Source organism: Neovison vison, chromosome 11 (genome assembly GCF_020171115.1).
Source record: "Neovison vison isolate M4711 chromosome 11, ASM_NN_V1, whole genome shotgun sequence".
NCBI lineage: Eukaryota > Metazoa > Chordata > Mammalia > Carnivora > Mustelidae > Neogale > Neogale vison.
This window is the reverse complement of record NC_058101.1, coordinates 33,277,324-33,338,271: the sequence shown is the minus strand read 5'-3', so window position 1 is coordinate 33,338,271 and position 60,948 is coordinate 33,277,324. Positions and strand designations below refer to the sequence as shown.

The 60,948-nt window shown below is 46.7% G+C and overlaps 1 protein-coding gene across 2 annotated transcripts; it reads right to left on the bottom strand.

Moving 5' to 3' along the window:
* Window positions 1-17,440: 17,440 nt before the first annotated feature.
* On the bottom strand, window positions 17,441-52,274 carry BEND4 (BEN domain containing 4). 2 transcript variants are annotated; one of them, XM_044224236.1, is made up of 5 exons: window positions 51,776-52,274; window positions 43,867-44,433; window positions 28,532-28,623; window positions 22,665-22,905; window positions 17,441-19,232 (listed from the first exon to the last, which is right to left on the bottom strand). In XM_044224236.1, exons 1-5 carry the CDS (start codon window positions 52,266-52,268, stop codon window positions 19,015-19,017), a joined length of 1,611 nt encoding a protein of 536 aa, XP_044080171.1. In that variant the 5' UTR covers window positions 52,269-52,274; the 3' UTR covers window positions 17,441-19,014. The 2 variants fall into 2 exon arrangements, with proteins under 2 accessions (XP_044080171.1, XP_044080172.1); XM_044224237.1 differs by having other exon boundaries at window positions 19,142-19,232; window positions 22,736-22,905.
* Window positions 52,275-60,948: the final 8,674 nt, after the last annotated feature.

The window sequence follows — 60,948 nt, the reverse complement described above, 5'->3', positions numbered from 1 at the left end:
ATAAATATTAAAGACCAACTAAGTGTTCTTTTAAAAATAATCCTGTGGTGCGCTTGGGTGGCTCAGTGGCTTAAGCCGCTAGTTTTGGCTCAGGTCATGATCTCAGGATCCAGGGATCGAGCCCCGCATCGGGCTCTCTGCTCAGCAGGGAGCCTGCTTCCTCCTCTCTCTCTGCCTGCCTCTATGCCTACTTGTGATCTCTGTCTGTCAAATAAATAAATAAAATCTTTTAAAAAAATAAAAATAATCCCTTGTTGGGGCATCTGGGTGGCTCAGTGGGTTGAGCCTCTGTCTTTGGCTCAGGTCGTGATCTCAGGGTCCTGAGATCGAGCCCCGCATCGGGCTCTCTGCTCAGTGGGGGAGACTGCTTTCCCCCCACCGCTCTCTCTCTGCCTGCCTCTCGGACTACTTGTGGTCTCTGTCTGTCAAATAAATAAAAAGATAAAATCTTTAAAAAAAATAATCCCTTGTGAGGCTATCGGATTATTCAAACAATGCTGCCAACAGTTGCTTGGGAGTTAACTAGTGAAGTTGTCACCCATCTTTTAAAGTAGCCTTCAAAAAATGATAAATATCTTTATCTTTTGAGGATAATTTTGACTTTATTGGAAGCAGCCAAAACTAGTTGGATATAAGACTGATGAATATAGTGGATGAGTAAGCCGGTTATTATTTCAGGTTAAAAGTAAAGAACACCATTTGGGTTAAAAATTTAGGTTGTGTTTGTGGCTCATCAGTTCATTTTATAAGAGAAACCCTAACTGTGCTACAAATATTCTTAAAATAAGTTTGTGCCCTTTCAAGGTAATTAGTAATATGAAGTATAATGCTCACCTGAAGTTACAAATTCTGGTTTGTTGATTAAAGAAGTCAGTCTCACTATTTTACCAACTTGACTCATTCTAAGTATTCTTACACAATGTAAAAGGCACCATATTTGAGGTCATACAGCCTGTGTTTTGGAGGTATATTAGGGTTCAAATTCGGACTCTGCTACCTACTATATGTATGACCTTAGGCAAGTTGCTTCACTCACTTTGCTTCAGTTTTCTTATCTATTAAATAGTGATGCTAGTATTATCCAACTGCATGGGGATTAAATAAGATATTGGATATAAAATACTACATTGTTTCAGACCTAGTAAGAACCTAATTAAACATAGCCGATATTATTACTATCATTATTAAAGGTAATTCAAATAATTCACTGATTAATATAATCACGTATTGAGTGCCTTCTTGCTAGGCATTTTTACATACCATTTAATTCTTTAAATATCCCTTCACTTCTGTCCATGATGAGTTACCTGCTATGGGAATTATCTTTTGGCGAAAGCAACTAGAAAACCAGACAAATTATGTGAGGCAAGCGCTGTTTTAAGACGTTGGACAGCAGGTTTTTAGGCAGCATGGATATGTCAAACAGAGCTTGGAGAGCTTCTTGAGTTGAGCTGAAACTTGCGTTCAAGGAAGAGAGAACCTGTCAAGCTGATTATAATGGATGATGGAGGTACAGAGAGAAAGCCACATCTGTCATGTGTCATATTCCCTCACGTCTTTGGTTAAGTACTTACCTCAGCATGCCTGTGAGGAAATCTCAAAACAGGGGAAACAACAATCGGGAATCAGTAGACCTAACAATTCCCACCAAGCTGTTTTTCCATTAGTCAGAATGGAGAAAAGTTACCATATACAGGAAATTTGGGGAAGTCCTTGGAAGGACCACACCTCTGTGAGGTTAAATTATTTTAGAGTAAAGGGTTCCCCGGATCTACCATAGCAAAGCCCAAACAAGCCTCAGAAGAATCAGACTGGGGCACCTGAGTAGCTTAACTGGTTAAGTGTCCAACTCTTGGTTTTGGCTCAAGTCATTCTCTCATGGATCGTTGAGATTGAGTCCCCTGTTGGGCTCCATGCTCAGTGGGGATTCTGCTTGAGATGATCTCCCTTTGCCCCTCCCCCACTCTCTCTCTCTCTCTCTCTCTCTCAAATAAATAAATACAAAAATTAATAAATCTTTTAAATAAAGAAGAATCAAATTGATCTACAAGTAACTTAATTGCACACTAGAACAAAATCCAACACTTTATAAGAGAATCCAACAAGATTCAGCAAGTCAACGTAAAATTCACAGTGTTTAGCATCCAATCAATAATTCCTAGCAGGAGAAGATGACCCATAACTAGGAGAAAAATCAATCAATAGAAATAGCTCCGGAAATGACAGAGATGAAGAAATTGGCAGAAAAGGACATAGGACAGCTATCTAAATATAGATTTGTTCAGGAATGTAAATGAAAATGTGAACATATTGAGGGCACTTGTGAATGAATATATATATATTCAAGAAATAAAGTATGTGGAAGAGAAAAGAATATATGTGTGTGTGTGTATATTCAAGAAATTTTTTAAAAAATACCATATCAGAAGAGAAAAATACACAGGATGGGAGTAATAGTAGATTTGACACTGCAAAAAAAAAAAAAAGATTAGTGAATTTGATGTAATATATGCTATCCAAAATAAAGCACAGGGAGAGAAAAATAAACAGAATCCATGTGACTTCTGGGACAATATCAGGCAGCCTAATATATGTTTGTGTGAGTTTGCTGTGGCTGCTCTAATTACCACAATCTCAGAGGCCTAAAGCAATACAAATCTATTACCTTACAGTAGAAGTTAGAAGTTAGGTTAGAAGTCCAGCTAAGGTTTTATTGGTGTTGGCAGGGCTGCATTTCTTTCTGGAGGCTCTAGAGAGAATCCTTTCTTTGCCTTTCCTAGCTTCTAGAGGCCACCTGTAGTTCTTGGCTCATGGTCTCCTTCCTCCAGCTACAGAACCAGCAACAGTGAGTCAGACCTTCACATCTCACCACTCTGACTCTCTCTTATGCTCCCTTGTCCAGTTTTTATTTTTCGGTTTTCCCTTTTCCACATCTAAAGATCCTTGTGATTACATTGGGCCCACCAAGATAATCGACATCTCCCTTCTTAAGGTCCCCATGTCATGTAACATAACATATTCACAGATCGTGGGGGTTAGGATGTAGACATCTTCAGGGAGCCATTATTTTGCCTTCTATAACATGGACTTGGAGTGCCAGAGGAGGGGGGAGAAAGAAAGGAGGACAGAAAATATGTTTGAAGAAACGACTGAAAAAATTTCCAAATATGATGGAAAAACCCATAGATCCAATTAGTTTAACAAACCCCAAGTGGAATAAAGAAAACGATACCAAGTCGTGTCATAATCAAACTTGAAAAAACAGTGATAAAGAATCTTAAAATAGCCGGGGGTGGGGAGGAAGGAAGGACACATATATACAAAGATCTTTAGATTGGAGATACTTAAATAAGAAATATAGAAAACTTCACATCAGAAACTATGCAAGCCAGAAGAAAATGGGCAGACATCTTTAAAATTCTCAACTTAGAATTCTATACACAGTGAAAATCTCTTATAAAAATAAAGGTGAAATAAAGAAGCTTTCAGACACACAAAGCTGAAAGAATTCTTCAAGCAGCAGGCCTCCACTACAAGAAAATTCAGAGCAAGTCCTACAGGCAGAGGAACATGAAAACAGATGGAAATCCGTATCTACAGAAAAGAATGACAAGCACTGAAAAAAGTGAGCAAATGTAAAAATGTTTCCTTATTTTTAAAATTAATGGGTAGTTGACGGTTTAAAGTAAAAATGATTATATATTGTGTTACAGTGTATATATCAAATGTAGAATTAAAATATATAGCAGCAAGGGGAAGGTAAGAAAAAATAAAATGAAATCAGAGAGGGAGACAAACCATAAGAGACTCTTAACTCTAGGAAACAAACTGAGGGTTGTTGGAGGGGAAAGGGGTGAGGGGAAGGGATAATGGGGTGATGGGCATTAAGGACACTTGATGGAATGAGCACTGGGTGTTTTATGCAACTGACAAATCACTAAACTGTACCTCTGAAACTAATAATACACTACATGTTAATTAATTAACTTTAAATAAAAAAATAAAATATATAGCAACAAAAGCACAAATACTAGCAGAGAAGAAACAGTATCCCATTATGAGGTTCTTACACCTGCAGAGAAATTACATTACCTGAAGGCAGATTGTGATAAGTTGAAGATGCATACTCTAACCTGTTAAGCAACTTTAAAAAAAGAAAGACATGAAATGGAATTATAAAGGATACACAAACAGCAGAAAGGAAAAAAAAAAATAAAGGATGAGACAGAAAAACCAATAGCAATATGGTAGATTTAAACTGAACTATATCGGTGATCACAATAAATGTAAAATGATCTAAATATTTCCATGAAAGGCAGAGACTCTCTCATTAGATAAAAAAGTAAGGCCCAGCTATATTATGCCGATGAGAAATCCACTATAATTATAAAGATTCCTGTAGGTGAAGTGTAATAGGATGGGATGAGCTATATCACAGTTAACACCAACCAAAATAAAGTTGGAATAGACATATTAATATCAGATAGCATAGACTCCAGAATAAAAATTATCAGCAGGGATAATGAAAGTTATTTCTTAATGACAAAGGGGTAAATACTCCAAGAGGTCAAAATAATCCGAGCATTTATGTATCTAAAAGCAGAGCTTCAAAATACACAGAGAAAAACTGATAGAACCAGAAGGAGAAACAGATAAACTCACACAGCACCCCTCTCACAATAATCAATAGAAGGAGACCCCAAACCAGTAAGTATATAGACGATGTGAACGACACTACCAACTAACTTGACCTATTTGCATTTCTAGGACCTTCCACCCCAAAACAGAAATGCACACTCTTTTGAAGTGCACTTGGAATATTTACCAAGAAACACCATATGCTTGGCCATAAAACACACGTGAATAAAGATAAAAAAAAGATTTGTATCTTACAAAAGTATGTTCTTTGACCAAAATGGAATCAAATTAAAAACTCATAAAACATAGAATTAAAATAGATGACAGCAATAATCAGAAGGACAGGAAGAGAGAATTGGAGGGGTCTTGTTGTAAGATCCTTGCACTGTTCCTAAGTGGTATGACTTTATTTTAAGGCAGACTGTGATCAGTTAAAGATGTAGATCGTAAATCATGGAGCAACCGCTAGCACGCACATGCACACAGACCAAGAGGTACAGCTAATAACAATCCAAGAATGAAGATAAAATGGAATCATAATAAATAATCCAAAACAAGGCAGTAAACAAGGAACAAAGAAGAGGCACAACACAAATAAGATATCAGCTTTAATTCTTATTTTAACTCAAAGAGGTAGCTATCATTTTACAAATCAGGAAATGAAAACTCAGAGAGCATTAAATGACTTGCCCAAAGTGATTCACCTGGTATGTCCTGGGGCTGGGACTTCCATCCGGGTTCCGGGTCTTCCAAGGCTTGTGCATTTTATTGAATGCCCAGACATTGCCATCTTGTGTGCATGTGTGCATTCGAGCTTCTTGGGTGTGTAGAATAATTTAAAGAACTAAACCTATGTGTTCACCATTTGTGCATATGACTGACATTGAAATTTTTACATGCCTCTTTAGCCAAAACGTATTCTCTTCAAATGACAGGGAAGGTACACAGGATGATTTCTTCAGTGTTTTACTGTCTTTCTTCACTCTCCATCACAGGTGGGGCCATGCCTAGATTCTCTACAATGAGGGAGTGGGACGAGAAGGCATAAGCAACCACCACTGCGGCTGTACACCATTGCCTCACCGACCATGGTTAGGACAACTTAAGTTATTCTCCACAATCTCTTCAAATCTTTGCAAGCTTTTTGCTGTGATCATCATCTGTGTATATACATGTATATAAGCACAGGACACTAACATGTTAAAAACTATTTTGGAGCTCCATACAACATGCCAGCTACTGTGCTAGGTTAAGAAAATACAAAAAGGCAAAAAAAAAAAAAAAATGAATTGTGTCCCCTGACATCATAGAGCTAAAACTCTTCTGAGGGGTACAAATGATACAAATACATAATTATAATGTCGTCCTAAGTTCTATGGAAGCAACAGCATGACCTATTAGATAACAGGATGACATTGGCCACCCCCACTGCACCCTGGGTATTATTATTACTACGGTGATGCCGCTTCTTTTCCTTTCAAATTTCCAGGATATTCGTGTGGCTTTTCACTGTTATCCACAAATTCAGTGGGAATAGCTATTTTTTCTTTTACCAAGCATACCGAAGACTTTGAAACTATCACAAAGCCACTGAGCCAGAAGTTGACAATAAATAATACAGGTGAGTAATAAAACGGTTTTTTCAACTTTAGCATGCTTAGACCGAAGCAATTTCTTTTTCACAAGATATTTCTAGTGTAGTCTCTTGAGTAGGAAGGGCTGTCGCCTGCAATTATTTTGAAAGTTATTCATCCTTTCCTTTCCCCTCTGCTAAAAGAGCAATAATTTTTAAGAGTAAAGATTCAACTAGGAATTTTTTGTTATAACGTAGGCTTTAACCATAGGATTTCAGAAGAAAACACTTCAGGCACTCCATTAACAAAATGGGTGTGGACAACTTTTAAAAAAAATTTTTATTTATTTATTTTAGAGATAGAGTGTATATGAGTGGGGAGGGGACAGAGAGAGAACCCCAAGCAAACTCCATGCTGAGCGTGACGCTCCAGGTGGGGCTCGATGCCAGGATCCAGAGATCATGATCTGAGCTAAAACCAAGAGTCAGATGCTCAGCCGACTGAGCCAGCCAGGCATCCTGGGGGTGGACAACTGTATACTCTAACCCACGTGACCCACAGCACGCAAGGGGCACACCCAGATCCTACCGCATTCATCGAGATCTGTGTCCCGGACGGAGAAACTGAGCCACGCCTGGTGCCTCGGGAGCCCACTTCCCTGTCTCACAAGACCAGATCTCGCAGGGACTATTACCGATTCCCTCCAGCCACAGGCCGCGGGCTGGAGCCCGGTGCCCGGCTGCCGCTGCTGGGAAAGCCGCCGTCCTGTGGTCCTGAAACGATCACAGTTCTCTTGCGTCGTAGCCTATCTTTTCTCTGGTCCGAGGGAACTGGACACCCCAGGGCACGGCCCAGGACTGACGGCTCACCTGGGCTAGCCCACACCACACAATACATGCTTGCAAAAGAGAAAAAGGAACAAGAAAAAGAAAAGGAAACATGAAACGAAAGGGGCGTTTGGCTTCAGATAGCTCAATAGGGAGATGGAACCGAAGCTGGTTTTTGTTAGTTGTTGGGTAAGAACCAGAGCGGGAAGAGACAAAAAGCGATGATTTTTAAAAGCACTGGATCATTATCTGGTTACATGTTTGTAAAAGTCGCTTTATTTTAGGAACGGATTTGAGTGGCTGGATTTGAAATATTCTCCCCGAGTATTTTCATGGTTAGGCACTTAGTACCTAGGCAATAGAAACATCTGCTCGCTGAACAGGTACGGCTGCACAGAGTAGAGGCCCTCAAACGGCCCCATTTGCCTTTCTGATTAGAGCCAGGGGAGGGAGGGAGGGCAGGGCCATGCCGGGAATGATGCAGGCGGCTGAGTCTGCCGGGAGCCTGCCTGCGATGTAGACGATGTAGACGGGCAGGTTTGCCTGGCTAACAAAATGGGAAGGATTGTTTCTGGCACAGAATAATTGTCCTTCAAAAATGTTCCTTTAGAAATACTTTCATTAGTATACCATCAAGTTTTTAATATGAAAGAACCCACCAGACTGAAGCATGGCAGAATTATGAGAGGGTTCATCCATTCATTTTTAGGGTCTCACGGGGGAGCAAAGCTGCTTTGTTTCAATAATGATGTAGCACAATGCTTTTTTAATAGTGGAATTTTCATTTTGATAATGGCTCATCCATTTGTCTTTCTAATACCCCCTTTCCAGGCTAATAAATTAGCCATTACATTTTAATATTTTAGAGCAATATGTTTAACTCTGAAGTCTTTTCCTAGGTAGCCAACAAGTGCTCTCAGATGAAGAACTGTAAGAGAAGCTATCAAGGAAAAGGTGGTTCTGAGCAGGAGAGAAGGTACTAGATTAAAAGTTCTTAACACTGAGACCACAGAGAAGCTTTAGGTGAGTCAAGGATCCCTGGGAATGCCCTGGGAAATCCCGAGTGTCTATTCATCTAGGGAGAGTTTTTATGGGATTTTTTTTATAGGATTATGGTTTTTATAGGATTCTCAGAGGGGTACTGACTCAAAAGTGTTAGAGTCACTCTTGTAATATGAGTCAACCGTAGAGTAAGTTATGCTGCACTTACAAATTAAACCTGGGATCTTGGTAGCTTAAAACCACAGCTGGCTCTCCTGAAGTTACTTCCAGCTCCTGCCAGGCAACAGACACTTGAGTGTGCTCTACTCAAAGGCTCGTAGGTAGGATCCCAGAGAGGGAAGAAATCAGGTCTTCTGGACATCACACATCTGTACCTCTGAGCAAGTGCCTCACTTTACCTCATCTGTCAGGTTCTTACCCTCATTGCAGCAGAGGGGACAGAACCCTGATGGGGAAGTGACATCAGGGTTGAGAAGAAGATCCTGTGGATAAGTTGAAACAGAGTCTGCAATGTTTTTGAAAATATGGGGCAGGCACAGGGGCAATGGTGACAGGAAGGGGTAGAGGAGATGTCCTATTTCTGAAGTTAGATTTTGAACACTACTATTGATATTCTAGGAAGCATTCTAATATACTTACTATGTGGAATTCACCTATTTTCAGACAGAGATAGCTTTTTATAATAAAGCACTGTTACAATAAACTTTCAAAGATAAATGCAAAGACAAGAATAGAAAAGATGATTGACGGTGGTAGAGAATAAGCATATCAGAAAAGCTGAGCTGTGGGAACATACAATGGAGATACAAGTTAACACTGAGCTTCCTGGCAGCCAAGGCAAAAAGGGAGACCCCAGAAAGAAATGTGCACAAGTGGTTGTAAAACCACAATTCTAGGGCAATGCATTATTTTGATATACATTTAGGCACTGCTAGTAAATACATGCATGAACTTGAGCTAGTTACTAAAATCTTCTGGGCCTTACTTTTCCTTTAGTGATGGTAATTGCCTGTTTGATCAGAAGATCTTTAAATTCCTTCTATCTCTAACTTCTCAATTATTAATAGAGATTTCAGGAAAAAGGCTTGTTTTATACTTTTCACCAGGATTAGACCCTTCTTCATTAAGCAAATGTTTATGGTTCCTTGGAGATTGATGATAATTTTCCCCATTAAATATCCCTAAAGAGAAATGTGACAGAGTTCCTAGTCTTTACAAATCCCAGAGCTATCATACATTTCATATATCACGTACCTAGTTTTGGCTTTGACATTCTTCTTCAGCCACAGAAAACCAGTCTATCCAAAAATATACCAGAAACCAAAAGGGTAATTATTTAGCATGAAATGCTAATAGAAAACACAATACAACCCACAATCAAACACATTATTATGTTTTTTTTTTTCTTCCAGTTGAATTGAAAATGCTTCTGTGTTGCCAGGAAGGAGAATGAATCATTGTCATTGATACAAGAAAAGAGACAGAGTAGAAGACATTTCATACCTCTGTTCCTCCTATCTCCCCACGGCCTGAATTTCTCCTCAGAATCAGGCAGAAGCTGGAGAGTCTCTGTTTTTCGTCTCTCATTGTTGGGAAGAGGACCCTAGGTTTTAAAAACTGTCAGTATTTATCGTTCCTTGTTCTGGTCCCTGTACTGCTCTTTAACCACACAGCCTACTGTTTGTTATATTTCATTTTCATTAGTGGTATTCTATAATATTTTTGTTTTGATGAATTTTGGTTTTTATGACTAAAGAAAGCAAAAAAGATCAGGATCAAGCTGGTCTATAACATTTTTGGGAAATGAGAACGAGCATTTCTCTTGAAAGCTGTGTTTCAAAACCACCGCATAAGCCAATTTATTAAAATTTGACATTTGGTAAGTACAAAGACTCAGATTCTATTTTAGACGTATTTCATACCACCTGATTGATGACTGATTGACTGAAGCGTTGTTTCTTCAACATCAAGACCAATGAATCCAGACGGCTGTTAGCAGAGGCTCTGTGTCTCTAATGAGCTTTATGACGGAAGCAGAGCCCAGCCTCACCGAGGACCCAGAATTGCACTAACATTCGTCTGTGCCTTCTTTTCAGGATTTCATGCGGCGGTCTTCTCAGACTGAATCGAGCAAGATTATAGTTTGACCAGCCGAGCATGGTAGAGGTAAGAGGTAGTTGCTGTCTTACCCTCATTGATGCGATTTTTTTACTCCGTCTCAGAAAGCTTCCAGATACTACCTTCAAAGATGAGTTGTACTGAACTAGGTAAGTCCTCTGCTTCTTACCTGCGTCCAGACTGCCTGCATGGGTGCTTTGGCCTCACCACTCCACACGACTAGCTCCGTAATCTTGGGAACTTGTGTCAGTTTACTCCTCTGTAGAGTGGGGACAATGTTACTTTACCTCATAGACTCATGAAGAAGCTACTTGTGATCATGTCAAACACTTAACATACTAAGTAAATATCAGCTATTCCAATTTGCTAAGAATTACGAGGTCATTTACGGAAAGACATCAGCTCTCAGGATTCCCGTGAGGTGGAACCAAAGACCTCTTAGGGCCACCAGACTAGTCTCTGTGATTATAGCCGTTGTGCCTCTCACCTTCCCTTTCTCCTGTCTCCACCGGCTCAGTGTCCCAGGATGCTGACTTGGGTGGACATAAATGGGTTCCCTGCCTTCTGGTTTTTGGATGCTATCAGCTAGAAGGGAGCAGCAGTAGGAGATGGAAAAGAGGAGGGAGATCAGGGTGCTGATTCCTCCGGCTCCCTCCCCATGGGCTCTGCCAACTCTAACGGTGCTTCTTACGTGGGGGTCGTGTTTCCTGGCGAGGAGCCTTCCGCACCCAGCCCTCTCTAATCCCGGTGCAGCCAACCTCACTCGGCCTCCCCTTCCAGGCTACTGACAACCCCTGAGGGCGCTGGGTCTGGACACTGCTCTCTCCCTTGGAGCTGCAGTCCATCCTGCCCAGACCTTCTTAGCAAACGTCTTTATTAAACACTCCTCAAATAAACGGGGCCATCTGCTTGCCGACGCACTGCCTGAAACCCCAGGCGTGTACCACGGGGACTGTGTCTATGTGAGGTCTGCACAGCAGCTTGAAAGGGGGGAGGAGGAGAAAAAGAGCAAACAAGACTAATTCCACAAAGTCTCGGGAGTACCATAAATCCCATGCGAACCAAACTTTCCCTGAACGCATGTACTTTGACAGAGGTCATCAGATCGAACCGTCTCCATAAGACAGAGACACGGGCTCAGGGACTCTGTCTCTCGTTTTGTGCCAGAGTAAGCTTTCTGAATATAGCTTTATTCGGAGGCACAAGTTGCTCGGTAGAACTTGGGGTTTTCTCATAATTCAAGGTAGGTCTTTGTCATTTTCCCTCAAATAATTTAACTTCCATTTTAATTGATATTCCAGTGGAAACAAATTATTTGGATCAAATTACTGTTTCATCCAAACAGCTGGTTGAAATGTTGCATCTTCTAGTGATAAAAAAATCACATCCTTATTTTTTTCTTTCTAAAAATTTTATTTTTTTTTCAGCGTTCCAAAATTCATTGTTTATGCACTGTACCCAGTGCTCCATGCAATACGTGCCCTCCGTAATACCCAGCACCAGGCTCACGCCACCCCCCACCCCCTTTCCCTCCAAAAACCTGTCTCTCAGTCCACAGTCTCTCACGGTTTGTCTCCCCCTCCAATTTCCCCCAACTCACTTCTCCTCTTCATCTCTTTAGATTTTCCCTAAAATGAAACCAGTGTTTTTAGTATTTCTTAGTCTGATTTATGAAATGACATTTGCTCCATTATCATCCTATAGTGGCTGATAGGTCAGATTCATGTTTTATGCAATAACTAATCGTGGGAAGCCACAACTATGCCTCTTTATTTAGCCATAGCTATTTTGATTTTGTACTCAGATCACTGTTCGAAAACCATAAACAATCAACAATTGTTCATTTTTAAAGGTCATAAGTAACAGCTGTAGGATTTTCCCTCCCCAGTACACGGGTGCCCTTGCGTAACGGAAACGGGCCTTTGTGTGGTGAGAACGTACAAAACACGCGGCAGAAGTGGTCTCGGCTTCCACGCCACGCTCCATCATCACTGCTCGGCCCTCTCCGTCTCGAGATCGAATGATTTTTTTTTTTTTTGGATGATTTTTGATCTGTTCCGTGACATAACTTGAGTATCTTTTACTTGGGTTTTAAGTGTACAATATTTTCTTGGCATTCAGAGACAAGTAGAAAAGCCTTAGCTTCAGGGGCCATAAAGTTCTTTTCAAACAAAACAAAACAAAAAACACCCAAAAAACCAAAACAAAAAACCAAAACAACACAGAAAATCTTCTTCAATGAATTGGAGAAAGATGCAAAAACACTTAACAGAGACTTGACATTTATTGTGCAATTTTATCTCCAACAGAACATGTGGCATTCTAGAGGTATATGAGGTAATAAAATCAATACTCCAGTTAGAACACCTGAAATAATTGGCTCTAGTAACAAATGTTTCTTATAATTAAAAATATTGAATGTTTAAAAAACTCTTATAACATTTTAAGTTCCTAAAAGAAATGTGCCTAACACTTAAAAAACAACTTACTTTTCTATATAAATTGTTCACAAAAAAATCTTGCTATTCTATATTACACTATGCATTTATAGTTTTATTAACATATCCCTAGTGGGTATTAATTCTACACAGTACCATCAAATAGAAATTATTCATAGAGAATCAACAAGACTCCAACAATAAAAATATTAGGATCGATGGATTTGTCACAGTTTCTCCACAAGTGTTCATCATAGAAAACAGAGTAAAGGCAAGTTGGCCCCAGTGTTAGGCTGCTACATGAAGGTCCAGAGAGGAGAGACAGAGAGGTGACGCTTACATTGGGCAGGGCGGGGGCTGGACCAGTGACCTTGAACCTTTCGGGACCCATCTCACGGTCTGGCATGCCCTGTTTCCAAGAAACACAAGCCAGGCCTGCGTGGCCGTGGCAAGCTCTTGAACTTAAACACAGCCAAAGAGATGTTAAAGCCGTCACTACCGGAAAGAAACGACAGATTACTGTATTTTCCTACAAAATTTTCACAACAGTTCTCACAGTGACATCATAAATGAAATCCCTCTCTTCCAAACCAGACTCATTGATTCTAAGGCTACAAATACAACAAATGTGAAGTGAATGAAATGTTAGCTAACCGATGCCCAGTGCCATTTCTAACATCTAGGAGTTCCCAAAGAATATCACTTCACTGAGTTCAAATTTTTCCTTTTATATCCCCACAATTTTGTACAGGAAACCTATGGAACAAATGTGAACACATTAGCAATTTTAATTTATTCACTACTTTAAAAACTTTTTCATCTGCAACATGGAATCTTAGGTAAGTCAAGTCTTACGCAAAACCTGGGCGGTTACCAGAGGAGATACGGTTTATAGGGTCCTATTTAAACATCAACATACTTTAAAGGTGGTTTTTAATAACAGAAATACCATCTTTCCCTTGATGCCATACATTAAACAAAATCCATTCCAAAGTGTTGATGGGCTTTAAGAACTCTGCTCTGACCACAGGGAAAACGGAACTGGTCACCCCGCTTACTAAGCCCAGTGATTCTCCACTGTGGGTAGTGTCCTTACAGATCGACTGGGACAACAGTAACCGCCTCGGAGGGTGGTTGGGAGGGTTCAAAGGAGAGAATGCATTAAAGTGCTTAGGAGAGAACCCGGCACAGCAGAACTCAAGGACGGTCAGCTACAGTTAGGACACTTGTGAGCGGTCTGGGAAGGCCTCAACAGTTTTCCGATGTGGCCAAAACCAACGTGGCCATTTGAACTGGGGCAGTTATTTTGGAAGAGTCTTCTGAGTGGATGTATTTTCACATGAACTTGGGGAACTGTGACTGAACGGACACCCAGCCCTCGTATCAGTCAGCTGTGGAGGGTCACGAGGAACGTTACTCGGGCCCCTTGTACCACAGAGATTTGGTCAGTTTAGAGCTTCAGGAGGCAAAGTGACCAAGCCAGTCAATGGGTGTACCAAGTCCAGTCCTCTTGGTGCTTCCTACAACTGAACACAGCACAGAGGATGAGGGCGGCCTCTCCCAGGTGGATGCTGTCAGGTACGGCTGGGAATTTTCCACTCGAGGAGGCACGTCCTGGTGGCCTGGTTTTCCTACACTCCATGTTGCCGGGTATCATTCCTTCGCTCTCTAAAAAACACGAATGCCACTGGCTGGCGGAGCAAGTAACTGTGCAGAGGACCATCAGCTGGGGAGCATCTCCCTACATTATTCCAAGGGAAGTGATTATTTTTATTCAGTACTTATACGCTTGAAAGAAGCCATCACTATGTTTACAAAAATATATCATAATGATGCATACCGCTGTTTAGACACATTTACATTAGAGTTCTGACTCAAGCGCTCGAGTTGACATGTTTTGCCAAGAAGTTATGGCAAGTGTTGCCACATGAAACGTACACCAGCAAGACTTGCACCATATGTGCAAAATCATTTTTCTATTACATTTCTAGAAATCTGTATATGAGAGCTGTCAAAAATTATAGATCTGTACTGTGAAATGACATACCACGGAATGAGAAAAGTTCGGTTTAAATCTTTTCTAAAAATACAGTTATCCGAGAACGAGATCTTAACAAGCGACTGAAATCTGAGAAAAAACTAAGGAGGTAGTCAGTGGGCAGCAGGTTGAGATTCTGGAGCACAAGCTGTATGACAAAATCCAAATGAGGGCAAATTTAGGTTTGCTTTTCTGAAAATCGTGCATGTTTCATCTCACGTGATGCCCCATCCGTTTTCTGAGAGCAACCGGAGGGAGGACAAGACATGAAAGGTGGTAGGAAAATGTAGAAATCACGAACCTGCAGGATCCCAAGACTATATTTTTGTCTAGACTTGGGGAGAATGTCTGCTATTGTAAGAACGGCTACTGGGCTACAGAAACCATTCCACACATCTGACACAAGGAGTAGTTGGATCAAATAATACACGGTAACAATTTATACCTCTATAATCCTGATAAATCTCTTAGGTCAATGTGTTTATGGCTGATGAAGGGCCAAGAAAGATCCAGAATATAAATTCATCCATGTGCTCTACAGCTGTGAAGTAGCCGCATCCATCTCTCAGTTCCCTCACCGAAGGAGAGGGCAGCCATTTTTTTTTTGCACACACTGTCACTGGTCCCCTCCATTCCCTAGTAAAACCTAATGAAACACCAATGGTGACAGGAACCTGAACCCTGCGGCAGAAATTGGGAACGCTAACAGAGAGATGCCCAGGTTTCAGGGCCGGATGAAATACTTTCAAGTAAAAATGGAAGGTATACTCTTCCGCGTTTACAGATTTCCTCAAGCATTGAACTTAACACTGGGCTGACTAAACCATGACACTGTGAGCAGCGTACCTTCCAGAGACCATGAGAATTGTGCTTCTGGTAAAACTGCTCCCATGACAGTGCTCCCCTCTGCAGCTTCCTGGCCTACGTCCTCTGACATGGGCCACGGGAGGGTTGTCCCGAGCCCAGCGGAACTGCACCTGGGCCTTCCCGTCAGTTTGAAAAGCAGGCATCCTCTCTGTGATATCGTCTTAATTTGGGAAGTCACGAGACACGTCAAGACACTGTCACTGTCGAAGACTCTCCTGATCGCCGCGCTCAGGGAACACACCTCGGACAGGTACGATGCCAAGCCACACCTTCCGTGCCAGGCCCGGCCTGGGTCCTCCCTCTCTCACCAGGGCCGTGGAGCACAGCTGCGTCCTGAGCGGCTTTAACTTGACCCATTTTGTGCCAGTCCTAAAATGACTCAAGGATGATTCTACAAGCTGATACGAAACGGAGCTTCTAGTCACAAGCAACCTGTCCAACTGCCAATGAAAGGTAGAGAATCAACTCAAGAAAACGAGAGCCCCCTCAGGTCTCCAGAGAGAACAGGAAGGAAGACAGAGCAGCGACAGCATCTGAGCTTCCTGGGGGTGAGTTTTTACAGTCTCGCTCTGTCGAGGGCACACCGGTCTCACCACAAATCCGTCAACGTCCTTTGCGAGCCCTGATCTGAAAGTGAGGTGACCATGAGGCCCCCACCGTGAAGCAGCCGGAGAGCTCAGAAAGTGGCCCAGACCGCACACCAAGGAGAGGTGATGGTGGGTGTCTCCGCAGATGCTGGGCCGCGCCCCCAGGGACGGTCAGTGTGCAGCTCAGGTAGTGGCCAGGATCACAGGATCTGGACAGACAGACAGACACACACATGGCAAAGAAGGTCATGGAACACCTGATCCAGGGCAACTGACCCGAGGCCCTGGGTCCAGGAGAGGGATTCGAACTGGCTGTGCAAGGCTGAGGAAGCCAGTGATCTTCCTGGGTCTTGGTCTCCTCAAGTGCTAAGAGATGGCCAGCGTTGTGGAACACTGGAAAACAGACGCTAGAGAAATAATTCACCCGGGAGGAGGGAGTGGAGGGAGACCAGGTGTGCCTGTGGAGCAAAGACTGTGTGTGACCCTGTGGTTTGGGAGGCAGATCTACCCTAGCAGCCCTCTCAGGTGATGCTAACTACAGCCAAACTGAAGGTTCCCATCACCCTCTCTCACAGCACTGGTGTGAGCCCTTCATCTTTTTTTTTTTTTTTTAATATTTTATTTATTTATTTGACAGACTGAGATCACAGGCAGAGAGAGAGGAAGGGAAGCAGGCTCCCCACGGACCAGAGAGCTGATGCGGGGCTCGATCCCAGGACCCTGAGATCATGACCTGAGCCGAAAGCAGAGGCTTTAACCCACTGAGCCACCCAGGCGCCCCACTAGCCCTTCATCTTTAAGCATGTACGACACAAGGCTATGGAGAGTGAGGGCAGAGATGCTCTCATCAAACACCTCAGTCTAGACCAGCACAACACAGAGATCTACGACAACGCTTAGATGGGGAGACATGCCACACTTTCAAGCTTACAGGGACAAGACAGGAGTTTTTTGAGCAACGGTCAAATACTGTTGCTAAAGGGGGGAAAAAAAAAGACATTGTCCTTAGTGGTAAGGATAACTAAAGCCTAATGCAAAAAAGACAAAGGTAACATGCTTATGGTGACAGTTTGCATCAGACCAAGATTTCCTGTCACCAAAGGATCTTGTAAAGTATTGACTTCTCAGACCTCTGAAAACTCCTTGAAGAATCTCCTTCTCTGTCTCTTGGTTCCCCTAACCAACATCACATTTGCTCTTATCATTTCCTTTACTCACAAATGTTAGCCAACTTGCCCAAAACAGGATTGAACTGTTAGTTCTTCCCACACCACCGAACAGATCAGACAAAGGACCATCTCTATAAACATTAAACCTTTCAATGGATGAAACTCATAATCCTAACAAAAGCTCAAGACGGGCCTATTTCCAGGACCATGTATATAGTTGATGCTAACTACTGAACATAAAGGATAATTTACTGTCTCACAAAAAATGGTTACAAAATGCTCATGAACTTTAAATGAATTTCCAACCAATTTTCAAAACCCTTAGTCATGTCTGTAGACGACATTAATAGCCTTCAGTCACTTCTGCCCACTGAGCGCTAGGCTCCACAAAGAACGTAACAATCGGATTAAATGAGATAGAGGAGGCTGCTCCCGCCAGCCAACCCGGAAGTCCTCAGAAACAGATTCTGGTATCCCTGTAGTTTGTACGTAAGGAATGCTCCTGAAGACAGTAGTCATTCACAGAAGGAGCTCAACCAATTAAACTGGAGGAAACAAGTGGGAGTTTAGTGTGAACTTAGCCAGAGCTTGTAGTTCAAGGGAACTACATTGCGGGGCGGGGGTTGGGCGGGAAGGAGATGCCAAACAGCAAAACAGTTGGGATGAAACATTTTCATCAGTGACAATAAGAAACAAAAATTTATGCAAATTCTAAAGATCTACTCAGAGAAAGACCCTCACATTTCAGAGCAATTACAGACAAGCCCATTGCATAGTTGTCAGAATGGCCTTGAAGCTGTGTGTACACAATTCCCGAACATCTGGTCAATTCAGTGAATACCATCAGTCACACCACTTGTTCGGTCTTCAGTGCGCCGAACAGCCGAGTGGTTAAAACTCTCATTGCTCAACCCATCACTTTGGCATTGCATCAACAAAGTCTGAGTTAAGGCTATGGAAACTGTGGGTCTATGAACCTACGAAATCAAGCGTTTGAAAAGCGTTTTGGATCTTTGGAGATTTCTTGACTGACATAACGAAAACTTACTGTTTGTAAACTCCAGAGATCATGTAGTGCCTTTTTGATCAACATAATAAAAATTTTTTTGGCGGCGGGGGGGGTTATTCTATTTTTTCAGTTATTCTAAAATAACTGGAAAAAACCCCACCTGATTTCCAATGAATCATTGCCTAGCAGTGACCTCTTTTCTCTGGGTTTTTCAGAGGCTTTGTCAATGCTGAGACAGCACAGTGTCACTTATCCTATGTCTTTGCTGAGAAGTAGGAATTCAGGTCTTTGGAAAATATAAAGACAACTTATTTGAATTAAAGTAAGAGAATGTTTGTTTGTTGTCCCTTAAAATAACTCCATGTCTCTGTCTTCTCTACTCTAACCCGGCCTTCCATGGGGACCGGCTCTGCTCGGGAAGCAGAGCTTACGTGAAGGTTTCGGAGACGTGACCAGGAGCTCCCCTATTGTTTTCAGCCTCACTGTCTAGCTAGCAATCAATTCAACGCAATTGTGGTTCTTTGCTTTTTGTAATCTCCTGAAAGCCTATTGTAGGTTCCATAGACTTCCCAAAAAACCCTAAAATGGATTCCTGTTTGGGAATGGTGGCAGTAGGTCAGAGACTTAAGGTTTGAGATGTGTCAAGTCTGGCAGAAGGACGTGCTTTGGACTCGCAGGTGAGGGTAACAGGATGTGGACAACTGGAACTCGTGAGGACCAGCTGCTCCAGTGTCAAGATTCTGTCCACTAATCCCCGGACCCATCCTGGGAATTTTTATTGAAGACCTCATCCTGGGAAGCCTGGTGGTCGATCCCTTCATAGAACGAGCCGCCGTTGTGCAGGAAAGTCCCCACCGCCCGCCCCTGCCGGGCGTGCCCCACGGCGTCGCTGAACACTTTGTTTATCTGCTCCTCCGAGGGCATCCACCAGTCGGGGTTGGAGGTACAGTGCATCCTAATGAATTCTGTGGGAATATACACAACAATAAAGAGAGAGAGAAAAACAGCTGGTTTTTGCAGAAGAGGACGGACAGGCTGCTTACACATTTACAGAAGCTCTACAGGAAAAGCTTTATGGGAAATCCAATGTAATGCTATGATGATGTCACTTCTTAGACTCAGCTGATTACATGGAAGTCGTCTACTCTTGTGCAAAAGTAAAAAATCACGTGAAGTGAGAAGGTGATCCTCTAAGGAACACTGGCTAGTGGAATGATAGGCAGATCTGATTTATAACATGGACTATACACCGTGGAGACAAAGTCACGGTGCATTTCAAACCTACATCGGTATCTGCTCACATCTTGAGAATTTTCGGTGTTTCCCCCATCTCACTAGCATGGTGCTCTTTGACCAGCTACTGTTTGGCAGATGAAGTTCACAGGATAACAAAATCTCAGGGGCTGAGAAACTGCCTGGATTTTGGTTCAGAAGAGGTTTCCACGTTCTTTACATGTATTATAGGTCATACTTATTTCTCTGATTGGGATATCCACACATGTACTGGCAGATATTTCTTAAATGCGATTTCCTCTAAATTTTTAATTTCACCAGAAAGCAATTAGCATGCCCAGAAGGGTGAATGTATAAAAAGGAACCGAGACTCCGATGAGACAGACTCAGCCTCCCTTTGGGTCGAGCTCACGCGATCCTTTCTTCTGTTTTCTCATGGGGTTAGGGCACGTGCAGGACTCCTGCCTCGCTATTTTGATATGGACATTTGTAAACTGAAGTGAGCATTTTGGAAAAAGTTTTGTCAAATTCCTTGCTTTTTGCACAGCTGACTGGGCAGAACAGTCCAAGGTGACTGTTAATTACACACTGTTTCTTCTCCAGCCCTGCTCCCTCTACAAGACAACAGGTCCAGTTTTAGGGCTGGAACTGTCTGAAATGACTGGGTGAAATCCTGGCCCTACTTGCACTTAGGAGAGGCTGATGCTGTTTAAGTACCCAGACCCCAGTGATCTCAGGAACTGAACCGTGCCCATCTCCACAGGCAGCCTGTAGCTTAGCAGAGAGCCAGGGACAGCCCCTTCGATTCTGTGCCTGACGTGAGAGCCTCGCTCGCCTCACCAGAGTCCCAGCCCTGGCGGCCTTACTCAAGGGAATGAACAGTGTTTACTCAGCAACTCATCCTGCAAAACTGCCGGACTCAAACGGCTTAGCTTAGGGGGCAGGCCTGGGAAACACTGCAGGATAACTCCCTAGTCCTCTTCCTACCCCTCCCACCCCTACTGTATTCAGTAGGTATCCACTAACTGCTGCAGTTTCCCCGTCTCTGATCCCCCACTCCTATCAACACAAGGAAATACGGGCTAATGGATGAGGGCGCCCTGACCCCGCACCTCTGGGACCGTGCTGCTCTGTGATGTCTGTCGGCCTCCCCTCTCTTCTCGGCGGCCACTGCTGACACAGGGCCTTCTCTGATACTGTGGCACAGACTACTGAGAGCTCGTTCTGTTACACAGACAGGACGCATCTTCACAGGCCCTCTTCCCCCTAGGGTCAAACCACCTTCGGAAGCGGTCAGCCTGGAGTTTGGTTCCATCCCAAGCACCCCATTTTCCATCACTAAAGTGTCCAGTGTCTGAAGTTTCCTTGGCTGCTCTAATCTTGCTCACCCAACATGGACCTCCACCCCGGGAGCCTTTATGAAAGGAATCTGGGTCACAGGAAGGCCCTAGAAGCTCAGCTTTGGGGACAAGCCTATAAATGTCTGGCCCAGCTGCCCCCACACAGACCACCACTGTTTTCTGCCTCTGTGTTCTCCACCCAGGGGCATCCTCCACCTGGAGGCCTGCGGGTGTGGCACCTAATGAGGCTTGAGCTGGAGGATACAGAAGCTGATTAGCCCACCCGGACTCTACCCGTGTCACAGGGGGGTCAGGCGACATTCTCAGGGCAAGGCACGAGAGCTTTGGGGTGTATGTTAATCCCTCAGTTTCACTCACTCGCTGCTTAAAACGTAAAACGTTGAGTAACAATTTCTGGAAAGGGATACAGTGGTGAGGCCTCTTGTCCTGACTCCCCTTACAGGCCCCAGAGCACCTTTGTGGAGTACAGTGTTCCCAGGAGAGCCCCAAGCTCACAGAGGTCTCTTTTACTCTGGGGGGAGTAACTGTCAGCTCTGATGCTGTTGAGGAATGAAGGAAACTGTGGTGAGTTTGCTAAGACAGACCCTGGAATCCCCATCACCCACTGCAAGTAAGTGGAATTTTCAGACTGACCAACAGGGGGTGCTCTGGATGCCTAGCTGACTGAGGTGCTTCCATTCCAGATGGTTCCCTCAAGGCCAGGCCACCTGCACTAAAATCACCTGGGGGGGGGGAAGGGGTGCTGTGATGAGCGGCAGTGCAGCTCCCCCTTCTCCAGCTCCAGCCCTGCTCAGTCAGAAGCTTGCAGTAGGCCTGAGGAAATTTCAGCTGCTAAGAGTCTCCCTGTGCCTCAGGCAAACTACTGTTGCAGAGCACCGCGGGCATCCCAGGAGGGGATGCTGGAGTGTCCTTGCTGTACACCAAGGCCTTATCAGCAATAATATCTCCTCACTGTGACTTCCTTGCCAGGAAATATTTTGTTCCCCTGTCCGGAGTAAATTAAGTTTTTCCAACCAATAAAATGACTACTGAAATATACAGGTTAGTACTTGAGCTTTTTGATACGAAATTTTTCAGGTGTGAACAGTGTTCCTGTTGGCCCTCGAATGCTTCTACCTGTCTGAGGCTGTGTTTATCTGCACCCGCTGAACCAACTGTCTGCCTCCTGACCCTCGCCCTCATCCTCTGACTGGCCTACCAGTGTGGGTCAGCTGCGAAGTCATCAGCTGCTTGTACTGAGGAAAGGTACCATCAGAGCAATATTTTTAATAAAGAGACTTTAAAAAAACTAACAGAATAAAGTCTGATTGGGCAACCCGATACTTTAGGCACCCCAGTATTCAGGAAAATTAACTCTAAATAAATCGAAGGAGTTGGGGGCAAGTCCTCTTGAGAAGGTAGCTGGGGGAGGGGAGGGGGCCCAGGCTACAAACGGAAACGAGGTCTCTCATTTTCCTAATTCTTAAAGAGCTCCCCATCTTCCCTTCCTCTGTGCGATCACCCACGCTCCAGGTTGGCTAGAGGGGGCCTTCTGTGGCAGCAAAGAAAATCGGAATTCAAAGCGTGAGACATGAGGTGCTATGCAATGTTTATGGGCCGGGAAGTGAGAATGCCAAGGCTAAAGCAAACGGAGGTTTTTTAAAGAACTTCTCGATACCGAGTAGATGGGCCACATGAAGCCTAGAGAGGTCTCAGCGGGCAAAACCAAAATACAGTCAAGGCTGAACACTTGCACGGGAGAGCCACAGCCAATGCGGTGAAATGAGATCACAGATGGCGACACTGAGCGGAAGGATGCAGTACCTCGGAGGCATGTTACTTTAACTGGATCCAGAGGGCGTCTTTCAGGACCTGTCTCTCCTGACTGCACTGACCTTTTCCTTTTCCCAAGGCCGCATGAGTACTTAAGCTCATCGGTTGTGAAAACAAATCTGATGAGATATCGAAGGAGCCGTCGCCCGTCTTTCTTGGAAGAATTTACAGCCTCGTCCCACTGTTTGCTCGTTATGTAGACAGGATAGTTGTTCAGCAGCTGCTTGCTTCCCTGGAAAAGCCAAGTATTTTCTCATTAGCTACTTAACCAGCCTGGCCAGCCAGCCAGCGAGCTGGCCAGCCGGTGGAGGCGATCTCCATTTCAAAGGCAAACACGCTTTTTAACCAAGTGGCTGGGCTGACAATGAACCAGGTATTGAAGAGCACAGGTAATTGCTCGCACTCAGAACGGGCACTTTTCAAATTACATTTGCATTTTCTGTAACAAGAGCCAATGAGGTATAATGAACACCTTTGAAAGAGGAGCTATTTATAACTTGCATTTTAACAGGTAGGTTAAAATGTGTCAAGATCCAATGACAGGGAACACTATTTAAATATAACCCGTAACTTTCCCTTTCAATCTATTCAAATATGCAAAAATGACTTTGAAGAGTGTGATCAAACAGGTCTCTTCATCCTCTGGTTGGCGGTTAAGTATTTTTAGAAATGATGCTGGTGGTCTATTTTGGTAAGGTACTACTTGTGTTTAATTCACCGAACACCCGATAGCCATCGCGTAACAGTGGAAACGGCGTTTTTTTTAAAAAGTGAATGTTGAAAGGGAGGGGGACTGCGAAAACCTCCCCAAAAGTCATCATTAATAATAATAATAATAACGCAAACCAGGTTTCCTCAAATGATAGCTTCTGCAAATGCCACTGTGTCAACTCAAAATTTTTCTTCCTTTTCATCTTCTTAATTTATGTCTGCTATAAAATTCCCAGGCTCAATTGCAGCAGTGGGACTAATTACAGGAATTTCTGTAACATTTATAAGCCATGTTTAGTCAAATCCACCTACACAACCATTACTTTAGTTCTGGTTGTCCATAAAATTCTACAGTCCGGGACAAATTAATTAACCCATGATCTCAGTTTTAATGTAGTCCTTCCCTAGTAATTAAGGTGTACAAAATAAAGAAGGAAAAACTCATTCGGTTTTACAACTCTGCAGATTTACTCCAGGTGATAAATTTGGCGCTGTTTGGGTCTGACAGGAAGTGCCGTCAGCGAAGCCCTGAGAAGGGCCAGCGGCCCAGCGGCCGACAGGGAGGAGGCGGCCCGTTTGTCTCTGCGGTGGCCGTGGAGTCCCACTCAAGCAAAGTCACCAGCCCAGGGGCCCACTTCCTTCAACCGGTTGTATGTGACTCAGTTGCCTTCTGAAGGGAGGCAGTTGAGAGACACACGAGCTGTGCTCTGCGTTTAGAGCAGCTGGAGTTGGAACCGTGTCTTGGTTCGGGTCTTATTTGTGTTTCTTGAGTAAGTGACTTCAACGGGTTGAACCAAAGCCTCCCTGTTTGTAAAACAGGAAGAACTAAATTATCACGGGTTTAAGATGTGAATACGTGGGGGCAGAAACCAACCCTTGGCTCTGGTGCTATGATCAAAAGACGGGCAAGAGCCCAGAGGTTCCAAACTTTCCTCAGCCGAGGCTGCCTCTTGACCGCACGAGGGGGGAGCCGGGCTGTGGGGGTGTGCGGGGGTGGACGACGGAGTCTGTGGTGGTGCAATGGAGAAGCAAGGAGGAAAAGACGCAGAATTCGGTGAGCCAGGCTGTGGGGGACGGAGGAGCCAAGGTGACTCCCAGGTGAGCTGGGATGTCCTTCCCAAAGAGGAGGAACAGATGGGCACGGCAGGGAGGAGGAGGCTGAGAGCAAGCAGGAGAATTCTCCTGCTTCCCATGCACCGGGAATGAAGAAGGGGTTACGGGGTTCTGATTCTCTGTGTCCTCAGTCCTCAGGGCAGCTGGGGGCGGGGGGCCTGGGGAAGGTGGCATACAGGACTGGGTGCCTCAGACCCCAGGCTGTGTCAAGAGTATTTCTGTGGAGGAACATCTCTAGTGACTGTCACCATCTCCAGAGCCAGAGATGCATAGCCTGAGGCCAGCCCCCGGTGCCCCGCAGCCCCGGCCTCTTTGGCCCTCACAGGGGTGCCACTGCTGCAAAGGCAGAGCTGGGCTGGGAGGCGGCTCCCCTCACATCAGCACTGCAGCTCTTTCTGTCAATGCAAGGACAACAATCCCAGCTTGCAGGTGTGGGGGGAGGAGACTGCCCGTCTCCCCACCGGGAGATAAGCCCAGGAGGGCGGGGGTTTCCAGTCAGCTTTACTTGATGCCGTGAAGAGCTTTTTCTCTCTTTCGTTTTTTTTTTTTTTTTTAAAGATTTTATTTATTTATTTGACATACAGAGATCACAAGCAGGCAGAGGCAGGCAGAGAGAGGAGGAAGCAGGCTCCCCGCTGAGCAGAGAGCCTTGATGCAGGGCTCGATCCCAGGACCCTGGGATGATGACCTGAGCGGAAGGCAGAGGCTTTAACCCACTGAGCCACCCAGGCGCCTCCGGAGAGTTTTTTCTTTCCTCTCTTCTCTGTTCTACTGTTACTGCTGTGCCACTTGGACAGAGCTTCTGATGAATTATTAATTGGCAAAATTAAAGAACTTCAAGGAGAACAAAGAAAGGGGCTATTAAAAAAGGGGTACTGGGGACAGAGAGCGTCTGTCAGTCCTTAGTGTAAGACCATCTTCTCAGTTATGGTTCTTGTAAGTACACCTCAGCCTCAGAACTGCAGCCCGAGCAGCTGGTTGTTAAACCTACTATTTCTTTAAAGTTGTACAAGTTTTTTTTTTTTTTTTTAAAGATTTTATTTATTTATTTGACAGAGAGAGATCACAAGTAGGCAGAGAGGCAGGCAGAGAGAGAGGAAGGGAAGCAGGCCCCCTGCTGAGCAGAGAGCCCGATGCGGGACTCGATCCCAGGACCCTGAGATCATGACCTGAGCTGAAGGCAGCGGCTTAACCCACTGAGCCACCCAGGCGCCCCTGTACAAGTTTTTTTTAAAGATTTTATTTATTTGAGAGAATGAGTGACAGTATAAGCAGGGGGAGGGGCAGAGGGAGAAGGAGAAGCAGGCTCCCCGCTGAGCTGGGCTCCATCCCAGGATGCTGGGATCATGACCTGAGCCGAAGGCAGATGATTAACTGACCGAGCCACCCAGGCGCCCCTAATGTTGTGCAAGCTCATCGGGCAAGACAGGATTCCTGCAGCGGTTTGGCCGAGGATGTTAAATCCTTTCCCAAGGTCTCACAAGGCAAAAGCAGAGCTGGGAACTTGGTCCCGGAGTTCAGAGCCTGCCCTTAAGACCAGAGTCAAGTCCGTTTCAGGATGAGAGCTGTCTGAGATGAGGGAGCTCACAGCCCAAGGAAGGAGCTTTCTCGAATCCTTAGAAAGAATCCACTTCTACAGAAGAGCTCAACAGCTCTCCATAAAATGAAAGTCTCCGTAAGTGTAGAAATACCATTTGGAGGCAATTTTCGTCAAGAAAAAGGAAAAGAAAGAAGAAAGTCATTTACAGCCCCAAACAACTCAAATGCTCCCTGTTACGGACGAGATTTACCACACTATTTAAGCATAGTTAACAGAAATAAAATGTGATCAATAATACTAATGAGAAAATGTCCATGTGCCTGAAATGACAGTAAAAACAGCATAATAACGATGATGATGGGTAATAAAAGCTTAAATATTCCTATGCAGAGGAAATGTAGATCTGTCACCTATTTTTACGTTTCTATAGAATCCTGATGGCATATTCTCCTCAATTAGTCACCAACAGGTTATTAAACTTTGATCTATGAGTCACTTGGAAAAAACCAAAATGAACAGCGCTCAGTAAAATGTATTTAAACTCACAAACAAATGGAAGACCTACGCATGCATTAATATTTAAGTAAATTCTGAATTACTCTGTGAACACAGAGAGAGTATGGCAATCAGGGAGAGCTTCTTGGAAGAAGTGGGCTTTTTGGAAGTGTTTTTTTTTTTTGCACAATAGAAAGGTTAAGTTCAGAAATGTGGACCCTATTCTAGGCAGCAGTGAAAGGATTTTAAATGTGTGACATTCATTTTGGATCTGTAGTTTAGAAAATTAACCTTCCAGTGTGGAGAAAGGAAAAGAATCCATCCTAATAGTCCAGGTACAAAGAGGAAGGAGGCAGGGAGGAGGGAGACTACTCAAGGTAACTATAAAACAAGCAGATGTCAGGAATGAGGAGGAGGGAGGAGTCCGTGATGCCTCAGAAATTTCTGCGGGGGTTGGTGCTGCCTTTACTGGAGAGAAAACCAGGGTAGGGATGGGTAGTCAGAGGCCGTGCTGGGAGTTCGAGGGTGCAAGGTGTCCCACTGTTGGTCAGGCAGGCTGGAGACTGGTAGCCCAGATCTTCATCTGGGACTTGTTGACCTGCACGTAGCTGGTGTTCAGAGAAGAACACGACTGGGCGGGGGAAGGGCGGCGGACAACGAGGGAAGGGGATGCCCGTGGGGTGAGACTGGTGTCCCACCTTCCCGGAGCCAGATGCAGTGTGGGACAGTCAAGGGCTGACAGAGGCTGCTGGGGGGGTGGGCAGCAGAGATGAAAGGGCAGATGGGGGTGGGGGTGGGCGTCAGCAAAGGGGAGGGAGGGGTGCTGCTTCCTGGATGGGGGCGCCAGGTGTGCAGGAAGGTAGAAATCAGTGTGGCAGAAGTCACTGGATTGAGTTCAACTTGGTATCGCTTACTTTTTGGCTAAATTCAAGAGATAGGGTGGTGGGACCAGGGATGGGGGCTGGAGGATAGGCACAGAGACCTTCGAAATAGCTTCTCCAAACTTCAGGGGAAGGGAGTGACAGCCAAACGGGTCTCACGCTGCACCTGGGGGTAAGAGGGTTTCAATGCATCCCAGATTGGCTCCCACCTTTCCATCCCGCGGTCTCTCTTACATGCAGAAATGTGGAAAGGAGCAAGTGCTCATACTTCTCCTGCAAGGGAGGCCTGGGGTCAGGGTGGGAAGAGTAGGTTTGCTGCTGGATCTATGAAGTGGTACCCACAAGGATGGAGCCTTGAGATGGTTTTAATAGACACGGAGTGAGGAAGGCTACGTGATGGTGAGGTAACAGAGGGTCAACGGCCTGCCGTCACCAGCACGAACGACTCACCTTGCCAAGGGAGGGAAACTTAACTACGAGAAAAGAACTTATCTACTGTTATCAGTCCAAGATGTTCCTAACCCCGGCAATTCCTTCTTTCACTGGATTTAGGTTCTAAAATTCGTAAGATGAAAGTAACACATATTCCAAACCGAGCCTTGAGAATCTTGTAGGAATGTACCATGTTTCCACTGACCTGCCGCTCTCAGAACAGGTCATCGCTCCTGCACTTTGGAAGAGACTACGGTAGCTTCTGTTGCGGTCCAGAGGAAGAAAAGATCTGGAGCCCAGTGTCCGGAAGACCTCCATCTCACACTCGAGAAGCCCACTCGGTGTGGGAGGTGCCTGAGAGCAAGGTGCTTTCTGGAACACTGGCTCTGTCAGAGAAGGGCAGCTTGGTGTCTCCATTTCAGCCTTTCCCGAAAGAAAGCCTTCCGACTGGTCTCCACTGTTCGAACTGCTGTTTCTTTATCTCCCCCGTCTGCGTACAGCGTTCAATCTTGGGGAGTCTGGGTACGTGCGTGCTCTTCCCCCACTGGTACTAAGAACCCCAAACCTCAGGAAGCCAACAGTGTCTCACTAGCCAACGTGCTCGGGTGGACCCTGTACGCTATCAAGAAGCTTCGTCTTAAGGAAATTTCGAGGGACCCACATCTCCCTTTTTGCCAGACACCTACCTCGGTGGGCTGCTCGGCGGGCTGCGGGACCAGGAGCTGGTTATGGTGCTGTAGCACAGTCTTCAGGTAATCCAGAACGGTTTGGCAGGGCACTGCGGGCAAGAAAGGGCGAGAATTACACAGGAGCTATCCTGTGACAAGAAAATGAGAGGCTTCGAGTTTAAAAAGAGTTTTGATGCAAACTTCTAAAAAAAAAAAAAAATTATTTTCTAAAGGAAACGGAATCTTCTTTCTTTTGACATCCGTAGTTATTTCAGTTTGTAAATACAGAACAGATGCTACGGTTTGGGGAGAATTTTTAGGGCTCAGCACAATTCACTAAAAACTTTTTTCTTTTTTTTTTAAGATTTTATTTATTTATTTGAGAGAGAGACAGTAAGAGAGAACATCAGAGGCGAGAAGGTCAGAGGGAGAAGCAGACTCCCGTTGGAGCTGGGAGCCTGACGTGGGGCTCGATCTCAGGACTCCGGGATCATGACCTGAGCTGAAGGCAGTTGCTTAACCTACTGAGCCACCCAGGTGCCCCCCACTGAACACTTTTAAGTCACAGTCACTCTGAGATGAATTTGGGTCAACAACCACTCACAGAAGAGACGTTCTCTTGTTTTCTTTGACTCAAGTTGTAACATTAGCATCCAGTGATGCTTTTTAAAATCAGGGTACTGCAAACTAATGTTTCACCAGTTTTTTGTTTTTTTTTTTTAAAGATTTTATTTATTTATTTGACAGAGAGAGATCACAAGTAGGCAGAGAGACAGGCAGAGAGAGAGAGAGGAGGAAGCAGGCTCCCTGCCAAGCAGAGAGCCCGATGCGGGACTTGATCCCAGGACCCTGAGATCATGACCTGAGCCGAAGGCAGCGGCTTAACCCACTGAGCCACCCAGGCGCCCCGTTTCACCAGTTTTAAATCAATAATACAATACACGTTTTTAAGGACGGATTCACTCCTAGCTCTGCAGTAAGCAGGAGGGCCCTGTGCTATAAACCTGCTTCCCTACGTGGACACAGCTGCCTGGGGTTCCCACGGAGCCGGCCCCGTGCAGATTCAGTTACGGTATCTTTCGTTAACTGTTGCGCTAATTTTCTGAAGCTCAATCTCATAGATTCATTAAATAATTACAATAAAACTGAACAGGTATTAACCCAACATGGAACCCTGACATTTTTTGTACCACTGCATAAACAATTCCTACATCTTGAGATTTCTATTAGAGCCCTTTCAGGAGCAGTATTAACTAATTGCTTTTAAAGGTCTTGGTAGCTTAGTTAATAACCTAATTCATGGGAATTACTGCCACTATCTGTCTCAGCTGTGGATTTTCTTAGGCTGTTTTTGTCACATTAGAGAAAATAACAAATATGTAATCTAAACCCCAAATTTAAAGTATCACTTTCTGCCTTCTGCATTTTTTCTCACTTTTTTTTTTCTTTTTAAAGATGGTAAACAGAGGTTACCATCCTTGTCCACACTGTTGAAAAGCTGGATTTTTTAGGTGTCATCACACTGTAACATAACCAATCAAAATGTACATCAACGTCCCTTTGAAGAAAATGAATGACACCAAGTATAAGCAGCTTAAGAATTTTTTCTTTTTGTCAAAAAAAAAAAAAAAGTGTTTTCTTACATAACCATCCTTCTGGACCTGTGTCTTACAGTCCTTGAATACAGTCTTCAAATTGGAGAAGCACTTGCTGAACAACCAGAAAGTCAATGAAAAGAAGTCATGCATACAGATGATCAGTTTGGAGTAGGCCTTTTGTCAAAGCAAAGTTCAATAAAACCTGTCAAGTACCTCTAATTTCAGCAGCCTTTTAAAAGTTTAACCCACATTTACCCCAAGGATACAAACGTAGGGATCTGAAGGGGCACGTGCACCCCTACGCTACAGCAGCAATGTCCACAGTAACCAAATTATGGAAAGGACGTATATGTCCATCGACAGAAGAATGGACAAAGATGATGTGGTACACACCACAATAGACAATGCAATACTGTCAGCCATAAAAGAGAATGAAATCTTGCTGTTTGCAACAACGTGGATGGAACTAGAGGGTATTATGCGAAGTGACATAAGTCAATCAGGGAAAGGTAAGTATCATAGGATCTTGCTGATATGAGGAATTTAATAAACAAAACAGGAGCACAGGGGAAGAGACAAAAAAAAAAAATGAAACAAGACGAAACCAGAGAGGGAGACAAATCAAGAGACTCTTAATCTTAGGAAACAAACTGAGGGCTGATGGAAGGAAGGTTGTGGGGGAGGTGACTGGGTGATGGACATTAAGAAGGGCGCCCGTGATGTAATGAGCCCTGGGTGTTAGATCAGACTGATGAATCACAGATCCATACCACTGAAAAAAATATATGTTAATTAATCACTTAAATAAATAATTAAAAAAAAAAAAAAGAAAGAAAAGAAAAAAAGGTCTAACCCATTTTACTGACACCACAGCGGGAAAGAATGAATCTTCTGTTAATGGCATTAACTGGGGGGGGAAAGCAGGGGTTCTGAGAAGCTAGTGGAGACACAAAACTGTCTGCTGCTTGAGTTCCGGTTTTCGCTCGCTGTGTGGCTTGTGGGACTCCAGGAAACTTCTGTGTCTGGTGTCCCGCCCCTGGGGCTGTGCGTGAGGTTCCCAACAGCAGCACTTTGTCCTTCTTGGTTTGTGGTGGGAACCAAACGCAGCTGTCCACACGCCAGTGTTTGCCAAGTGACACGGGCAAGGTATTACTCTGGATTTAATTTGGAAGTTTTAGTAAAATTTGCAAATAACTCGCTGACTGATGAGCATTTGCATGAAACATCTTTTGACCCCTTACCCACATATTTTATAGTCATGATGATGTTTATGAAGGGGTCCCTGGGTGGCTCAGCCAGTTAAGTGCCGACTCTTGGTTTCAAGCTCAGGTCATGATCTCAGGGGCCTGAGATCGAGCCCCGTGTCAGGCTCCAAGCTCAGCGGGAGCCTGGAGATTCTCTCCCTCCCTCTCCCCTGCCCTTGCTTGCATGCACACACACGCTCCCTCAAATAAATCTTAAAAAAAGAATTTTATTAAAAAATGTTTAAATGAAGCACTAAAATGCTTATAAAACTGAATATTCAACGTGACCTCAACCATGTTATGAATAATTATATACATAAAGAGATTAGAAAGAAATAGATCAATGTGTTAATAATAATAATTGACAATGATTACATTTTAGGAATAGGATTATGGTAGCTATTACCACCAATCCTGGTAAACCAGTTTTAAAAAGTTTCTACAGGGGGCATGTATTATAATAATAATTTAAAAGCTGTCTGAAGAATGTTGATGTATTTGCCGCCTCCCCTTCCTTTGGCATACATTACCTTCAGTGCTGTCTGTACAGCCCTGGAAAGGCATGGAGGCCAGATCTCCCATTCTCCACACTCCCAGTATTTAGGTAGCAGCGCTAAGCGATGAGCAAGGCCAGCTGATTCAAATGTTGGAAGAAATCGGAATTTTGTGCGCATTTACTTGAGGTAGGAGCAAGTGGGTCCATAGGGTGCTATCCGGGCACAAGGCTAAAGGCCAGGAGGCCAAGACAAAGCTCATATTTAGCCAGTTACAAAACAGAAACAGCCACTGGGCACAGTGCTGGGGCCTCTGAGTCACCTCTTCGGGCCCCCCACCCCGGTCCTTCCCTGCCCGTCCCTGGCCCTGATCCCCACAAGGCAGAGGCCTCCAGGCCCCGCCCAGGCCAGGGCTGGAGCATGTCTCTGCAGTGACAGATTTGGAACGTCACTCCCTACTGTGGCTCTCTGGAGGGCTGCCCAGATTTTTACATGGGAAGCTGCAGAATCAAATGAAACCTTTCTGATGAAAAGAAAAATAAAGTCAGTGGAAAGTAGAGACAGGGGTGTCTATTCAAGAGGGAAGGAAGTGGCAGGAAAGATAGTACCCTGACCCACAGCTACATCGTGCTGTCTCCTGGGAGAAGCCCTGGTCACTGAGAAGAAAATCACGGAAAACCTCTTGTCCTTTTGCCCTGCTGTCCTGTTAGCCCGTGGCTCTGTGCACAGGCTGTGGACTTTCCCAGTGAACTCAGGGGCCCCTGGAGATGAGGAGCAAGGGGCCTGTGCTCTCTGCAGGATTCCTGCAGTCCAGGGCAGACACTGCGCCTTTGGCTTTCAAGGGATGAGACAGTGAGGTCAGGGCTTCCAGCAAAGGAGCAGCAGGATCCTCAAGGAGCTGATTATATCCCAGACGCCTCCTCATCTAACTGCGTCCTCATGCTCGTTCTGAATATTAAGCACGTCACTCTTGCTGATGCAGAAGCTACCACCTCAGGCCCACTGGGTGGGTCTCATATACTCACTTACGCACTCTGCAAAGGAAAGGCAGATACACCTACCAGGTTTAACGAGACACTACCTGAGGAACCAAAAACCGTAAAAACATCTATTAAAGGGGAGAACAGAAAGGTACCTCAAATGTTCCTACTATCAATCCTGATATCAATAATTACAATTTCTGCCACCTGCCCACCCCGTAATAGCATTTTAGCACACACACCAGAGAATCTGGGAAAGAGCAGAATGACTGGGAGGAAAAAAGCAAGTTAGGAAGACCTTTGGTGTCAATAAAACCTGAGAGAAATGGGTTACAAATGCTCCACTGGGTATCTAAGACATCCAGATGAATGCGCGACTCTCAGAAACAGACGGGCCCCCTAGCCTGGATGGCTTGATGGCGTCATAGTCAGGGTTAAGGTCATTAAAGCCACACAGACAGGGTCTTCAACACATTCTCAGGCAGTAAATACCACTTAGTGGACAGAAAGACGTGGAAATGGGTCCTAAAGTAATTCTTGGGTACTTTTTTCTCCTTAATGTACTTCCTCTGGCACTAGGAATGGTCTGATTCTGGGCAAGTTACTCAGCCTCTGTTACCTCATCTGTAAAACGGGGATAATTACCCACTGTATATAGTTATTGTAAAGCAGAAAGTGTCCAGTAAACAGTGCCCAACGTAGGCTGGTCTCATTTTACGAGTAGGAGCCTAGTGAATTCCTTGGAGGTCACTTAACTGACTTCGTTGTTAGACTAGAAAGTAAAAACTAGAAAGTTCTTCCCAGGAAATCTGCTCCAATTCTGTGTTTTCCCACATGAAGAATGCTTGGCTCTTGAGGATCTAATTTTCACTGCAGATCATTACATTAAAATCTTGATCAGGGCTTCTCTAGCATTAATTACTCTACTTTGCTATATCACTGTTTTTACAAAATACACCATATCTATGATTTTAGAGGGAGACTCAAATTATTTACAATGAAATTATTTACCATGCCACCTATGCGCTTGTATCTTTAAGTGTCCTTTTCACATAGTGTCTGTAAAGTCTAAGCTCTTGAACTGTAACTACGTAGAAGTGAACCATAAGCTTCCAGTAGTCCTCAGCCTTACAGAGGCACCGTTATGCTTCTGCTTAGGACAATGTCTCGTCTCCGTGGAATTTCACTGACCTGTGGAGATGCCACAACAGGCCTGACACTGGGCTCAGATCTGGGACACACAGCTGGTGTGTCATCTCTGTCCTCGAGCTTATACAGCCTGTCTCTCCTCCTATCAGAACACTCGGGAGAGACAGAAAGAGTAAAAATCTTCCCCAACACGGACTATCACAGAAGTATGCATGAGGTACTACGGGAAGTGGTTAGTCCTGCCTGGGAACTGGGGGAAGAATTTGTTACAGAGGCGAGAGTCAGCTGAATTGGGTCCTGAAGGATGAGTAGGAGTTTTTCAAGTGGGGAGAAGGAGAATATGTCCTTGAGCTGGGAGGAATAGCAAGAGTAAAAGAAGACCAGAAGCCAGTGTCAGGCTGCTCAGGAATCCCCAGTTGTCCACTGGGGTTGGAATGCTTGGCATACGGAGTCAAGTCCCCAAAAAGGGACAGGAAAAGAATCACGAAGCGAAGGTCCCCAGGTGTCATAATGGGAGCTGGAATTTACAGACCATGTGAAACCTGTAGAGGCTTGTCAGCCACGGAGGATCTGGGGCTTTTCAGCAGGGGAGACGCTGGAGTCTGGGAGGAGGTGAGTGGCTACTGCATGTGTCCGTGCTGAGATAGGCCCGGATGAAGAGTGGGGAGAGGAGGAACCCAAAGTGATGGGCATCTGAGAGGTAGAGTCCAGAAGGAGGCTGATGTGACGTTAAGTGTGGCAGGTGCTTCTGAGGTTGCTAACCTGGGTAACTGGCTGGGTGCTGACCTCTTCACACGATAAGACTACTACTTAAAATCGAAGGACACCACTTAAGATTTCCGTATTACTGGGTGCAGGACAGTTTCTCTCACTCACTTAAAGTTGCTGTGTGTTGAACTTACTGGCAGATCTGGGAGACCCTCAGTTGCTAGTTTAGTGAAGGTAATACTTCCAACATTCCAACAGTATTATTAACCTCACTGTACAGAAAGAAGAAACTGAGGCTCAGAATGGTTAAGGGAGTTGCCAAGAACCATAGATGTCGGAGGCAGGCCCCCTGGCCACGGCAACCTCTGCCATTAAAAGATGGCGCCTGGCTAGTTGCCAGGTTAGAATTGCCTCGTGAGACTAAGCGGGACGCCCAAAGAGGAAGTAAACAGCATTGGTTGCTAGCGAAGTTGTTCGTTTAGGTGCACAGCCTGCTTCGCTCCCTCCTGTACCCTGCTCGCTGATTGGTCATGTAAACGTATATAAGTGTGTAGACTTGCGGAAACAGAGGAAGAGAGAAGATACATCTGAACTGGGGCTTCTTTTCGTCCTTGCGGGTCGAGGCGATAAATGGTGCTGAAACCCGGGAACTAAATAAAGGAATCTTGCAAGGTAATCCACAGGTAAGCGGGGACATTAGCCACGTTCAAAAGTGGGAATTCCGCGGTAAAGCGGGGAGTAAAGGTCGACTGAAGTATATGCGTGTAAAAAGTTAATGTGCTAGTTAGTGTCTTTAACGTCCGCGTCTGTTGTCTGTGTGTTCATAATAGGATCTGAAGTAGCTAAAGTGCGGTTGGAAGGGTCTTTAAAAGACCTGCTGAAAGCCAATGGAACTCCACTAAAAGCAAAAACTGCTCGGGCCTTTTTGAATACAGTGGAAAAGGCGGCTCCATGGTTCCTAGATGAAGGCTTGATAAACATACTTCAGTGGGACCACCTGTGATCCAGGGTTTGGCCCCTGTGAAACCTATTAATGCCTCGGGGCCATATCAACCTTTTAAGTTGCCCAGGTGCACCAATAACAGGGTATGGCCACCAGAGTGGTCTGGATGTCAGAGTACCTTGCGCATGAAAGACCCGCGGATCCCCTTACCCAAGAATTCAACACTGCCACAGGATGCAAGCAGCAAGAGGTTCTTTATTGTAGCGCAGGCGCCTGCGGGTGGTCAGCAGCTCCTGCTAGCTGAGCACACCAGGCTGGGGTGGTGCAGGATTTTTATAGACAGATACAAACAAGTTTTGGATGGGGCGGAGCTGATTGGCTGACAATTTGAACATTTGAAAAAGGCATACTTGGTGTTTGCGGATTGGCTTTGGAGGACCCGCGCGCGAAGAAAAAGGCGGGAAGGGGGAGCTGGACCTTATTACTCAGCAGAGAAGCATCCTGCCTATGTGACTATGCGGCCCCCTGCCTACGTGACTATGCCTCGGCTATTAGCAGAAGGTATCTTGTTCAAACAGGAGACCAGTGTCACACCCTAAAAGCCAAGCGGTTACAGAAAGGCAAAAGAGCAGTTAAATAATTAACAACTGGGGGAAGGGTCTTTCACGCTCAGTTTACATCAATGAAATGCATAGCTTTACATTCACTCCACGCTTTCCTACTTACAAAAATAATACCTTTACAGGGTACAATTATTCCTTTCAAAATCCTAAGCAAGGCAATCCCTCCTCTCCCTTTGATGCATGGCAGGTCTGTAACTTGCTAGGAGCATGTACTGATATCTCAGCAGTGTCCACGTTAAATGGTGGCAAATTCCTCAACTGTTCTTATAAACAAAATGACTCTAGTACCTTTGGGACAACAGTTAATGTCTCTTGCCCCGGTAATATTACTTATCAGCCCACTCCCATATGCGTCTCGCCACCGTTCCTTTTCCTCGTAACAAATGCTAGCGAGCTGAATGATACGTTGAATTGCACTAAGAATTGCTATCTTTCCCAGTGCTGGAATGTCACGGCCTTCAAGCTGGCTGTGATTATGCATATCCCTACCCATGTTCCTATCCCAGTTTCCATTCCAAAGGACAAGTTACCGGTGGTGCTATTCAGAAAGAAGAGAGATTTTGGTATCACAGCCGCCGTTGTGACAGCATTGGCTATATCTACAGCAGCTGCCACGGCAGCAGCAGTCTCGCTTGCTGCAACTATACCCACTGCGGAAGCTGTGAACACCCTTGCAGAAGGAACGGCGGCTGCCCTTCAAACACAGACTCAGATCAATGCACATCTGCAAGCAGGAATCCTGATAGTCAACCAGAGAGTGGATTTGGTTCAAGAACAAGTGGACATATTGGGGGCCCTATTGGGACTGGGAGGTATAGCACCCTTCCCGGCAATTTGTGTAACTCCCATAGCCTATACTAATATGAGTGACTTACAGAATGTCTCCCGACAGCTCTCCCAATACTTGCGAGGGAATTAGTCCGCAGAATTCCAAAACTACACTCAGCACCTGCTACTAGGCATAACAAGGATAAATAACACCAGAGTTGAGCTAGCAACCCTCCCAGAGACAATCAAAACATTGCAAGATGTGTTAACCTTTACGAAACAATGGGCTAGCGTAATTGGTCTGATGACAATCCTCGTAGTGGGCTTGATCCTACTAGCAAGGAAACTGCAAATTTGGAGGCAACAGCAACATAGGCAACAGCAAGCCATGGTGCAGGCCTTGTTAGCCATCGAGTCTGAAACATCCCCCCAAGTGTGGCTAAGTATGCTGGATCGGTAGTCAACGACGGGTAAGATTGGTGGGGGAAATATACCAACCTAAGACAGGACGCAGATCATTGATATCTGCCGTCTGATGACGGGTAAGGATATTCCCCGCCACTGACAACCTAAGACAGGCACGATCCCTGCCATAAAAGAAAAAAGGGGGAGATGTCGGAGGCAGGCCCCTGGCCAGGGCAGCCTCCACCATTAAAAGATGGCGCCTGGCTAGTTGCCAGGTTAGGATTGCCTCGTGAGACTAAGCGGGACGCCCAAAGAGGAAGTAAACAGCATTGGTTGCTAGCGAAGTTGTTCGTTTAGGTGCACAGCCTGCTTCGCTCCCTCCTGTACCCTGCTCGCTGATTGGCCATGTAAAAGTATGTAAGTGTGTAGACTTGCGGAAACAGAGGAAGAGAGAAGATACATCTGAACTGGGGCTTCTTTTTGTCCTTGCGGGTCGAGGGCGATACATAGGGAGCAAATAGCAGAAATCCAAACTCAGGTTTGACTACAAACCCATTCTCTTTCCTCACACATCACTCTGTCTCCCTCCATCTCATGGCCCTAGCAAGAGTTGTGATGACCTACCGATTTCTAATGAAGAGAACTCAATCCTGTACTCCTCTGTTCCTATCATTTGCTCCAGGTTCTTACTCAGAATACACTCCTGGGTCTTCCTTCTCCTTAGAATCCCCATGCTTCTGCGGACCTGAAGCCGCCCTGAATGTTTCTGCACAAGCCCTCATGGACGCGTGTGAGCGGGGGTCTGGAGAGAGGGCCCCAGCATGGCCAAACTGCTTTCACTCCAGGATTTAGCTGTTGCAAAATTAGTTATCCAAAAACCTGGCATTCCTGGGACACCTGGGTGGCTCAGTGGGTTAAAGCCTCTGCCTTCAGCTCAGGTCATGATCCCAGGGTCCTGGGATCGAGCCCCGCATCAGGCTCTCTGCTCCGTGGAAGGCCTGCTTCCTCCTCTCTCTCTGCCTGCCTCTCCGCCTACTTGTGATATCTCTGTCAAAAAAACAAAAACAAAAAAGCCTGGCATTCCTGATTTATCTTTTTAAAATCTTCTTAGGAAATGACAACTGTGGACTAAAAGGATCAGAGCTGCCTAATCCAAGGTGAGTTTTCTGGTTTGTACCCTCAAGTTAGTAGTCCATCCTCATGATCCACCCTTTCCAGCTGGCCAGCTTGCTACCATGCATTTGTAAGCATCGTGTCCACGCACGCATGTGGGGCTCTGGCAGACACCTGCAGGTCACCGAAAACCCCAGTAGCCCGATGCGCTCTCTCCCAGCTGAGGTCGGACAAGGGAACTCTCTGCCTGTTTCAGCTCTTGCGCTGTAGCAAATGATCTCTCTGTGTGCCACGTTTTTCATATTTGTGGGCTTTTCGTTGGTGGGCTCGCCATTTAAAAGGGACCCTGAGCGCAGAGCTGGAGGGCTGTCTGGTGCTCCCGTGTGCAGGAAGGCTGCGATGAGCCTCAGGGAGAAAACATGGGTCGGGTAAGCCTTATACACAGCAGGATACAGTGCGGCTGGCTTTGAGTTGTGTCATTCCGACAACGCTATTAGGTCTCTTTAAACAAAAACATACATAAATATGCATCGATCTGTTGAAAAAAATGTGACCAGAGGTCCTCAGAAACCCAGCTCTGTATTTCCCCGAGGGGTGACGCTTCAGGATTTGCTAATTCAGTGTCGACAGTGACTTTATAGAAAGTAACTACAATGAACTGTGCAAACTGACTGTATTTTTTGGGTGAAAAGGGTAATAAACTACATCTAGAGTCGAAAGGCTTGAATTATAATTCTAGCTCTGCCCCAGGCTTTGCCTGTCCTGATTTCAACCTCTTTGTCCATAAAGTGGGAAAATTAATATTTGTTGGGAGAGGTAAAGATAAATTGAGATAATCCTAAATGTGCTTTTTAAAAAGTAGGAAGTCCTTTAATGATGTCAGTAGTATATTTCTGTATATTTGGCACTTAGAACGTCTCAAGGTATTTTTAACATGTTGTAATTATTTTACTTTGGAAGTTATTTTCTAAAATTACCACATTTTATGATTCTAAGACCCACATTTTTTCATATTTGCTTGTTCAAAGAGAATTCTAAGGGGCAATTATGATTTGCAGCGTTTTTTTTTTTTTCCTTTTTAGTGGAATACAGAATACTGTTGCATCTTGCATTCAGTGGGGTCTTAAATGAGATGATGTATGGTATTTTACATCCACCCTCCCTCGGGAGCTCTCTCACCCCGTGCTGACCACAAGCTTTCTAAACCAGGGTGCTGGCCCTAACCTGCCACCTTCTCTGGGAAGACAGTTCCCTAACATCTTCCTTCTTTCAATAATGTCTCAGCTTTTCATATTCCTGATCCAAAGATCATTTCCTTCTGTGGCTTTTTACTTTTTTTTTTTTTTTTAAGAATTTATTTGACAGTGAGAGAGAGGGACAGAGAGAACACAAGAAGGGTACAAGCAGGGGGAGGGGCAGAGGGAGGGAGAGAGAGAGAGCAGGCCCCCCACTGAGTAGGGAACCAACGTGGGACTCCATCCCAGGACCCTGAGATTCCGACCTGAGCCAAATGCAGACGCTTAACGGACCGAGCCACACCAGTGTCCCTGTGGCCTTTTTGCTTTTAACTTACCTTCACTTTTTTCTAAAAAATTTTAACTTTTCAACGGACTCTCTGACTTCTGGTGTGATAATGTAACACCAAAGAGTGGGGGCTGAGGCTCCTCCCTGAGGAGACAATATTTAACTGCCCATATCAGCACGTCCCTGGGGGCGGGAAGTCAGACGACTCTTCTCCAGGAGCCCTTGTTTGCATGTGGTTGACAATCAACAAGTCTCTGCTGACTCCTTGACACAGGATACAGCAACCCAAGGCCCGGTCAGGTGGTGGGGGAAGAGCACCTTCCCCAACCTCTTTCTTCTCGTTAAGGTCTGAACGTTCCTGTCCCCTTTCATAGCTACCCAGGGAGCTAATTTCCCTCTATATTCTAATAGGCTCACTTGAAGTCCCACTTCCAGAACTGCTGCCAGGCATGAATGCTTATTTCAGGAAAAAAATAAAAAATTAAGAAACCAGGAATCTCAAAGTCATTCAACAGCACAACTCGGGAGCAGCCGAGAAGGGACTAAAATCAGTGTCCTAGCTCTGACCTGGGGCAGGCGTCCCTATCTTCTCTTTAACCCTATTTCCTCTGAATGCTACTTTCTCCTTTGTACTCACCCATCCTGCTTGGCTGTAAGGAGAGCCCTCCCACAGCACATGGGTGGTTTCTACTACAGGAAGGTCCCAGGTCCCCGGAGCTCCCCTGGGAATGCTCTGGCTTTGAGAACAACAGAGGCCTACTGGAACCGCTGGGAAACCCTGACAACAATTAGAGAAAATGCATCCCAAATTATCCAGGAGAACTACTGCTTGCAAACCACTCCTGTTACGTATAAAACCAGATGGCTTTTTACCTTGAACTTCTCTTTTTCACTACTTTATCTACTTTATTACTTGCTATACTTTTCTTCAAATGGCTGTCCATAAATAACAGTCCCCTTCCCCCAAATTCATAGCTAATGGAGTGAAAGGTGGACTCGTAGGTGATCACCCACAATCTGGTCTGTTGTTTAGCCGAAGACGGAAGTTGAGCAGTATGGGGAAGGGGGCAGTGATGTCTTTGCTTCAGGTTTTCGTTGTAAGCAACATGTTTGGATGTCCAATGCTAAGGTGAACCTATATAATGAGTACATGAGTTAAGTAATCTTTTTTTTTTTTTTTAAGAGAGAGTGAGAGCGTGTGTGTGCACAGGGAAGGGAAGGAAAGGAGGGACAGAGGGAGAGAGAGAATCTCAAGCAACTGGAGCCTGACATAGGGGTCGATCTCACGACCCTGAGATTATGACCTGAGCCAAAATCAAGAGTCAGAGGCTTTACTGACTGAGCCACCCATGTACTCCTTAAATAAGTAAATCTTTCCTGAATTTTATGCTACTTTTTTTCTATTCATAACTGACAGATTTTTTTTTCTTTTTTAGCTTATTTTTAATTTTTTAATAAACATATAATGTATTTTTAGCCCCAGGGGTACAGATCTGTGAATCGCCAGGTTTACACACTTCACGGCACTCACCATAGCACACACCCTCCCCAGTGTTTTTTCTTTTTTCATAAAGATTTTATTTGAGGGAGAGAGACTGAGAGAGCACGAGTGGGGAAAGAGAGAGAGAGAAGCAGGCTCTCCACGGAGCAGGGAGTCCGACTTATCCCGACACCCTGAACTGAAGGCAGACACTTAGCCCACTGAGCCACCCAGGCACCCAGACAAACTGATTTTCATTCATTTAGCTGGGTTTCAGTATGGATTATTTACTGAAATTACAGTTCTCCACGTGAAATGGCTTTTGACTCAAGTTTGAGGAGGGAGCTTTCAAGAGGGCTGGACTGTTTACCCTAAGTGTGGTGACCACAGCCTAATTTCAACAAGTATCATTCAATATTGGACCACCTAGAAAGCTTAAGAAACTGCAGCATTTTCATCTTTCGGGGAAACAGAGACCGTGATTAGTGGCAGCTCAGCAAGGAGTTATCCATGACAGACTTTTCACCTGGTACAGATAAATGGGAGGAGGATAAATCGCAAATTTACTTGGTGTTTGCTGAGGACGAGCATTCAGGACTGGGAATTAGACATCACCACTCTGGGACAATTCTGTTACCTGTCCTCGCACGGTGAAACTCTTAGCCACAGTTCTGGATGGCTGATGTAAGGATCTAGAATTCACTGATCTCCAGGACACTATTTTCTCCCCCAGGGAAAGAGGAACGATGGGGAGCAAGATGGAAAATACTCCTTTGGGGATAAAACGCCAAGTTAATTAACCATAATTTGTGGAATTGTGAGAGTTGTAAACTCCCACAGCGTGTTAGCTCTGGCCCCCTCTCTTGGATCCGGGCGAACCCAGTGGAGTTCTATGGCCACTGCACTGAGTTCCACCCATGTCTCCTGTGGTCGCTGTCTGCCTGGCAAGGAAAGACTGTGACCTTTTATCTAACCCCAGGGCTCAAGTGCAAAGGGAGAGAAAGGGTTAACGTCACCTCTTCCATCTCCCCCACAATACAACTGCACTAAATCTAATTCCGAAATATTCTGAACCAAAACTCTGGTCCATGTGGGAAAGCTTTTAAATCAAGGGATGGAAGGAAAATAAATTTCTGATCTGACAATTCTTAACTCTTGCTTTTGTTTTTGTTTTGCACGTGTACTAATGATCAAGAAGGTAGTAGTCTTCACTATTTCCTTCTTTTTAAGTCAGCTGCCAAACTGGGTGGTTCAAAGACACTGAGTCAGGAAAAGAACAAACTTTCTATTTACATTTATATATCAGCCTTAAAAATTTTAATGTAAAAATTTTAATGTGTTATATACATCCTATTTTGAACACACTATATTAGTATAAGTAGGACATGTATGTAAATAACCAATATATGTGTCCACTGGTGGATATATGCTCAAAAATTTTTATCAGTGGGCTGCATGAAGGAAAGGGTTTGAAGTTACCGTTCTAGCTAATGATCTTACCATCTTTTGTAAGTCACAGACATGTAGGAAATGAATTCAAAGACATAAGCAAAATCGGTCGCTTTTTAAATAGCAAAAAAATAGGGCTTTGTAGCCCAGAGAAGATCTTGCCATAAAGATGACTTTACTACTCCACAAATCTAGTGTCTCTAAGAGGCAGGAAATGCTTGCTGCGCCAGGGGGCACAAATAGTGTGGGATCAGCTTAATTACTGGTCTGTCTTTAATCTCTTCTTTTCAGTTTACAGTTGCTTATTAACTTTTAAGGAGGAGCCTGCATGCTAAAAAGAGACTATGCCTGTTGAAACTTAACAAGAGTGACAAGAAATTAACGGAACAGAAGAGACCACTTGTTTAGTTGTACTCACATCCCCCCCTCTGAAAGCATCATTCCACTTTACTCTCTACTACTAATAAAACACATATAGCAAAGTCTTTAAAAATACAAAAGCTGCTTGTAAAAGAGAGGAACACTTTTTGATGAAAACCCAGGCTCATGGCACTTGGCCTACTGGATTCTCCCATCAAGTCTGGAATCATTTTTACATGGTTAGAGACATCTTTGAACAGGACAGTGGTCTCCAGGCCTACAACTGACTTAAACATAGCTAGGACAAGGCTGGGAGTTCATCCTGAAATTTCCATTTGGCACTGGAAGGTGAAGGCCACCCCGTGCACGTGCCTGTTTTTCCCAACTTTTGTCCCTTGTTGGCCAAATTGAAAAATAGATACTTATGCATGCACGCACACACACACACACACACAGAGCTGAGACAACGGAAAGGAAGGATCTGCAGGTGGCTTGCAAGGAAAATGGCACGGTACCTGGGATGCTCTCCAATTTCCGTCTGAGCTCTTCATTTTCTTGTTGCAGGGAAATAACCTCCTGCTCCAGCTCCTGGCACCTCGGACAGTAGCCTTCCTCTTCCTCTTCTTCCTCCTCTTCTGGCAGTGTGGAAGAGGATGGGTGACCATGGGATTCGGAGGTCGCCGGGGAGGTCCAGCCACCTAGTGTGTGCACGGGGGAGGTTGACAGAGGATCCACGTCGGCCAGATGGCCGTACTCACTGACCGATGATGTGTTTGGAGTCGGGAAACTCCCTGAGAGCAGGTAATTTTGTAGGGAGTCAGTGAAAACCCTCAAAAAGGCAGAAGTCTGTTGTTTCCTTTGCATATATTGCATGTCTACATCTACGTTATCAGAGGTCTGACTGTGGACCCCTTTCCCGATGGGACACTGCTCCTGTCTTTCGGTATAACTCAAGCCTTCCTGCTTTACGCAAGAAATCATGGATTGGGAATGGTTGGAGTCCAGAAGCTTTCCTCCACAATTTAAGAGACTAAGAACTCGACTGCATTGCTGGGCAAAGGCATCCAAGATCATTCGACTCTCTGAAACACATGAAAAGACACATCAGAGGTGGATAGCCAAAGACAAGGGGAAGGGGGTAAGTGAGGGCCTCAGTGTTGAGCATACCATTCAAAAATGTTAAAAATATGTATTTCTACTTTTCATCCCAAACTAAGGGGACGAGATAGGATGCATTAGCTTCCTGTCATTCTGCAACCAGAGGGGTGCCTCAAGAGTTTCCCCCACCCCCTCCCTCTGGGAAATGGCAAGACTGACTTTGGGCACCACATAGGGATTTCCATCACTGTGGTATTAACTGACCTGCACAGGTCTGAACCCACACCTTTGGCTTCATTAATATCCTTACTCTAATGAATCGAGCCAGTCACTGCTGACTCAATTCCTCATTGATAGGAGGGCTTACAGCAATCATTACTTCTATTTCTGGAGTGCCCTCATGCCCTTGCTATTAATCAGCTGATACGGTCCCTGCCGAGAGTACGTTGCTCCCAGATGCAAACTGGAGAAGAAAGATAAGTCCTTTTGAAGAGCTCACTAGACATCTAAGGTAAAACAAAGAGTGGCCTATAAGGCAAACGATGACAAGCCCGAAAGCAAAACCGTGTTAGCCAACATCTGTGTTCACTACGCTTTCTTGTCATTTATCTGTGAACTTGGATTTCTCGTCAAGGCCCATGTTTAGGCCAATCTGTGTAAGTATCATGCGGAAAGCAGCAGTGTCTCTCCTTAGAGCCTCTTCCATTAGACTGTCAAGTCTCTTAAAATGGCATGTGTCGAGAGTGATGGTTAGTTCACAGAAACATATTCAAAAGCATATTAATTGTCAATCAATGAAAAGTAAAAACCAAGTGGAAAGTAATCAGTTTAGAAAAACAAGCAAAACCCCCTCAAACCGTGAAAACATGTTTTCGTGATGTCTAAGGGTCTTGAAAATTTACCCCAAATGCAAATGTCACAAGGTACGTTCTCTTCTTTCCAGACCACCTCCCAGAATGGACTATTTATAAAAACAGAGCGATGCTCTGTAAGGCTTATGTGGAGGTGGCAGATGCCTCTCATCTCCTCTCCTCCCTCCCCAGGATAATGGCCACAAAATACTGCAGATTTGAGATGCCAGCAACTATTTATGATAGAAATTTAACTAGCTACTTGCTGTTTCTGAACATGTTGATCAGCTGTATTTGGGGGGGGGAATAAACTTGAAAAATGAAAAATGGTGAGATGTTTGAGGGCTTCTATGGGGACAGCAAAGTATATACTGACTATATGCAGGGCCTCTTGTAAACAAATAGGTTTTACTTTAGAGCATTTCACATATCCTTGGCTGGGGTGGCTAGAGCACTCTGGGCAGGCTGCGAGTCCACAAGGCTGTTTTCTTCCCGGCCCAGTGCTTTCCCACTCTTAGGACCAATACTACCCTTAGACACAGGCAGGGGGATCCCTACCCTAACCGTCCTCCTCCATCCCACCCTCTGCCCATGGTGAGGTACCCCAGATCCAGGAATTCCTTACTCAAACTGCTTCGAGGGCCTGGGTTGGACTCGTCCCTGAGCCATTCTCCCAAAGACAGACCATGGTGCCAGAGCCTGGAAGTTTGGACTGGGGCATCCATTCCTGTATATGTGAGGTTCCTCCTAGTGGAAGATGAAGCTGGGGGTGGGGAGAGAAGGCCATGGGCTGGCTGAAAACTCCAAAGTCAAATCTGGTCATTAAGAAGGTGTATTTATCAGGATAGGTGGATGGAACATATTTTATTTAACAGTTAGTTAATTATTTAGATATATGGTATGTAGGCCTGAATTTGCACTCTTGTCCTAAATCCCACAAATATTAGGTACAGGTCTGTTTTTTAACACAATGATTTTTGAGTCCTGAAGAAAGAACCAGATGTAAGGTACAGTTTCAGGCTAGAACTGATTGATGCGCTGGGAACTTCACTGAAGCAGCAGCAAGGATAAAGTCCACTCGCTCTCTGGGAGAAAAAGGGATGTGGATATGGGCAGCATGTTTGCTGGAACTGATGCCTCTGCCCCCTGCCAGGTGGAAGGGAAGAACTGTGCTCACGATTTAAACCAAAAAGTAATAGGGGAAGACCTCAGATATGTGGGTTTTGTTTCTTTACATTGACCCAAACCAAATAAACAAAGTAAATGGTTGAACCATATAAGAGGGATGACTTAAGATGATGTTGCATTCTCATCTTCGCTTCCGGGTTTTTGTTCTTTTATTAGTAAAATCAAAGGATGATATTGATTGGGAATTTTCAATTCTAGCACACTAGCAGTTTCCATTCATTTTAATCCTATAATCCCATTCCAGACCTGAAGTTGTATTTACTGTTTGCATTTTAATCAGCACAGTCCCGAATGATTTACATCCTATACACTTCTAACATAACCTTGATGAAAGGAGCAAAATATGAAAAGAAAGGCTAAAATAGAAGTGCCTATAAAGAATTGCTTGAATATATTTGTTCCATGTCCTAAAGCACACTCAGTAGCTTTCATCATATTGATAAATCACATTAGGGTATACATTTTAAGGGGGAAAAAACTCTGACTTGGGGATAAGCATGATTTGTTTTTTTAATTGAAGGATAAACTTGTAATATGCTGAGAAAAAAATCATTATGTAATATGCTACATTATGAAGATAATGTATTAAAATGCGATCAGAATATCAGAGAGTAGCTACAACCATAAAACAGTTCTTGCCTTCAGTTTTTAAAAAATGCTTCATTCTGAATTTGTTCTGAGAACTGACAGATGCAAAAATAGCAACCGTAAGCCTTAAAGTTGAATTTCTCTTCTTTTTGGTAACTTAAAACATTGAAGTAGTGTTTTCACATCAATACGTGGAAGAATATGATGAAAAATATTACTATTACACTTGGCAGAAAACAGCACATCTTTCTACTTACTCCATATTGCAGCCAGCAATACTTTAGCTTTCCAGACAGAATATAATTAGAAATGCAAGTACTGTGCAATGCCCATTACGCTAAGAAATGGAGAAAAGTTCTGTTTTCATACGAACACAATCGAATGGTCACTGACCCATGATTCTTAATTGAGCAAAGTGTGAACATGTATTTTGAATTTTTTTTTAACTGCTTTCCCCCCCTAGTTACAGAATGCTCCACGCAAGCAATGGCAAGGAAGTACAAAGTCAACAGTTTACAAAGGGGCTTTAACACTACCTACTTTATTCCTAAGTTCTCTAAAAGTAAATACTGCAAAATGTTAATAAATCACAGTCATGAAGCACTGTAAAGTGACCACTTGTAATTTATTTTGCTCTGCTGTGCAATCTGTTGGAATAATATCATGTTGCAAATTGTGCCTAGTCTGATTCCAAAATCTGAACCCGTGATTATTTTTTTAATTAAAAAATTCATTTCTAGAAATTCTTCTAAATTTAAGTGGTTTAATCCATCCTAAATCTGATAAGTGAATAAGGGATGGGAACTCAGCAATCAAACACAGGCGCCTTTTTTAATGTCCTTCTTTGTAAGTAAAGCCTTGAATGGAATTTGTCCATCACAGCCTATACCCAAGAGTATTCTGTTACCATGAAGGAGATCACAGACGTCGAGATTAGTGGTAACCTTTTGATTTTAGCCCAGCGAAGGGTGAAATATATTAATATGAAAAATGCAGAAGCAGAAAAAAAATTTTGTGATCTACTATCACGTATCCATACGTTTTATCTACCAAAAGGATTTCCAGCTAGTTCAAAATAGATGATTTCCTTAAAACATTAATATAACTTCTGAAGAGAGGACTTCATGGCATAGAAAATAGAAGTTAGAAAATGAAAGCATCTTTGGGAGCATCACCCTTGTCTTAAATCAATGAACTATGTCTTTTAAAAAAAAGGCCATCCAATTTTTTTTCATAATGGCAAACATCAACACAGCAAAACAGGATGCAATTTTTCTAAATAAATAAATCAATGATGTGTCAAAAATTAACAGATGAGTTAATATACTCGGTGCTATCAAAACCAGATGGTGCTTCCTAATATTCATCCTGCTCAGTCAATCCCTGAATATTTTCTGGACCATCGGTATATAAAATAGGATGCTGCTATTTGTGATGGCAAACAAAAGCAATCATGCCTGCCAAGCACATACTATAACAGGCAGCATTTCAGCTCTGCTAGACAGAAAGTAATTAGAATGCTTTTAATGTCCAAAAGAATGATGCTGATAGGCTGCCACAGATGTGTAGATTTATGAATATTTATATGGTGGTTTATAGCTGACACTTTTATCAGTTGAAGAAGATAAAATATCTGCCTGACTCAAAAGCTTGACAGTCAGGTTAATAAAATCTCATTAAAGAGAATGACCTATGCAATTATATAGGATTTATTGTAATTCATTTTTGATTGTACTCTGCTTAAAGATGCAATTTCCCATTTCCTGATGCCAAATTTAGGCTGCATATCAAGATCTACGTGGGTTTTAACTCTAAGCCTCCCACAGAGGAAAAATATGCTCTTAAAACCATGGTATATTACCCCTTTTAAGGAAAATTATACTCTTCATGAGATTTTATAAGAATGCTGAAAAATCTATTTTTAATCACATATTTCTCCTCTCAATGGTTTATGGCTCTTAATGGCAAATAAGATTCACTTCAACCTTTTCATCTTTTCCCTGCATTTACTCTGGACACTCAGCTATCTCTCTTCTATCTCTGACTTGATTTATCACATGGACGTCTTGACTATTTTCCGTTTACCAGCTAGCTGGAGAGGCTGCAGAACACTTTTGTGAGGGTGCAACAAGCAACTTACCACCTCCCCAGCCCCCTCCCCAGTATGCTTAAATGGTGTCTGTCTCTGCACACATGCTCATTGGTTCAAAGTGGAACCACTAGTTCCACAAAGAGCCAATCAGCTCTTCAGGTGACTGTCCCTCTGATGGCCACTCACATCTCTGTGCCTGTTAAGAGATGGCTTTGTCCATCAATGATTAATATTAGGACCATAATTCATGATGTCTAGTACCATGGCTTTTTTTTTTTCCCCCCCCTGCCAGACCATTTTCCTCACTGCATGGAAGAAACCTACCATCCAGTTCCCATCTTTCCAACAAGCACATGGCATCCTGTACTTGGTGCTATCAAGCTTACCTCTCTATGACCTTAAAAAAAAAAAAAGGAGCAGCAACAGCAGCCTTGAGAATAAAAGGAAATAAAAAATATAGGGAGTTTGATGGGGCATCAGACAAAGCCCCCTTTCACTCTTTTAGATGCAATGATGTTGTGATGTCCACCTGGCAAAATTAACTAGGACAAAATTAACTAGGAAGAAACACTGAAAGAGAACATTTTACAACAAGGTGAAAAGGAAAAACAAACTCCTTGTGAATGAAAGACAGCAAGGACACTGTTAGAGCAGGAAGGAGCATGGAAAAGGACAGCAAATGGCTGGTGTACAAAAGAGAAATGCAGGAAAAAGCCAGGTTAAAACTATGGCTGAAAAATGGAAACAAGGGGGCAGATTTATAGTGCATAAAAGGAAGCAAAAGGTTGATTAAAGACTTCGCAGGCAGATAAAAAGGGGGGAAACTCCCCCAGTGAACGTGGTGGAACTAAGGTTATGCAAAGGGATAGGCAAAACATAGAAAAGGGGAAAAGAACCCAAACACCATATAAAACAAAGATAAAGCAGAACAAGGGAATAAACATGGGCATGAATGAAGAGAAGAGTCCAAATCGAGAGAGAGAGAGAGAGAGAGAGAGAGAGAACACAAACCTTACTCAAAGGGGAGAACACAAAAGAGTAATAAGGGACAAAATGGAAGTGGGTGGGTAGCCTAACAATAATATAAAAACACAACACAATATCAAGTCAAAAGCAACTGGGGGGAAAAAAAAAACCCAACAACAAACCAAGCCACAAACAATAAGAACCCCTACATAAGAACCCCACTCGAAGCCGTCAAACATCTCCAAATCAGTGAGAGATGTGACAGAACAAGTCTTCACTATTACCTGTAATTAGATTTTCTTTCTCAAAACCAATCTTTCATGCGTCAAAATATTGACAAACAACAGAACATTAGCCCAGGCATCTATAACTCATTTAGAGACAATGCTCATATTTTCATCAGGACAAAAGCCTTGGATCCACCGATATGCCGAATTTGGAGGACTCCAAAATGCCATACAAGGCCCAGAGCAGGAACTTTTCGTTCTCAGGAGCGAGCTAAACGCGGCTCTGCGCCCCGAGGGAGCGCAGAGTGCCCTTGGGTGCAGGCCCCAGGCTATGGCCTTTCTACCAGCCCACCTCCCCGGAGCCTAACCCGAAGGAGAGCAGCCTTTTCCGAGGGGGCCTCCTGCAGGCTCCCGGCGGAGAGGAACCTCGTGCCCTGGGGGTTCTCCCCACCAGGCATTTCGTCAGAGCTGGGGCCCAGATGCTCCGGAGGCGCCGTGCAGCCCCATCACTCCCGGCGTGGGGCGGGGGGGGGCTTGGACGGCGGGTCCCAAACGCCCCGGGGACGGGTGTCCCTTGGCTGGGGGGGAGGGGCGGGACGTCCCTCTCCCTAAAGTCCGCCGCAGGGGCCAGCGCCCAGCGCCAGGTCCAGCCGCCTGGCTGCTGCAGAGGAGCCCGCCCTCTTGCCCCCACCGGCCGGGACTCCGGGGCGGGTAGGGAAAGAGGGCCGCCGAGCAGGGACCGCGCGCGCACGGGAAACACAAGCGCACAGAAGAAGAAAAAGGGAGATCCAGAGCCAGCCGAGTGGACCGCGGCAGAGTAAGAGTACATCAAAGAGGTGGTGAAAAAGAGGATCGGAAGGTAAGGAAGGGGAAAGAGAAGGAAAAAACAGCGGAGAAGAGAGGTAAAGGAAAAGTGGAAGGAAAAAGTGCAGCCGCCCAGGGTAAAGGGAGGGCGTCCCCGAGCGCCGCCCGAGCAGCGCCTGCCTCGCCCCGAGCGGCCGCGGCCGCCACCCTGGGGTGTCCGGCGCGCGACCTCGGCGGCGAGGCTGCCTCCCCGACTCCTCCCCCGAGGGAGCCGGGCCGCGGACCGCCACCGACCCGCAGCCTGGGCGCCACGCCGGATCCGAGCGCGGAGCCACCTGTTAGGAGGCGCGCGCGCCGTCGGAAGCTCCGCACGCGGCGGCGCGGAATCCTCTAGAAGTTACCGCCGGTGCGTGGAGGCCTCGGGGTTGCGCTCCGACGCCCCGACTCTCTCTCAGCCGGGGCTGCGCTCGCCCGGCTCCCGTCGCGCCCCTCCCGCCGGGCCCGGCGCGCGCGAAACGGCGTCCGCCATGCCCAGCTTCTGGTGCCCGGGCCCCCACCCCTCCCCGCGGCCGGGCGGGAAGGAAAGTTGCGCCCAGGAGTTGGTCGGTACCTGCACTGAGCTCCAGGCTGGCGCCGTCGCTGCCCGCGCTGCTGCTGCCCGTGGCGGCCGCCGGGCCCGGGCCATACCTGACGACGGCGGCGAAGGACGAGGATGAGGAGGCGGCGGGGGCCGCCGGCGGCGGCGCCGGAGTCCTCAGGTGGCCCTGGGACGCGGCGGGCGTGCAGGATGGAGACGACGACGAGGCGGCGGCGGCGGCCCGGCCGGGCCCGGCGGGGTAGGAGCTCTGCGCCTGGAACTGCTGCTGCTGCGGCGGCGGCGGCGGCTCGCTGCTGCTGATGGAGACCGCGGCGTGCGGCGCGAAGGGCGGCGGGGGCGGCGGCGGCCGGACGTGCGGCAGCTCCACCAGGGTGGGTCTGTCGTAGCGCTTGGCCAGCGCCGGTCTCTTGCTGGGGAACGTCTTGAGGACGCTGTAGGGGCTGCGCTGCTTGTAGATTTTGGGGACGCTGGGCCCCTCCTCCGCCGGCTGCATCTCCTCCTCCATCCTGCGCCTCGGGGCCGGTCCCCGGTCGCACGCCCCCTCCCCGCCGGGCGCCGGGCTCCGAGGGTGCCTCCGCCTCCCGCCCGCCGGCTCTGCCCGAGTGCGCGCGTGTGGGAGGTGTAAGGGTGGGGCAGACTGAGTGGAGTCATCCAATCAGTAGGCCGTAGGTATATCCGCTGGGAAGGTTGAAATTCAATTGGCCACCTGTGTAGGGGCGGGGCTCAACCACCCCCATAAAGGTTGCTCTGCCAGGCTGCCGAGGGGGGGGCTCCTGCAGGAGAGCCGCGGGCTCCTGCAGGAGAGCCGGGGCTCCTGCAGGAGGGCCGGGGGCTGCTGCAGGAGGGCCGGGGGCTGCTGCAGGAGAGCAGCGGCTGCTACAGGAGGGATGAAGTCGGCGGAGAGCGGTGAAGTCGGCGGAGAGCGGTGAAGTCGGCGGAGAGCGGTGAAGTCGGCGGAGAGCGGTGAAGTCGGCGGAGAGCGGTGAAGTGGAGCGGAGAGCGGTGGAAGTCGCAGAAGAGCAGGGGAGTCAACGGTGTATAGAAGAGCTGTAACAGCTCTTGTAAGAGCTATAACCGCGTTTGGCGGTCCAGCCTCCAGCCTCCGGCGGCCGCCCTGAGCGCCGCCGCCTGCACCCTCCGGCGGCGGCCCCGAGCGCCGCCGCCTGCAGCCTCCGGCGGCGGCCCCGGGCGCCGCCGCCTGCACCCTCCGGCGGCGGCCCCGGGCGCCGCCGCCTGCACCCTCCGGCGGCGGCCCCGAGCGCCGCCGCCTGCACCCTCCGGCGGCGGCCCCGAGCGCCGCCGCCTGCAGCCTCCGGCGGCGGCCCCGAGCCATCGCCTGCAGCCTCCGGCGGCGGCCCCGAGCGCCGCCGCCTGCAGCCTCCGGCGGCGGCCCCGAGCGCCGCCGCCTGCAGCCTCCGGCGGCGGCCCCGAGCGCCGCCGCCTGCAGCCTCCGGCGGCGGCCCCGAGCGCCGCCGCCTGCACCCTCCGGCGGCGGCCCCGAGCGCCGCCGCCTGCACCCTCCGGCGGCGGCCCCGAGCGCCGCCGCCTGCAGCCTCCGGCGGCGGCCCCGAGCGCCGCCGCCTGCACCCTCCGGCGGCGGCCCCGAGCGCCGCCGCCTGCAGCCTCCGGCGGCGGCCCCGAGCGCCGCCGCCTGCACCCTCCGGCGGCGGCCCCGAGCGCCGCCGCCTGCAGCCTCTGGCGGCGGCCCCGAGCGCCGCCGCCTGCAGCTTCCAGCCTCCGGCGGCGAGCACCGCCGCCTGCAGCTTCCAGCCTCCAGCCCCGAGCCATCGCCTGCAGCCTCCGGCGGCGGCCCCGAGCGCCGCCGCCTGCGCCCTCCGGCGGCGGCCCCGAGCGCCGCCGCCTGCAGTCTCCGGCGGCGGCCCCGAGCGCCGCCGCCTGCGCCCTCCGGCGGCGGCCCCGAGCGCCGCCGCCTGCGCCCTCCGGCGGCGGCCCCGAGCGCCGCCGCCTGCAGCCTCCGGCGGCGGCCCCGAGCGCCGCCGCCTGCAGCCTCCGGCGGCGGCCCCGAGTGCCGCCGCCTGCAGCTTCCAGCCTCCGGCCTCGAGCGCCGCCACCTGCAGCTTCCAGCCTCCGGCGGCGGCCCCGAGCACCGTCGCCTGCAGCTTCCAGCCTCCGGCCTCGAGCGCCGCCACCTGCAGCTTCCAGCCTCCGGCGGCGGCCCCGAGCACCGTAGCCTGTAGCTTCCAGCCTCCGGCCCCGAGCGCCGCCGCCTGCAGCCTCCAGCCTCCGGCGGCCCAGCAGTCCAGTCGTCTGCGGTCCAGTTGTCAGCGGTCCCTCGACGCCTGCGGTCCTGAGACATCTGCGGTCCAGTTGCCAGCGGTCCCTCGACGCCTGCGGTCCTGAGACATCTGCGGTCCAGTTGTCAGCGTTCCCTCGACGCCTGCGGTCCTGAGACATCTGCGGTCCAGTTGTCAGCGGTCCCTCGACGCCTGCGGTCCTGAGACATCTGCGGTCCAGTTGTCAGCGGTCCCTCGACGCCTGCGGTCCTGAGACATCTGCGGTCCAGTTGTCAGCGGTCCCTCGAGGCCTGCGGTCCTGAGACATCTGCGGTCCAGTTGTCAGCGGTCCCTCGACGCCTGCGGTCCTGAGACATCTGCGGTCCAGTTGTCAGCGGTCCCTCGAGGCCTGCGGTCCTGAGACATCTGCGGTCCAGTTGTCAGCGGTCCCTCGACGCCTGCGGTCCTGAGACATCTGCGGTCCAGTTGTCAGCGGTCCCTCGAGGCCTGCGGTCCTGAGACATCTGCGGTCCAGTTGTTAGCGGTCCCTCGACGCCTGCGGTCCTGAGACATCTGCGGTCCAGTTGTCAGCGGTCCCTCGAGGCCTGCGGTCCTGAGACATCTGCGGTCCAGTTGTCAGCGGTCCCTCGAGGCCTGCGGTCCTGAGACATCTGCGGTCCAGTTGTCAGCGGTCCCTCGACGCCTGCGGTCCTGAGACATCTGCGGTCCAGTTGTCAGCGGTCCCTCGAGGCCTGCGGTCCTGAGACATCTGCGGTCCAGTTGTTAGCGGTCCCTCGACGCCTGCGGTCCTGAGACATCTGCGGTCCAGTTGTCAGCGGTCCCTCGAGGCCTGCGGTCCTGAGACATCTGCGGTCCAGTTGTCAGCGGTCCCTCGACGCCTGCGGTCCTGAGACATCTGCGGTCCAGTTGTCAGCGGTCCCTCGACGCCTGCGGTGCCAGCAGCCCTGCCCCGCACTCCAGGACCCTCAGCAGTGACACAGTGAGAAACGACCTAGATGTCAGCAACCTCATTGGGAGTAGGCTCGCCGGGGTCAAAGTTGTCATCTTTTATAAAAGAAAGCCCTGACCGGTCAGTGCGATTCATGATGCTTGGCGCGAAATAAAGCTTTGCTTGACCTTCGCTTTGTATCAGTCTCGTTCCTTTGATCACGGACCCTAACATTTGGGGGCTCGTCCGGGATCAAACGACGAGAACTGAGCCAGCATCAGAATTTTTAAGAAAAGCCTCCGGAGGTATTGGGTTTGGAGGTATTGGGTTTGGAGGTATTGGGTTTGGAGGTATTAGGTTTCGAAGTATTGGGTTCCGAGGTATTGGGATCCTATCCGTCTGTCTGGTTGGAGCTCCAGGGTATAGCCCACCGGGGAGAAGCTGGACGCAGCCATGCTCCCCAGGGCTGGAGTGGATGCGGGGACGCCCCATCCCTCTGCTGATAGATCGACAGGGGGTTCGAGTCCCCTTGGGCGGTCGGGGGGTTCGAGTCCCCCTGCGCCGTCGTGGGGGTTCGAGTCCCCCTGGGCGGTTGGGGGGTTCGAGTCCCCCTGGGCGGTCGAGGGGTTCGAGTCCCCTTAGGCGGTTGGAAGATGAAAATAGCCGCCATAAGTGGCAAATTTTGGGTAAGAATCGCTGGGTCTGCAGTTGTCTTTGTCTGGTTCTTTTGTTATCTATTGTGTGGTGTTTTGTGGACCAAAAAAGCCCCCCCCAGCAGCAGGCTCTGGATAAGGATCACTGGGTCTACGTTTGTTTTTGTCTTGTTCTTTTGTTGTTGTCTGTTGTGCTGTTTGTTGTATTTGGAGAAATGGGACAAACAGAGAATAAGGGGCCTGTGACACCCCTAGGTCTTGTTCTTGAACATTTCAAAGATTTTCAAGGTAAAGCCACTCATTCAGGTGATACGGTTTATCCGGGAAAACTAAAAACACTCTGTCAATTAGAATGGCCCAATTTCTCCACAGGGTGGCCACCGGAAGGAACGTTTGCCTTGGCTCAGATATATTCTACCCTGAGTGAGGTCTTGGATCTACATCGAGACCAAGTACCATATATTGTGGCCTGGCGATACCTGATAGAAGAGCCACCGTCATGGCTCAAGTCCCATCTTCCACCTGCTAATGAAATTATTTCTCTCCCTCTAAGGCAGGTTGGAGCACCAAAACCAGAACAAGCAGATAAGGGGGATTCAGGGAAGAAGACCGTTCTACCTCCATCAGATATGGAGGATGCGGAATTCGCCCCCCTTTATTTGTCTTCTAAATCTGACTCTCGGTCCCAAAATGTCTTTACAAGTCCACCTCATACACGGTCGGGATCCACCTATGGGATCACCATGCGGCGAGACTGCCCTGATCCTTCCCCTTTCCCCTATCCTCCTCAGCCTTCCTCTACCTCACTGGTACGGTCTGCGCCGATGCTGCCCCTTCGTGAGGTTGCTCTACCAGAGGGGAGAGGGCGGCCTTACTTAAGCTATATCCCTTTCTCCTCTTCTGACATCTATAACTGGAAAACCCAACACAAATCCTTTTCTGATCACCCTCAGGATTTAATTAGCCTCTTGGAAACTGTTTTTCTTACTCACCAACCCACCTGGGTAGATGTTCAACAGCTCCTTATGGCTCTCTTTAATGGGGAGGAACGGGATCGCATCATGCGAGAAACCCATAAGGTGATAAGCGAGAGACTTGGCAGGGACCTCGATCCCCGCCGGATGGAGGACTACTGCCCGAGGGAATCTCCCGACTGGGATCCAAACTCTGATGAAGGTAAGGAGAGCTTACGTTTCTACCGCCAGGCTCTATTGGGAGGCCTCCGTGCAGCAGCAAGGAGACCCATAAATTTATCCAAAATTAGTACAGTGACTCAAGGTAAGAATGAGTCTCCAGGAGCCTTCCTAGAAAGGCTAATTGAAGCCTATAAAATGTATAGCCCGATCAATCCTGAGGCACCTGAAAATCAGAGGGCAATGAATCTTGCTTTTGCAAGTCAGTCAGCCCCAGATATAAGGAGAAAACTTCAGAAAATCGAAGGATTTGAAGGAAAAAATCTGACTGAGTTAGTGGGAATAGCAGAAAAGGTATTTAACAACAGGGATGCACAAGAGGATGAAAAAGAGACAAAAAAATTGGTTAAGGTTTTGACATTACATGAGGCAGGGAGGAGACGGCTAGGGGATAGTAAATGGAAGGAAAAACCTAAGCAGAGAGAAGGCAGGCGGGAAGACTTAGATTCCAATCAGTGTGCTTACTGTAAAGAAAAAGGACATTGGGCCAGGGAGTGCCCTAAAAGGAAGACGGCAATGCTTGCCACCAGAGATTGAAGGGGCCATGGTTCGGAACCCCTCCCCGAACCTCGGGTAAAAATTGAAGTGGAGGGGAAATCAGTTGATTTTTTGGTAGACACAGGGGCCCAATTTTCATCGTTACTTAAACCTATGGGAAAACTATCTGGAGAGGAAGTTTGGGTACAAGGAGCAAATGGCACAGAGAGACATAAATGGACAACAGAAAGGACTTTAAATTTAGCCTCGGGATTAGTTAAACATCGATTTTTGGTCCTCCCTAATGCCCCATATAATTTGATGGGAAGAGATCTCCTCCACAAGTTAAGAGCTGGCATTCAGTTTTCAGAAGGAGATATGACTGTAACATTGAGACAACCCACTGTACAGGTGCTTATGGCAGCAGTGGATGAATACCGCCTTTACGAACCAGTCTCAAAACCAAAGGAGACAAAGGGGGAAAGCCTCCTCCAAATCCTACAGAACGAGTTTCCTGAGGTCTGGGCAGAAGGGAAGCCCCCTGGCTTGGCTAAAGAACAACCTCCAGTGGTGGTACAATTAAAGGCGACAGCTACGGCTATACGCGTCCGGCAATATCCTCTTTCCCAGGAAGCAAAGGAAGGGATCAGGAAACACATTAACCGCCTCCGGGGAGACGGGATTTTAGTTCCTTGTAAATCTTCATGGAACACTCCTTTGCTCCCCGTTAAAAAGGCCGAGACTGGGGAATACCGACCAGTTCAGGACTTGCGGGAAGTTAACAAACGGGTTGAAGATATACACCCAACAGTGCCTAACCCCTATACCCTACTCTCCCTCCTGGGCCCCAAAAGAACTGTATATACTGTCTTAGATTTAAAGGATGCATTTTTCTGTATACCTATAGCAAGGGAATCTCAGCCCCTTTTTGCTTTTGAGTGGTCTGACCCACAGGAGGGGTTTCAAGGCCAGCTCACCTGGACAAGACTTCCCCAAGGATTCAAGAATTCGCCCACCATTTTTGATGAGGCCCTGCATGAGGATTTGCGTGAGTACAGAATTTCTAATCCAGGAGTCACTCTGTTACAATACGTTGATGACTTGCTAGTAGCCGCCGAGGACTATGAGTCGTGTTTGTGGGGGACGAGAGCTCTCTTACAGGCTCTGCAGACAAAAGGGTATCGGGTGTCAGCAAAGAAAGCACAGCTCTGTCAGAGCTATGCCACTTATCTAGGCTTTGACCTCCATGAGGGAGTACGTTCACTGTCTGAATCCAGGAAACAGGTGATTACCCGATACCCCCGTCCCACCACGTCCCGACAAGTAAGGGAGTTTCTTGGAACAGTGGGCTACTGTAGGCTATGGATACCACGGTTTGCAGAGATTGCCCGACCGCTCTATGAACTGACAAAAGGAGGGCTCACTAGGATTGAGTGGACAGCTGAAGCAGAGGGAGCATTTCGGGAATTACAGACAGCCTTGCTGAGTGCCCCAGCATTGGCCATCCCAGATGTAACCAAACCCTTCCAATTATACGTGGATGAAAAATCGGGAGTGGCCAAAGGAGTTTTAACTCAGACTCTGGGACCTTGGCGAAGACCAGTGGCCTACCTTAGTAAGAAACTAGACCCAGTAGCAGCTGGGTTCCCTCCTTGCCTCCGCATAATTGCCGCAACAGCCCTCCTGGTTAAGGATGCGAGCAAATTAACTTTAGGCCAAAATCTTGTTATAACCACCACACACGCGATTGAGGGCCTTCTCCGGACTCCACCAGACCGATGGATGACGAACGCCCGAGTAACGGGGTATCAGGCCCTTCTCCTCAATGAACCAAAAGTGGCCTTCCGACCCCCAGCAGTGCTAAATCCAGCCACACTGCTGCCAGAAGAGCTAGCTGACCATCCACATGATTGTGGGGAGGTCTTAACCCAAGTCACAGGAATAAGGCCGGATCTCAGAGACATTCCCCTCCCAGATGCCGAGATGACTCTGTTCACAGATGGGAGCAGCTACATAGTCAATGGAAAGAGGTATGCAGGGGCCGCGGTGGTTTCTCCTGAGCAGAGACTCTGGACAGCAGCCCTGCCACATGGAACTTCGGCACAGAGAGCAGAACTAATTGCACTCACGAAGGCACTGCAGATGGCCAAAGGAAAAACCACCAACATCTATACGGACAGCAGGTATGCCTTTGCTACACTGCACATACATGGGGCTATTTATAAAGAAAGGGGCCTATTAACAGCAGAAGGAAAAGGAATTAAAAACAGAAGAGAAATATTAGCTCTCCTCCAGGCTATTTGGGACCCGAAAAAGGTGGCTGTTATGCATTGCCCAGGACATCAAAAGGGGACTGATCTGATTTCAAAAGGAAACTACTTAGCAGATCAAGCCGCAAAGCAAGCAGCTCGAGAAAAAGTGCAAGAACTAGTTGCACTCCCGGCTCCAGCACTACCAGAAAAACCAAACTATTCAGAAGAGGATTTAAAGTATTTACAGAAATGGGTTGAATTAGACTATGAAGGGGACTGGGCCAAGACAAAAATAGGAAAAATAATTCTTCCTCGAAGACTAGGTAAGAAGTTAGTAGGCCAGATACATCAGGGTACTCATTTGGGGACACGAAAACTCAAGGAGCTTATAGGCAAGCAGTTCCAGGTTTCTAAATTAGGTCGTATGGTTCAGGATGTAGTTGATAGATGTGCCCAATGCCAGGCAGTTAATGTAGGAAGAACTAAAATGGGAAGAGGGAAAAGAGAAAGAGGTAAGGAACCAGGAATTTATTGGGAAATAGATTTTACAGAAATGAAACCTGGAAAATATGGGCACAAGTATATGTTGGTTTTTGTGGATACCTTTTCAGGCTGGGTGGAGGCTTTTCCTGCCAAGCATGAGACCGCAGGGGTAGTAGCAAAAAAGATACTAGAAGAAATAATTCCTAGGTTCGGGCTGCCTCTTGCAATTGGGTCAGACAATGGCCCTGCATTCGTAAGTTCAGTCTCACAGGCATTGGCCAAGGCTGTGGGCACAAATTGGAAATTACATTGTGCATACAGGCCCCAGAGTTCGGGGCAAGTAGAAAGAATGAATCGGACTCTTAAAGAGACCTTGACAAAACTAATTCTGGAAACTGGCGGTGGATGGGTAGATCTCCTTCCTTTTGCCCTCCTTAGAGCCCGATGTACACCTTATTTAAGCAAGGTGACCCCATTTGAAATATTGTTTGGGAGACCCCCCCCACTCTGTCCTCGGCTACAGGAGGTTGCCCTAGCAGAAATGACGGATCAGTCTGTACTCCAGTCACTGCAGGCATTACAATCTGTCTTAAAAAAAGCCCATACAGGAATCCGAGTTGCCCACACTGGAACAGAGACGGTGGAACCACATCCTTACCAACCCGGGGACTTGGTTTGGATACGTCGCTATCAAGTGGGGAATTTGGAGCCTCGTTGGAAGGGACCATTTACTGTTATCCTAACCACCCCCACAGCAGTAAAAGTGGAAGGCATCAGGGCCTGGGTTCATGCGGGTCATGTCAAACGAGCTGAGAGTAAGGATGCCCTCCAGAAATGGGAAATGCAGCCAAAGGACCCTGCTGACCATGGACTGAAACTAAGACTAAAGAAACTGTGAGTGTATTGTTGCTATACTAAAGAAAATTGGGGCGATAAAATGTTAG

What these genes read in the sequence shown, in the direction of transcription:
- BEND4 (XM_044224236.1), bottom strand. Translation starts at nt 52,268, where the DNA reads ATGGAGGAGGAGATGCAGCCGGCGGAGGAGGGGCCCAGCGTCCCCAAA. An exon ending in CCGCCGAGCAGCCCACCGAG is followed by an intron (nt 22,906 to 28,531) that starts GTAGGTGTCTGG and finishes TGGCTTTTCCAG; the next exon opens with GGAAGCAAGCAGCTGCTGAA. An exon ending in TAAAGTAACATGCCTCCGAG is followed by an intron (nt 19,233 to 22,664) that starts GTACTGCATCCT and finishes ATATTCCCACAG; the next exon opens with AATTCATTAGGATGCACTGT.